The following is a 72,089-nucleotide window of genomic DNA, read 5'->3' on the forward strand; positions in this document are numbered from 1 at the left end:
CAGCACCCAGATCAGCCTGGCAGCTCGCAACCTATTGCAAACAGTGCCTTCAATCCCTTCTCTGCCTAAGGTCGCATTGCCTCCATTGCCCACAATGCCAAATACGCCTTTGCCAACAATGCCAACAGTACTGCCCACATTGCCGCCATTGCCAAGCACCCAAATTCCTTCATCTTTGCCAACCATGCCCACGGTTCCTAAGCTAACTCTACCACCACTACCGGCAACTGCACTGCCAACCATCCCAACTATGATTCCTTCAATCCCAACCATCCCCACAACAATGCCAACTATTCCTTTTTTTTCAGCTCCTCCATCAAACTAAATCCCAAATACTAGTGCATTATGTTGTTCATCTTTCTTCCCACAGAACGAGTATATAATAAAGTTCCTATGGTGATTTGGCAGCAGGGACCTTATGGATTTGTAGATTTGTGGTCATTATTTTGTATTATTTTTGGTGTCGCATGAACATGATTACTTCTTTGTTTAACAAATTGAGCTAATATCTTCTTTATTCTTTGTATTGATGACAATATTTAAGAGTTTTCATGTAAATTTCGACTTGAAGGTGACTGACATGGCAAGTCAGTGTTAGAAAAGTTAATTGAAAAAATAATGTAGGAATCAAATTAATTTTAAATTTGATTCTATCATATTTAAAATGAATCTGAACTATACGTTAATTATATTTAAAATGAATCTGAACTACACATTAATTTTTAATCGTAGATAATGTGACTTTAAGAGCACCAAAGTAACAAATCAGATAGGCAGTGCAAATTTGTTAAAAAATATGACAATAACTACCTAAAATGAAATATAAGAGCAATTCTCTAGGGCATGATATAAGAGTTGTTAAAGTTAAATTATAGCAATTCCTCTTTCATGAGTCAAATGGCATTTTACTTAGGCCAAGTTTGGGAAGACTAAAAAAGTGCACTTTTTGTCTTTTTGGACTAAAAAATTGAGATTGAAAATATGGATGTTTGGGTTAACTTTTTGACTTTTTATTGAAAAATGTGTAATAAAAAATTATAAAAATTGATTTGTAGGGAAAAATTTGAATTGGGAGTTGTGCAGCCGTAATTGTTGACTTTTGGTAAATAGTGTTAACTTTTTAACTTTTTGAGTAACTTTTTGGTTTTTTGACTTTTTTTAAAGTCCCCAAACTTGGCCTTAGTATTGTGAGAAAAATAATATATATATACGACTTGAACAAAATTATTAAATCATAGTATTTCAGTTTTGTCACATATTAAAATATGAGTTTACCAATTTGAAAATAACAATATCATTGGAGAATGCTCAACGTGACTTAACCATATCATTTGTGCAATATTGCATTATTCATTTTTATTCACTTGACTCACAAATCCGAAAGAATATGAATATGGAACTGGAAAACCCTACAATTCTCAAACGCACGCAAAACAATGCAATACTACACAAATTAATATTGGTATGGCTTTTGTCCAGTCCGGGATCGGACTGGACCGTGCTGTTGGATCCGTGGAGGCCCACCACAGGTCCCGTTTTGATAATCTGAACCGTTCAATGTGTAGAAATCGTCGAGTACTATATGCTTATAAAAAATCACGTTGATCGGATATCGATAGTTATGTGATCAAAACAGTTTTTTGTCAATCGTTAATTTGTTCACCGTCTAATTTTTTTAATACGAAACTGATTTGATCATATAGCTATCGATATCCGATCAACGTAATTTTTTACAGGCATATAGTACTCGATGAGTTCTACACATTGAACGATTCAGATTATCAAAATGGGATCCATGGTGGGCCCCACGGGCCCAACAGCACGGTCCAGTATGATCCCGAACTGGACAGAAGCCATACCCAATTAATATCTTCACAAAACAAAATGTGCTACAAGTCCTAGAATAAAGATCCCCTGTCCCCAAATAACCTTGTCTCCCTGTCCCAATTCACTCACAACCATTGAATATGTCTTGAGATTTTTACATCTTGAAATTCTCATATGATCCAATGGCAATGAGTGAATTAGGACAAAGTGACAGAATTATTTGAGGACAGAGGATCCTTGCACCAAGTTGTACATTCTCCTCAAAGACACAAACTAACATAACTAACATATGGTAGTGGGTGTTTGGGAAGTGAATTTTTATGTAGGTTTTTTTAGTTGTAGGATATTATTTGATAAAAAATTTTTGGTGTTTGGAAAGATAGTTAGGTTTTTTTGTTGTTGGATGTGATGTTTGTGAGAGAAAAAGTAAAATGATTATAGGGTTGGATGTGATATTTTGTTTGGATATATTTTTTTTTGATTTTGTAAAAAATTTATCTTTTAGTGAAAAAAATCAAAAAAAAAATCTCAAACCTAAGTTCCCAAACACCACCGTAGTAAGTTACTAGGTCTCACATACCTTGCACAAGTTGTTGGGCTCTACATGAAAGGTGAATTCACAGTCTAATCAAGCTTATTGGACAAATCATACAGGCCTATCGGCCTATTATTGGGCTCTCAGCCCAAAATTGTAACACAATTCTATATCAAGTTCAATAGTCCAATCATAACTCAAAAAAAATACCCAAGCCCAAGTCCAATTCATAAACTCATAAAATTCATAAATCAAATTCCCTAACACTATCAATTTTGCAATATTTTCCAAGCTAATTCCTCATTTCTTGAATTCTTATTTCTTAATCAAATTTACCAAATTACCCTTACCTGTTATAAAATTTTCAATTGGCCTTCAAAGCTAAAGCACCAAATACTGTTAACGTCAAAATTGTCATTTCACCCCTAAAGATGCAATTTACCCTTATACACAAACTACCAAATTAAACCTATCATTGTTCACTCTACGATGAACTTGTTCAGGTAATCTAAGGATCTAAGTTTTAAGTTGAACCAAAACTGTATCGTTTTTAGGGTGTGTGATTTTAAAAAAATAAAAATTAATGTATTTCAATGTCATTTTTCTTTATTTTTAAATTCAATTCATTGAATTATATACTTTGCTGACTTATTTTATTGTGGTAAAAATATAAAATTAAGATCACTGTAAAAATCATGGCAAAGAAGTCTTATTCAATATTGGCTAATGTAATGCTTTTCTTACAAAAAAATTGTAGAAATAGTTACTTATTTGGCTAAATTTGATATTTTCCCTTGTGGGCTCGCCTATCTTTAAAAAAAAAATTATGTTTGCAATCTATATAATTTAATTTTTGTGTCAATTTGATATTTTTACTTTAATTTTTATATTGTGCCAATTTAATCTAATTGATAGCATGTTATAAAAAAAATTAAATCAAAATCAAAAGTGAAAGTGAAAGTGACTTTACCGTTTTAAATTGGATGACATCTTCTTAAAATCACTTGGAGAATAGTGAGTTGACTATTTTGCTTGTTGATTTCCGCCAACTTATAAATAAGCATTTAATGAGGACTAAATCAAAGTAATGTGAAAAAATTAAAGGTGAAATTAATGCAATTACAATTACCAAATTGACAAAAGAAACAAACTATCAAGTTATGAGGAGATACATCTTGCTATCTGCAGACCTCTCACCCTTTTTTATTCAGTAAATCTACTCACCCTGAATTTTTGTTAAGAATTTTGCCCAAAATGAAATTGTAGTTAAAATTCAATTAGTATATTGTGAGATCTATGCATATAATAAATTTGAATCACACATTAATGACATTTTTAAATAAATAATTGTTGTTTTCCCATCAGAGTTCAATTTCCCATTGGCCTACCTACTAGGGGTGCAACTTGGGGGAGTTTCTGCGGGTTGAGAGATTGTTCAAGTCCCACTCGAGTTGTGCTGCGAGTTGCCCAAACTCACCCAAGCCCAACTTGTAACCTGAGGTTGTTGGCTCAAGCCCGAGGTTACCTTTTGGGATAATGAAAAGGTCAGAGATTTAGAGTTCGAGTCAATAAAGCGACTAGAGCCTATTTACTAATTCATAACATCTTATCATATGGCAAAATTTTGTTTGTTAAAATTTGACTCTAAAATCATTAACATCAAGACAAATAGTTTATATAATGTGAGAGAGATAAAAATTGAATAACCAATGCACCATTGCGATCGTCTCTACAATTTCTTAATTAAAAAAAAATGTTAAGATTTTGTGTTGTGTTACTATCTATATAATATATATAGTGAATATGATATAATAATATATAAAAAAAATTAGCATCATCTAATAGTTAATAATTTACATATATATTTAATATTTTTATATTTATATATATATATATATGGTTCGGATTTCAGATTGTTCAAATTATTTGGAGTCTCTGCACAAATTCGGTCCAAATTTAATTCAGATTTTTAAATTTTTATCCAAAACCATACTAAATTCTAAAATATTCTGCCCAACTCTAAAACTTTGAGGCTAAGCTTGGATTGCACGGGTTGAGCCCAGGGCCGACCCTGAGGGCAGGCAAGAGAGGCCTACGCCTTGGGCCCCCAAATTTGGGCTGAAAATAGAGGCTCCCAAATATAATTTTGTGTTTTAGATTTTTTAAAAAAAAGACTCAAATACTATAGGCCCAATTAAACATAGGGCTCAAAAAAAAGCAACAACATTAGATTTTTATTTTTTTTAAGTATTTGTAATGATTGCTTCCTATCTTAATATGTGAAAGTAAATTTTTATTTATAATTTTAATGATTATATGTGCAAGTAAATTTTTTTATAATTACAAATAAATAAATAAAAATTATAACTTATCGTTTTATCTATGAATTTTTATTTTTTTTTTTCCTAATATAAAAGGATCCCATTTTTGAAATTCGCCTTGCGCCCTAAATCTCAGGCTGCCCTGGTTGAGCCACCCAAAGCCTACTCAACAGTCATGACCTCAAACACAAGTCATTGTCATGACCAACCAAATGTGTGGTGTGTCATTGGTAGATTGCTCGAGTTGGTGCATCCTTTTTTGTAGGTTACTTAACCTTTGAATTTGCAATAATCTAAGTTATTTTGGATGGTTAACAAACCAAACCCGCAACACTTGGCCCAACCACATCTCATCAAACTCAATTTGCTCATTGCAAATCAGTTTAGTTTTCCATCATCTATTGCCTATAAATATTCAAGAAGTTTAATGTTCTCCTCAACTTAGAACAAACAAACACTCGTTGAGTACAAAAAATATCATCATCCATATTCAAAGTATCAAACAATGGCTTCTTTCCAATGTAGTTTGGTTCTATCTCTGGTTGTAGCGCTATCAATTTCAAGCATCCAGATGAGCTTGGCAGCTCGCAACCTACTCCAAACAGTACCCACAATCCCATCTATACCTACAACATTGCCTCCATTGCCCACAATCCCAGCAATTCCAACAATGCCAACAATTCCAAGCTTGCCAATGCCCACATTGCCAACCATGCCCACTGTTCCTCAGCTGACTCTACCGCCTCTGCCGGCTACTTCACTGCCAACCATCCCAACTACAATGCCTACTATTCCTTTCTTCTCACCTCCTCCATCAAACTAGATCCCAAATATTACATCATGTTGTTCATCATCTGTCTTCCACGTAATAATAAAGTTCCTACGTGTTGTGCTTTGGCAGCAGGGACCTTATGCATTTGTAGTCTCGACGAGTCTCTGGAGTTTTTTCATTTTACACTATGTTTGATTTGGGAATTTAGAGAGAGATTTGGAAAGAAAAAAATAAAATATGTGTAAAACTAGGTGAAATGTAGATATATTTTATTCACATTTCACCTACTTTTTTTTTCTTTTCAAATCTCTTCTCAAATCCCCCATCAAACACAGGGCTACTAGATTTGTGGAGTGATTATTTTTTATTATTTTGGGTGTACCTTATGAAGTATTGTCTTGTTTTTAAGTCTTTTGTAATTTTGTGATTGATATTGTCTATTGTTATTCAGTATGAACTGAATTATTTATGTTTTTAGTGAGCTAATTGAAAGAACAAAAAATTTCCTACAGGTAAATGATTTATAGCTACATTGATAATTTTAATGTATTTATGATACATGAGATAATAAACACAATTTAGTTTTTTTTTTAAAAACAAAAAGAAAAAATTTTGAGTTTCATTGCATTATTAAATACTAATACATATGTCGATGACAATGACCTGTTTGAATAAAGTTTGAACCAATTATAATAAAATATCAGTTAAACATTACTTTTTAAATATTTTTTACTGCAAAATCTAAATGTATCCTCTTTTATTAGTGTATCCTCGTTAATTGATGACATAACCTAACTTATGAGCATCATTGCATTATTAAATACTAATACATATGTTAATGGCAATGGCCTGCCGTCAAATTTTCTAACATGGGTTTGGTTGTTTTTTTGGTAGGTTAATAGATAAGAGAGTAATTATATTATACAAAAATATTTATATAATTAAACAGATCTAGAGTTAGAAAGTTAATAAAATTTAATAACTAAGTCAAGTTCAACAACTACTAGTAATCACATATAACTCCAACAAAGTGTAATAACTAATACATTAAGTCTAACTGTCACGACTCATCGCAGTGACCAGGGCTGAATTCGCTACTAGCTAATTCTAAAATTTCTTAGATTAATTTCAAGTAATTAAATTAAATAATGCAGGGGATTAAAATAAAAGATGTAGATAAATATCTAAAGCGTACACAGAAATTATTATTTATGTAATGACATAACATCTGTCAGATAATGATTACAAGAAAAGAAAAGAAAAAAAACATGATATCTATATCAAATTAGAGGTTTTGATCCACAGGGTAAAACCATCATTCTTTAAATTTCTTCACCTAAAAGAGGTTTTAACAGTTATACGCACATGGCAATGTGAGAAATATTATACTGAGAGTATGAGGATATAAAATCACCATGGATAATTATTTAGGCTAAACGATGAATAGTTTAGTTCAAATAAATTATTTTTAATAACAGACATATAGTACAAAATTATATAAACAAAAAAATTATAACCATGGTACAGAACAGAACAGAAGGTCAATGGATCCATAACAGACAGAGGGTCACGATGTGACTAATCAAACGGCCAAAGGTTATTTAAGTCCCTCAAGACATGGGACTGTCAGAGGGTCACTAAAGTGACAATTCAAAGGGCCAGTAATGTTTTAAGTCCCCAAGGCATGAGACATCCGTAATGGTACTTATTCAAAATAAATGTTTATAAAATCATTGTCAAATATTTTTTAAAATTTAAACAAATATATCCATAGGTTTCAATTTAAGCCAATAAAATTCAAAAAATAATCTACGTAATTAAAACATTAATATAACCATAAAACATAAATTATATAAAACAATTCGTGGTAACTCAAAATATTCATAAAATATATTATGGTGACTCAATGTATAATATTACTCACCTTATTATTAACCATTAACCTTTATTTCCCTATTATTGCTTACTAGTATGCTATACTTGTTTTGAATCTATGTATCTCTTTCTTGTTTCTTTCTGAAGCTCAACAACTCACTATTTATAGGGGTAATGTGTACAATCATGTGGTAAATTTTGCCACTACGTGTCACCCAAACCACTTGCCATCTACTTCTTTCCTAGATGACTTATCCAGGTGTTTATCCTAGCTAAATATACATATTCACCACCTTAGGTGCTAGGGTGGTGACAGGCCGTGTACATCCCATTTTTTTTTTTAATTTAACATTTCACTTTATCAACCATTCAATATACACCCCAAATATATATATATATATATATATATATATATTTGATATTTATTTAGAGTGTCACATTTCTCCCCTCTTAAATAGAAGTTTGTCCCCAAACTTGACGTACCTTGGTTTTCGAAAAGGTGCGGGTATTTGGCTCGCATTTGACTTTCTGTTTCCCACATAGCTTCTTTGACACAATGATTTCGCCATAAATCCTTGACAAGAGGAATAGTCTTGTTTCGGAGAATTTAATCACAACGATCGAGAATCTGCACTGGTTGTTCTTCATAAGAGAGATTTTCTTGAACCCGAGGCTCTCATAATTGACAACATGTTCTGGATCTCGAAGATATCATCGAAGCATTGAAATGTGGAACACATTGTGAACATTGGACAGTTCTGGTGGAAGAGCAAGACAGTATGCTACAGGGCCAATTCTCTCCATTATTTCAAATGATTCAACGTAACGCAGATTCAAATTTCCTCGTTTTCTAAACCAAATGACTCCCTTTGTTGGTAAGACCTTTAAGAAAACGTGCTCTCCTACCTGAAATTCCAAATCTCGTCTCCGTGTATTCACATAGCTTTTCTGGCAACTTTGAGCTGTGCGAATTCGCTGTTGGATGAGTTGAATCTTATCACTCGTTATTTGCATGATTTCAGGGCCTAATAGTTTCCTGTCTCCGCCTTTTACCCAACACAGAGGTGACCGAAATCTCTTTCCATACAATGTTTCGTATGGTGCCATACCAATGCTTGCTTGGTAGCTGTTGTTATAGGCAAATTCTACTAAAGGCAGGTGTTCATCCTAATTACCCTTGAGGTACAACACACACGACCGTAGCATGTCTTCCAAAGTCTAGATTGTTCTTTCAGATGCCCATCAGTTTGCGGGTAATAAGCAATGCTAAACTTCAGTGTTGTTCCCAAAGCTTCTTGCAATTTGTTCTAAAAGTGAGATACGAAACGGGGGTCTCGGTCAGACACGATTGAAATTAGGGTACCATGCAATCGAATGATTTCTTTGATGTATAGAGTGGCGAACTTAGTAATGGAGTATGTGATTCTGATTAGTAAGAAATGTGCCAACTTCGTTAATCGGTCTACTATAACCCATATCACATCATTCTTTGAAATTGATCGTGGTAGCCCGACCACAAAGACCATAGTAATGTGCTCTCATTTCTATTCAGGAATAGGGAGTGGTTGCAGCATTCCTGCAAGTCTCTGATGTTCTACTTTAACACGTTGACATTGCAAGCATTTGGAGACGTGGCTTGCTATGTCTTTTTTCGTTCCTGTCCACCAATAATGTTCTCTCAGATCGTGATACATCTTGGTGTTGTCAAGGTGGACTGCAAACCTCGAGCTATGAGCCTTCACTAATATCTTCTTCTTGAGCTCTGGTACGTCGGGTACGCAAATTCGATTTCGAAATTTTAGCATCTTAGCATCCCATTACTTATAGTGAAGTTAGGATTAGGAGTAGTTTTCCACTCCTCGGTACTTTTTCTTCAAAAGTTTTTCTTCACATTAGCATGCTTTAATTTCTTCAATCAATGTGGGTTCCACGATTACGTTGGCGAGCAGTCCATTGATCTTACAGGGGACGAGGATACATGCCAAACTTTTGGTGGTCTTTCGACTTAATGCGTCTGCTACCACGTTAGCTTTGCCCAGATGGTGATAAATCTCTACATCGTAGTCCTTCATAAATTCTAGCCATCGATGTTGTCGCATATTCAGTTCCTTCTGCGTAAACAGATATTTAAGACTCTTGTGATCTGTGTAAATCTCGCAAGTTGCACCGTAGAGATAATGACGCCAGATCTTGAGGGGGAAGATTACTACAGCCAATTCTAGATCGTGAGTTAGGTAGCTTTTCTCGTGAGTCTTTAGTTGTCGCGAGGCATATGCAATGAGTTTCCCACTCTGCATAAGAACGCAACCCAAACCATTGTATGAGACATCGTTATAAATCACGAACCCATCAGTTCCTATGGGGAGTGCCAGTATAGGAGCTGTCACAAGCCTATTTTTCAACTCCTAGAAGCAACGTTCTTGCTTGTCAGTCCATTCAAAGGGTGTGTCCTTCTGAGTTAGTTAGGTCAAGGGTGATGCTATCTTCAAAAAATCTTGAACAAAGAGTCGATAATAGCTGGCTAGACCCAAGAAGCTTCGAATCTCGGATACGTTAGTAGGTCGTGGCCAATCCACGATTGCTGTAACTTTTTGGGGGTCAACCGAGATGCCATTTTTGTTGATGACGTGACCAAGGAAGTGTACACTAATGATCCAGAATTCTCATTTCTTCAACTTGGCATAAAGTTTGTGATCACGTAATGTTTGCAGCACTGTTCGTAAGTGTCGCCCATGATCCTTTGGCGACTTGGAGCATACGAGAATGTCGTCAATGAAGACGATGACAAACTCATCAAGATATGGTTTGAACACTCAGTTCATGAGGTCCATGAAGGCCGCTGGAGCATTTGTGACGCCAAATGGCATGACAAAAAACTCGTAGTGCCCGTAACATGTTCTAAATGTCGTCTTCTCAATGCTTTCCGTTTTGAATTTTAGTTGATGATAGCCAGAACGCAAGTCGATTTTGGAGAATACTTGAGCGGCTTGAAGTTGATTAAACAAGTCGTCCATTCTTGGCAAGGGGTATCGATTTTTTATGGTGACTTCGTTCAGCTCCCAATAATCGATGCATAACCTCATCGAGCCATCCTTTTTCTTTACGAACAGTACTGGAGCTCCCCATGGTGAGGTACTTGGTCGAATGAAGCCTTTGTCTACGAGTTCCTGGAGTTGGGTTTTTAGTTCCTTTAATTCTGCCAATAACATGCGGTAAGGGGTTTTGGAGATCGGTTATGTATTGGGTTGAGTGTTGATGGTGAATTCGATTTCTCAATCAACTAAGGTACCAGATAAGTCTTCAGGGAAAACATCAGGAAATTCTCGAACAACTGATATTGAATCAAGTGTTAGATCTATTTGTTGAGCGTCGACCACATAACAAATACAACCACCATAACCTTTTCTCAAAAGTCGCTGGGCTATCACAGAGGATATCAAATACGGAGGGGTAGAAATTCCAGTTCCTTCGAAGAGTAGCTCGCGTTGGTCGAGTAATCGAAGAAATACCTTTTTGGGCGTACAATCAATAGAGACATGGTTGGCAGCAAGCTAATTCATTCCTAAGATTATGTTGAAGCTACTAATGCGGAGTGGAATCAGATTTATATACAAGGTTTCATCTTTTAGGGATATAACAGAGGACTTGTATATATTTGTACTAACCGTGGAGACACCAGATGGAAAAGCCACAGATAATGCATATCCCAATGGTTTAGGTGTTGATGTTAACTTGGAAACAAAGTGTGGTGCAACAAAAGAATGAATAGAACTAAAGTCAAAGAGAACATAAGCTAAGTGACCACAGACAGAAAATGTACCTGTCACAACGTTTTTCGTAGCATTGGAATTTTCGGGTACTTACGCAAAAGCTCTTCCTTGGCGTCTCTACTCCTTCTTCCCTCATGTGGCGGTTTCTGGTTTCTAAGCTAGTTCAGAGGTACCCTATCACAGAGTTAGTGAATTTTTGGCAGTCTTTCATCACATGGCCAACTTGGCCACATCTATAACATGCTCTTATTGCCCAATAACACTGTCCCCTATGAGCCTTTCCGCAACTCAGACAATTCAAAATGGTGCTACCCCTGGGAATAATAAAACTTTGGTTGGCTGAACCAGTTGAGCTAGTAGATTCGGGATTTACTTTCTTTGGCGGGGCTGCCCTTGATCCTTCGACTGGTTCCCAAAACCATTTCTTTTAACCCATTCCACTTGAACGTGTTGTTTTAATTCCTTTCTCGGCGATGTATGTTCGATCCACTACCGCTGCATAGGTTGGTAGTTTTAGAACCTCAAGCCTATCTTTGATTTCTGCATCTAATCCTGCTTCGAATGTCCTTGCTTTTTGGGCTTCCGTCGGAATAATATACAGTGCAAATAGTGCTAGTTGTGTGAACTTACTTTCATATTCCACCACCAACATTGTTCCTTGCCTCAAATGTAGGAACTCGGATGCCTTCTGCTCCCGTAGTGATTCTGGAAAATACTTTTCATAGAACACCTCTAGGAATCTTGCCCAAGTCACGATCTCTTCCTTTTCTAAGGTGAGGAGCCATCACTCTTGCACATCTTCCTTAAAAGTGAAAGTGGTGAAGGATACTTTTTGTTCTTCTGTGCAGGGTAAGGCACGAAAAATTTTCTCCATTTCTTTAACCCAAGCTTCAACTAGCAATGGGTTTGAACCTCTTGTGAACGTGGAAGGGTTCAGGTCTTGGAATTGTTTAATCGTAGTTGTCCCTTCTCAATGTTCAGGTGACCCATTGTTCTGCAAGGCTTACAAGAAACTGGTAATAGTTCTTTCCACAATCCTTTCCATTGGATCGGCTCCATTAGATGATGACCCCGGTACTATTTCCATCGTTTTCCATAGCTATAAAAGAATTTTAATAAATGTGGTGCATGATTTCTATTAATTACCTAAATCAAAACGTATTCACATAATCTACAAAACATAGACAATGTATACATTATTCACAGAACACCGATTTTATTCATGTATAATGGTTTTGGTACATTACTTGTAGTTATGTCAATTTGGTGTCTAACCCTCTATGACAAAACGGGTTAAAACGAGGTCATGGTCAGCTCATTTGAACACCAAACAAAAGAAAAAGAAAAACACAAAAACAATAAAAGAAAGGATTTTGTTATCAGGATCTTAAGTTGAAAATAGCCATGGGTACTGCAGTTGCATGTGATGCTCAAACTCCCAACCACTTTGCTCGATGCCATAGCATCACCATACCACCTCCACTCGGTATATGGGGATGCCTACCTCGTAACCCTACAGCTGTCGTCCTATGATACGCACAGGTACCTCTACATACATCATAATGTCACCAAAGTCAATCGCCTGAGTATCAATTAGGTTTTGAGGGGGAGGGACCCTTGCTTGAATGTGATCACTTAAGAAGACATTTCCTCGTCGAACCATAAACTCTGAAGGTAAAAGTACCACTAAATAACGAGGATATCCCTGACTCGGGGCCATGTCTACTGCCCGTGTAGGTCCTAAAAACCTGTCTAAGGTACTCACAGCGTCAACCCTCCACCACTGTGTGTCTACTTCTGTGGAGACGGGCTTTAAGTATATTGGTCGGCCCATAAATCGGTTGAGGATCGAGTCTGCCTGCCTAACTATTGCTTCTGAATCACCTATTTCCTCTAGTAAGTTTGGAACGTAATTGTTATTTTCAAAAATTCCTTCAACGTCTGGGGGATCAGGCCCATACCAAAAGAGTCGCCAAAGTTAAGTTCTGACATTGCCTGCACCACAAGATGCCCAACTTAGCTATAGAACTAAGAAAAGACTTATCACTATAAGGATTAAGGTGAGACCATAAGGACTAAGGTAAGATATTTTTTTAAAAAAAAAAAAAAACCTGGCTCTGATACCACTTTTGTCATGACCCATCTCAGTGACCAGGGCTGGATTCGCTACTAGTTAATTCTAAAATTTCTTAGATTAATTCCAAGTAATTAAATTAAATAATGCAGCGGGTTAAAATAAAATATGTAAATAAATATCTAAAGCGTACATAGAAATTATTATTTATGTAACGATGTAACATCAGTCAAATAATGATTACAAGAAGGAAAAAAACAAAAAAAAAACAAAAAAAAATGATATCCATATCAAATTTGAGATTCTGATCCACAGGGTAAAACCATCCTTTTTTAAATTTCTTCACCTGAAAGGGTTTTAACAGCTATAAACACATGGTAAAGTGAGAAATATTATACTGAGAGCATGAGGGTATAAAATCATCATGGATAATTATTTAGGCTAAACGATAAATAGTTTGGTTCGAATAAATTATTTTTAATAACAGACATATAACATAAAATTATATAAACAAAATAATTATAACCACAGTACATAACAGAACAGAGTGTCAATGGATCCATGACAGACAGAGGGTCACGAAGTGACAATTCAGAGGACCAAAGGTTATTTAAGTCCCCCAAGACATGGGACTGTCAAAGAGTCACTAAAGTGACAATTCAGACCCAAGGCATAGGACTTCCGTGGTAGTACTTATTCAAAACAAATGTTGATAAAATCATTGTCAGATATTTTTTAAAATTTAAACAAACGTATCCATGGGTTTCAATTTAAGCCAATAGAGTTCAAAAAATCTACGTAATTGAAACATTAATATAACTATAAAACATAAATTATATAAAATAATTCGTGATAACTCAAAACATTTGTAAAATATATTATGATAACTCAAGATATAATATTACTTACCTTATTATCGACCCTCAGCCTTTACTTCCCTATTATTGCTTACTAGTATGTTGTACTTGTTTTGAATCTATATATCTCTTTTTTGTTTCTTTCCGAAGCTCAACAACTCACTATTTATAGGAGTAAGGTGGACAGTCATGTGGTAAATTTTGCCACCACGTGTCACTCAAACCACTTGCCATCTGCTTCTTTCCTAAATGACTAATCCATGTACTTATCCTAGCTAAATATGCATATTCACCGCCCTATGTCCTAAGGTGGTGACAAGTCGTGTATATCTTTTTTTTTTTTTTTTTTTAAACATTTCACTTTATCAACCATTCAATATACACTCCAAATAAATAAATATATATATATATATATATATTTGTGATATTTATTTAGGGTGTCACACCAACAATCACTATTAACCACCGGGCCAAATACTTGATTTAACATGGAGTTCTCAATATTATATATGTATTCAAAACACAAAATTATGGAGAAAAAAAAATAGTAATTATCAAAAAAAAAAAATTAAATCAATGAGTACCCTCACAATTTTCTTGGATATATAATTATTAAAATTTACTTACATATATTCAAATATGAAGAAATCACTACAAGAATTGGAAATTGAAAAAAAAAATGCCAAAAAATGAACTTCTTGTTTTATAATTTAGCAAAATCTATAAATATATATATATATATATTAAAAAAATCTAAATGTATAATATCAAATAAAATTTGAACCAACTATAAATATTTTTAAATATTTTTTAAATATTTAAAAATATTTTTACTGCAAAATCAATGAAATAAGTTTGCATGACCTAACTTATTAGTGTATCCTCTTTAATTGATGACACAGCTAATCAATGAAATATTCTTTATGGTATGGCTCTTCCAAAAGTAAAATTTGATCAATTTTAACTTTTTGAAATGAAAAAAATAATAAAAAATAAGAAATAAAAAAAGAAAATCTCCTTACACAATTATGTATAATCAACATTTTTCTTTTTTCTTTTTCTTTTCTTTTCTTTTTTTTGTAAATAATCCATATATTTGGAAAACAACATCCATTATTTTCATATAATTCACCACTTCAATTAACTTCTTGGTTTCTTTTCACCCCTTCGTTTGGATTTTGAGCTTGAATAAATTGAATTGGGCTTAATTTTTTTTAGTGGAATAATACTTTAAGAGTTGGAATTATTTGGGAGTTCTATTTTTAGTCAAATTTTGGGAGTCTTACTCACCTTCCTTCAGGTCGGCCCTGGATGACAACTAATTTGATGAAAAAAAATAATAGACCAAAAAAAAAAAAATTAAGAGAAAAAAGCCGTCTTGTAATGCAATTAATTTTAAACAAAAATCAAAAACAAAAGAATCCTGATATTACATAATGAACTCTCCAAAAACAAAAAGAACCCTGGCCCTCCAAGGTTCTGCAATTTTATCATATATATATATATAGATAGATATGTTATTTTTAATTTTTGTATATTACATAATGAACCCTCCAAAATTCAATACAACATTCAAAAAAATTGTAAATTTCGTAATGCATTAGAGTTGTCTTTCAAAATTTAATGATTTATGTAATGGTCTTTCAAACTTTTATAATAATATTACGATGATCATATTTTGTTCCTATATTTTGTTTATCATTTCATGTGTTGACAACTTGACACTATATTGACAGCAAACATGAGTGATAAAAACCTATTAAATCAATAGTGTTGACACATAAAGTAATAAACAAATTATAATACGAAAAGATAATTATCCTAAAATTATTAAAAAAATTAAATTCGACTCATATTAAAAAGCAATTGGTAATCACATCTTAAAAAAAACTTGCTACAAATAAAAATATATAATTTACTTGATTAATTTGAAATAATATTAAACAAAAAAAACTTTTATTAAAAGCATTTAAATTCTGATGGAAAAATAATATCCTATAAGTTATTTAATTGGATCACTTAGAACATTATGGACTTCAGATATTGTATAATATTTAAACTAAAGCTATAAAAATTAATTTAAAAGTTGAATAGAAAGTAGACTAATTACATTAAGATGTTTTCAATTATTAGCAAATACCACCTCTCCTCTTATCTATAAATTTATATATCAAAATTGTATAAAAATATGTTCAAATTGAGACTAATCCTTTGTAATTTTTTTTTTTTTGTCCAATTAACATATATTAAATAATCTTTAATAATAATTTAATCAAATAAAATTCGACACAATGCATTGACGGCTAACAAAATCTGCCTCATGCAGATGGTTTTAAATTTTTTAAAATTATTTTTGCACCAAAAAAGGAGAAAATATTATGAAAATAATGAATTTTTTTTTTCATTGTTTTCTCACTAAATAAATTTTAAAAACTCAATCCAATTGAAATTTTTAAAAGTTGTATTTTCAACGCCATGAAAATTAAAAGTCACAGCTTATTGATCAGTCGGGGCACCTGTACCCCATCTGCAAGGGATCTGCGGTGTTTGGCCCACAAACCCACCCTCCACTTGCTCATAATGTAGGGTAAATTACACTTATGTGGGGATATATTTTCTGTATACCAACACGTGGCATGGTGACGCCGACGTGTCAGCCGAGGTGCCACGTGCCCTGGTAGTTAAGCCGAGGTAATCTCGGAGAAGCCGAGGTCATCTCCGAAGATATCGGAATCCGAGATATGGGGCAAGAGTCCTAAGGCACAAAGGGGATTGAACCAAGATAAGGATAAAACTCTCAAGGAGTTTATCTATATCACTTAAAAGAGTCCAGAGTAAACAGTGAACTAGAATCCATAGAAGTCATACTTCTAGTGGGACTTGGACTGAGTATATTATAAAAGAGAGGCACCCCCATGGGTCTAAGGTAGGTAACTTATACTTTGAGTATTCAATTTAGTACTTGATTATCTTTGAAAGATATACTGACTTGATCGTCGGAGGGCCCCCGGGTGGAAGAACCACCGCCGGAGCTTTTTCTTTCTGTTTCAGGTTACTTTAGCCATCTATTCTGCTTGTGCTCTCCAGCTGATCACTAAACGGGCAGTGTGGTCAGATTTTCACCCACACAATTTGGCGCCGTCTGTGGGAATCAAAGGAAGAATAGATGGCCAGTAACGGACAGCAGGAAAATATTGGGGAGGACGCTCCCACTGGGAGGGACAGCCCAATTGATCTTGATATCGAAGGAGATAACCGCAATGCAGAAGCCCGTGACCAGGGTCACAGAGAGAACGACGTCATCCCAGAAGGCGACACGTCAAAAAGAGCTAACCAAGGAAAATACTACAATGAAGATAACCTCCAGGTATGGAGGGACAGGTGCCTACGGAGGGATGAGGAAGTAAAGGAACTAGCAAACAAGTTGGCGGACCTCCAGTCAGTCGTCAACTTCATGATGCAGAATAATGTTATGCAGCCACCATACCCGCTGCAAGATACGCCGATGCCAGCGAACAACACTCAGAAGGAGGTAAGAAAAACAATCCCCGAGGTCCCTCAGCATACCAGAAGCGGAAGGCATTCACACCGACCTTCCAGGGAAGTCGGACGAGAAAAGCCGAGGCAAGAGGAGTCCCGACGGACACACCACATGAAGAATCCAGACCCCAAAGAACATCGACATGTTCAGGGGCAAGTACTCCATTTTGACACATCCCATGAAGAAAGATCCAAACGACCCCACCACGAGGCCGAAAGCAGTGTACCAAAAAGACTAAAATCCAAAGACAGCCGAGCTCCAGGAGGAGCAAAGAAGACTTAAGGAACTACCTCAAGAGGAGGCAGCAGAATGCAGAAGCCGAGGTAAACTCCCCAGTGAAACCGAAGACAGCCTTCTCGGCGGAACTGGACAAATTCGAACCACCCAAAAGATTCAGTATGCCGAGGTTTCAAATCTATGACGGTAAATCGGATCCAAACTTTCATGTTGGGTTGTACCTAAATTCAATGGCGTTGTATAGCGGGAACGAGCCATTGCTCTGCAAAGTATTCCCCTCATCCTTTGGGGAAATTGCATCTGATTGGTTCCATAAGTTACCAAAAGGAAGCGTAAAGACATGGGAAGGCTTGGCCGAGATGTTTGTGGCCAGATTCGTGACCAACAAGCTGCAACCCCTGAGGGTTGATGCTTTGATGGCTCTACGAATCACCAAGGAAGAAGGCCTCAGGGCCTATGCGAAGAGGTACTACGAGGTGTTCAACCGAATACCTGAATGCAACCAGGAAGTAGCAGTCGTATCCTTCAAGAACGGCCTGAAAGATGACTGCCCACTACGGAAATCTTTGGCAAAAACATTGCCAAAAAGCATGGAAGAACTCATGGCAAGGATTGAGAAATACGCCAGGGCCGAGGAAGATACATCGGGAAACAAGGAGGTGAAACAAGAAAAGGGAAACGGCTCGCCAAAGCGAGGCCGAATCAACAATGGACCGACCAAACAAGAAATAGAATTAAGAAATAAACAGGCAGTAACAACGGTATTCCGGATCCCAATCCATAAAATCTTAGATCGGATTCGAAATCAACCTTATTTCAGGGCTCCAGCAAGAGCACCAGGGGAATTCATGGGAAGGAACGTTGGTAGACGTTGCGCCTACCACAATGAAGAAGGGCATCCAACTCAAGGTTGCAAAGCCTTAAAAGCACACTTGGAAGACCTAGTAAGACAAGGCCTTCTGAGGGACTTGGTCGACGAGGCCAGAACGAGGGAAGAACAGGCAAGGTTGCCTCAAGCACCAGCGGCACCCCCTCCCCCAGCACAGCTACCACAAACAGGAGAACCGAGGGTGGTTAATGTGATCCATTCAAGGGTCAACGAAAACGAAGTCAGAGGAGAAACCCAGAGGGTAAGACATTTACAGCATATCTACCAAGTCGGGGAAAAGAGACATCGGCCAGAAGAATGCCAAGGGCCAATGATAGCCTTTACTGAAGCCGACCTAGACCTGGTCCAACATCCGCATAATGATGCCTTGGTAGTATCCCTCCAGGTTGGGGAGTGCCAAGTAAAACGCATCCTAATAGACCAAGGCAGCTCCTGTGACATCATGTACGTCAGATGTTACAAAGAGCTAGGCCTTCACCCTGATGACCTAGAACAATCCAGCGGCCCGATGGTCGGCTTTAATGGAACGCCGACATGGCCACTGGGCGCAACAAGCTTGGAGGTACAAGCCGGCACTAAGAAAATCAGGACGGAATTCCTGGTGATTGACACACCCTCACCATACAACATCATCCTGGGAAGACCGTGGTTGCATGCAATGGGGGCAGTTCCCTCGACGTTGCATCAACTACTCCGGTTCCCAATAGAGCATGGGATTGAAGAAGTCAGAGGGGATCAACTACAAGCCAAAAATTGCTCCATGGCAGCAATAAAATCCACCTGTAGTATACGAGAGCCAAAGAAAGCAGAAGTTGAAGACGAGGACATGGAAGTCCTAGAAGACGTCGGGAAAGAGCCAACCGAGAAAAGCGAAGAGGCGCTAAAGAAAATCCTCGTCCAGGAGGGCGACGAAGAACGGTTTTTTCTTCTCGGCTCAGGCTTAGCTAGAGAAGAAGAAAAAGAACTGGAAGATTTTTTAAGGGCAAACATAGAGGCGTTCGCCTGGACACCTTATGAAATGCCTGGCATTGACCCCGAGGTCACTTGCCACAGTCTGAATGTCGACAGATCGGCAAAACCTATGATTCAACGAGCCAGAAGGCCGACGTTAATGCACGTCGAAGCAGTCGAGGAAGAGGTAGGCAGACTCCTTGAAGCCAGGGCCATCCGAGAAGTCCAGTACCCAACGTGGCTGTCCAACACAGTAGTAGTAAAAAAGAAGAATGGCAAGTGGAGAGTTTGTGTAGACTTCACCAGCCTCAACAAAGCTTGCCCGAAAGACAGCTTTCCTCTGCCCAAAATCGACCAACTGGTAGACGCCACCTCGGGACATGAAAGGATGAGTTTTTTAGATGCATACAGAGGGTACCACCAGATTGCTATGTACCCTCCAGATGAAGAGAAGACCGCGTTCATCACCCCGAAAGGCCTGTACTGTTACAGGGTAATGCCTTTTGGGCTGAAAAACGCAGGAGCAACCTATCAGAGGTTAGTGACAAAGATGTTTAGACACCTGATTGGCAAAACGGTAGAAGTTTACATCGATGATATGGTCGTAAAAACCAAGGAATCAAAAGGTCATCTTGCCGACCTAAAAGAGGTCTTTGACATACTCAAAACATATCGGCTCCGACTCAACGCCTCAAAGTGCGCATTCGGAGTTGGGTCAGGTAAATTCCTAGGATATCTGGTAACAAGAAAGGGCATTGAAGCCAGCCCAGACCAAATCAAGGCCATCCTGGAACTACAGAGCCCAACATCGGCAAAGCAAGTTCAAGTGCTCACTGGAAGGGCCGCAGCCCTAAACCGATTCATCAGCAGAAGCTCAGACAAGTGCAGACCCTTCTTTAACCTGGTGAAAAAAGCCACAGACTTCCTGTGGACAGAAGAATGTGAAGCTGCTTTAGCCGACCTAAAAAAGTACTTGACCACAACCCCGGTCCTTTCTAACCCAATCCCAGGGGAGGAATTGTTTTTGTACTTAGCAGTCTCTGAACACGCAGTCAGTGCAGTGCTAATCCGAGAGGAAAAAGGGGAGCAAAAGGCCGTCTATTACGTAAGCAAAACTCTGGCTAACACGGAAACAAGGTACCTACCACTGGAAAAATTGATGCTAGCCTTGGTAATGGCCTCAAAGAAATTGAGCCATTACTTTCAGGCACACAAGATTGTGGTTCTAACAGAGCACCCACTGAAGTCCTTATTACATCAAGGAGACTTAACAGGAAGAATAGCAAAATGGGCAGTAACACTAGGCCAGTTTGACCTAGAATTTAGGCCAAGAACAGCAATAAAGGGCCAAGTTTTGGCCGACTTCGTCGCAGAACTCACACCTGAAGCCATCACACCTCGGGCTCCGTCGAGCCAAGAGGAACATTGCCCCGACAAGCAAAAAGAATCCCAGTCAAAGACAAAAAAGCAAGAGAAAGAAAAGCTCAGACCATGCAGCATCTACATCGGCGATTCATTCAGACTATTCGTCGATGGAAGTTCAAACCGCCAGGGAGCAGGAGCAGGAGTACTGCTGATATCTCCAGATGGAGAAATTGTAGAACAGTCCATCCGTCTGGGGTTCAAAGCCTCCAATAATGAAGCAGAATATGAAGCATTAATTGCAGGGCTAAAGCTAGCAGCAGCAGCAGAGGCAGACGAGGTAATTGTTTTTTGTGATTCACAATTGATTGTTAACCAGTCAACAGGGGAATTTGCAGCCAGGGACGAAAGAATGTCGGCATATGCAAAGGAAGTCATCCGACTGGCAGCCCTATTCCAAAACTGCAGATTACTCCAAGTAAGCCGAGATGACAACACCCACGCCGACGCGTTAGCCAACTTGGCCAGCTCAATTCAAACTGGAAAAACAAGGACAATTATGATCGACTATATGTCGGCCCCGAGCATAGATAAACAAAGCATTGAACAAGAAGCAATGTGCGTGGGCCTTGGACCAAGTTGGATGGATGCAATCATTGCATTCCTAAAAGAGGGAAAGCTGCCAGAAGACCATAAAGAAGCACATAAAATTAGGCTGAAATCGGCCAGATTCAGTCTAACAGAGGAAGGCCATCTCTACAGGAGGTCCTTCACTGGACCACAGGTGCGTACATCCTTTGCAGGTTGAAGATTTCCTTTACGAGATTCATGAAGGAATTTGTGGAAGCCACGCAGGGGGTAGATCGTTAGCCCACAGGGCCATTACCCAGGGGTATTGGTGGCCCTACATGCAAAAGGATGCCGAAGCTTATGTAAAGAAGTGTGAACAGTGTCAAAAGTTTGCACCTTTGATACATCAGCCAGCTGCCGACCTAAACCCAGTATCCAGCCCCTGGCCGTTTGCCCAATGGGGCATGGATCTGGTTGGACAACTTCCCCAGGCAACTGGGCAGAGAAAATACTTGCTGGTAGCAACAGACTACTTCACAAAATGGATAGAGGCAGAACCTCTTGCCAAAATCCGAGATGTGGATGTCAAGAATTTTATTTGGAGAAACATAATCACCAGATTTGGGATTCCAAGAGCTATAGTTGCCGACAACGGAACACAATTCGACAGCAAACTTATCAAAAACTTTTGTGCAAAATTCAAGATCAAGAATTATTTCTCAACACCAAGTTTTCCTCAAAGCAATGGGCAAGCAGAGGCATCCAACAAAGTAATCCTGGATGGAATAAAGAAGAGGCTCCAGGCAGCAAAGGGAAAGTGGGTGGACGAATTGCCCAACGTACTTTGGGCATATCGGACTACGCCGAGAAGATCAACAGGAGAATCCCCATTCGCCATGGCATATGGCACAGAAGCAGTCATCCCATTGGAGATCGGCATCCCAGGGATCAGAACCCAGGGAGTAGAGAATGGCACCAATGACATACTCTTAGCCCAAGACCTGGATTTATTGGAAGAACGAAGAGAGAAGGCTGCAATTCAGCTCGCAGTATACCAACAACAGCTTGCCAGAGCTTACAACAAGAGAGTCAATCCAAGAGATTTTCAAGTTGGCGACTTAGTCCTAAGAAAAGTCGTCGGGAACAAGAGGGATCCCAGGGAGGGCAAGCTTGGCCCAAACTGGGAAGGACCCTACAGAGTTACTTCAATACTTGGGAATGGAGCATATCGGCTTGAGGACAATGAGGGCAAAGCACTGCCCAGACCTTGGAATACTTGTAATTTGAAATTTTTCTATCATTAGAAAAACATCATTGTTTGGCCGATGTTATCAATAAAATCTTTTCAGAATCCTTTCAACATGATCGATTGATAAAGTTATGCATGGATGTTTTTGAAGACATATCAAACTCAAAGCTAAGCCGATGTTATTCCTTAATCCACTTGTTGAAATTCGTAGCAATTTACAAGTTGGAATTAAGCTGATTCCTTATCTTCACTTGTTGAAATTTGTAGCAATTTACAAGTTGAAGTTAAGCCGATGTTATTCCTTAATCCACTTGTTGAAATTTGTAGCAATTTACAAGTTGGAATTAAGCTGATTCCTTATCTTCACTTGTTGAAATTTGTAGCAATTTACAAGTCGAAGTTAAGCCGATGTTATTCCTTAATCCACTTGTTGAAATTTGTAGCAATTTACAAGTTGGAATTAAGCTGATTCCTTATCTTCACTTGTTGAAATTTGTAGCAATTTACAAGTTGAAGTTAAGCCGATGTTATTCCTTAATCCACTTGTTGAAATTTGTAGCAATTTACAAGTTGGAATTAAGCTGATTCCTTATCTTCACTTGTTGAAATTTGTAGCAATTTACAAGTTGAAGTTAAGCCGATGTTATTCCTTAATCCACTTGTTGAAATTTGTAGCAATTTACAAGTTGGAATTAAGCTGATTCCTTATCTTCACTTGTTGAAATTTGTAGCAATTTACAAGTTGAAGATAGGCCGAGGTTATTGCTTAAGTTCTCATAGCAATGTGTGGGTCGTTTAAACCCAAGGGAAGATGCTTAACACTTGTTGAAATTTGTAGCAATTTACAAGTTTATGTTAAGCCGACGTATGATCACCCGCCGAGGTATACAGTAAGTTACAGGTTAAAATAAAGGCTAAGTATATTGTTCATTACTTGTTGAAATTTGTAGCAATTTACAAGTAGGTAGGACTAAGCTTACTATTTAATACTTGTTGAAATCTATGAAAAGACTGCAAGACAGTATCTTGCCGAAGTAAAAGTTTCATGGTTATACCCGAGGTATGAAACCCCGAGGAGATTGCATAAAGAAAGCAACATGAGGAAATATGCAAAAATTTTCTAAGCACAAGACTATATATCACAAGATTGAAACATTCAAAGAAAGAACTGTTGCAGTTACATATTGAAGAAGCCACGTCGGCCAAAAGAAAGAGTTCTGCATTACCCAGAAAGTACAAAGTGCAAAGTACAGAAAAAAGAAGGAAAAAAAGTACAAAAAACATTTTCAAGATTCTTCAGTATCAGCCACTGCAGGAACGGGGACCTCGGACGATTCAGGTGGAATCTCCTCGGCCACTTTCTCCGCTTGTATTTCGGCATCTATCTCTGCCAATGTTGTGTCAAGACTTCTTTCAGTCAGAAGGAGGTCAGATGATAGATACCCTTGAACAGACTCCCTGGGCACTTCCTCAGCATCATCACCCCCCTCATCTTGAGTTAAGTCCATAACCAGCTCAGCAGGAGGAGGGGACTTGACTTCGGCAACACTCTTGGGTTTTCTCACCAAGGCCTCACCATCATCTTTTTCTTCATCTTCCTCCTCGGCCTCGGACTCTGATTCACCTTCAGGAGGAGGTGGAGGAAATGGTAACGAAATAGCGTCGGCCTGACGCAATGGCGAGTCAGCAGGAAGGTCAAGCTTCTTTATCAAGGACATCCAACCAAGGGAAAATCCCCTGTTGCATGCCTGCCTGACTTGAAGCTTGTAGTCCTCTGCGACGTCGGCCATACCTTGAGCATAGGCCTTTTCATCGGCCTCTTTAATTTCGGCCTCTTTAGTGGCCAGAGCTTGCTGGAGTTCTTTCTCCGCTTGAGCCTTCTGAACCTCGGCCTCTCTTTTCTCGGCCTCAGCAACCTTTTTAACGGCCTCAGCAGCCTCGGCCTTCTCAAGAGCTAGAGTTTGAACCTTAGTTGCAGCCTCGGCTTGATCCTCCAATTTTTTCATTTTTGCTTCAAGAGACCTAATCTCTCTCTTCATAGAAGATGCTTCCCTCTTCATATCAACCAACCTTTGACGATTTTCAAAGGCTTGCATGGAAAATGAGTGGGCATGCTGAATGGCCTGCAAAAAGAACAGAAATGTGAGACAGTACTCTCAGTGAAGAACGGAAGAAAGAATCACAAGTACAGACAGAAATACTTACTTGAGCAGAGTGTTGGAGCATCAGAGCGTAATTTTCATACTCACTAAACTTGGCATTTCGCTCCAAGTCATTTGGTAGAAGAAGAGCAGTGCTAAGGGCGACAGCAACGTTGATGTCATCAGCACTTTCACTAGCCATGATAGGCCTATCCTCCAGGGATAGATCAGGGGCCCAGGGGACGTCGGGCTTCTTCGAAGCCGAGGTCGTCGCAGACGATGACCTTGGCCTCTTTGTTTGTGTAGACCCTGAGGGTTGGCCCTCAGCAGACCTTTTGGCTGAAGTAGAGGCTGATTTTTTGCTTTCAGCTAGCTTCGAAATCGGCAGAGCATCCTCAGCCTCGGCATCTGTAGCCTTGGCCTTAGGCTGAGCCTTTTTTACCCTCTTCGGTTTGGGTGGAAGCATTGTTTGCGTTGGTGCGGCTTCGGCGTCAGTTGGAATGTCGGCAAGAAGATCTTGGACGACAGGCCTTGGACGAACCATTTCGGCTGTTTTTTCAAGCTTTCTTCGGCGTTTACGTTCTGGAATTGGTATTAAGTAAGGGGCCGAAGTTGATGGAAGATCGGCTGGGTCAGATGTGGATTCTTGATCTGTTCGGGATGTAGAAGCAGTTAAGGTTGTGGCTGTAGGTGGAGAAAGGCTCTTTTTCCTTTTTCTTGGGACGTCGGGTAAGGTGGATTTGTATGTAGGGATGAAGTTTAGTAATACTGGGGCTTTTCATTTATGGATTGGGAGGCCAAGAAGTGTTTTCAGATCTGTTCTTGGGAAGAAGGATTGGCGAAAATTTTTCGGTGGCTGATGAAGATCTGCAAAGAAACAGACGTCAGAAATAAAGTATTAAAGTCTTAAGTAAAAACAACTAAGTGTTGACTCAGGGCTCTTACTCTTGCCCTCTGTAAGTGTTCGAGGAAGAGGGTAGAGGTGGACATCTTCATCTGGGCCAAATTCCCAATTTCCAGAAGCAATGAGAAAATCATCTCCAGCCCCCTTGTTGGAGTCTGGGAGGTCGGCTATAATTTTGTACTGAGTGGATCTCGGCTTAAGGTAATAGACAAAACCCCTATCCTTCAGATCGAGAGGACACATGGTATAACAATATTGAAGGTCGGCTAGGGTGATTCTAAGGTTTTCTTGCCTAGCTAAGGCAATAATACCGTGAATTACCCTATAGGAGTTGATAGTAAGTTGCATAGGGTTCAGCTTATAGAAATGGAGAACTTGACGAAAAAGGGGATCGAGTGGAAGCCGAAGTCCACATTCGGTAAAAGCAACTATTGGAAAGGGCATTGTATGATCTGTGGGCACGATGGTATCATTATCCCCAGCCAATTTAAGATGAACATCGGCTGGGATAGAGAATTCTTGCCTAAAGTATTCAAGTTTTGTTGGGGTATTCACCCTATGCCTCCACATACCCATTATGTTGGCTTAAACTAAGAGGAATATGTTTCAGAAGGTGGGCGTTTTTCAGGTTTCCCTAAAGATTAAGGGTTCTACAGACAAATCCCAAATCTATAAGGTATGAAGATAAAAATCGAGGGCACAGATCTGGGGCAGATACAAAAAAGAGAAAACAAAGATGAAGTTTCAGATTCAAGAACAGAGGTATAGTTCTCAGAAACAATAGAAATACAGAAAAAATCAAGGACGACGGCAAAGAGAATGATGAAAAAGCATAGAAGTTCAAGGTAAAAGCCACAAATTCAAGATACAAATAAATCCAAGACCTCGAACAAGATCAGTAATGGCAACAGACAGACAAAAGCACATAAAGAGAATGGAAAAATTAAAGAAGAAGATCTTACCAGGACAAATGAAGCCAAGGCTGTGCTCGCCGAACTCAGAAATTGATTGCAACAGCAAAGAGGGCTTTTTCAAGAATTAAGAGCAGTTCCAGAAGAAAGAATGAGGCAATGGCAGATTCAAAGAAGAATGAGCTTTTCAGAGAGAGAAGGAGCGAGAAGATGGAATGCAAAAGTAAAGAAAAGATAGAGGCAAAAGAAAAGTTTTGTCAAAAATATGAAACGGCGGCAAAATTAGGGCAATCATTACGCCTAGGGTAACGCACGCGTCAGACGGCGCAGACGAAATGAACAGACAGCTTCAGGCGCGTCACTAACACGCTCCAATAAAGACGAAACACGTAAGAGAAACAGTTAGAGATGCACGACAGCTCATGCGCATGGGAGAATACGATCAAAGCCTTGTTCTCCGAAGAGAACACGTCGGCTGAAAGTAGATAAACTTGGCAAAATAGTTTTTGAGCCATTACTCAGGAAAGAAGCGATAAAATTTCGGAATAGGTTCCATCACCTCAGAATGCCGAGGTAATAGAACCTAGGGGGCAGTTGTGGGGATATATTTTCTGTATACCAACACGTGGCATGGTGACGCCGACGTGTCAGCCGAGGTGCCACGTGCCCTGGTAGTTAAGCCGAGGTAATCTCGGAGAAGCCGAGGTCATCTCCGAAGATATCGGAATCCGAGATATGGGGCAAGAGTCCTAAGGCACAAAGGCCATGTTTGTTTGGGCGGACTGGATTAGTATCCCCATGACTAATAGTCTTAGGACTACGAATCCGTTGGATTATGTATCCTATCTTAACTAATAGTCAAGTTTAAAATAATTAGTCCGTACTTCAATTGTTTAACCAAACATCGGATTAATAATTTTATTGGACTATTAGTCCAATCCCAAGCTCATGTTCACCCAAACAAACATGGCCAAAGGGGATTGAACCAAGATAAGGATAAAACTCTCAAGGAGTTTATCTATATCACTTAAAAGAGTCCAGAGTAAACAGTGAACTAGAATCCATAGAAGTCATACTTCTAGTGGGACTTGGACTGAGTATATTATAAAAGAGAGGCACCCCCATGGGTCTAAGGTAGGTAACTTATACTTTGAGTATTCAATTTAGTACTTGATTATCTTTGAAAGATATACTGACTTGATCGTCGGAGGGCCCCCGGGTGGAAGAACCACCGCCGGAGCTTTTTCTTTCTGTTTCAGGTTACTTTAGCCATCTATTCTGCTTGTGCTCTCCAGCTGATCACTAAACGGGCAGTGTGGTCAGATTTTCACCCACACAACTTATACCGGTAAAATTTGGATTTAATACATATCACTCTTGAAGTTTGAAAAATTATATTGATCTCTTATTATTGTAATTATTTAGACGGAATTAATGTTGGTATCAAAAAGACATTACATTCATACACTGTCTCTTTTCTTACTTTACTTTACTTCACTTCTTTTGTTTTTTTTTTTTTTTTTTTTCTTTCCTTTCCTTTACTTTTTTTTTCAATGTAATTTCTTTTTTTTTATTAGGAATTGTTGTCTTTTATATAAGTAGGAATTTGTAAAATAAGATTATTAACCACAAATGTGAAAATTTAATTTCTATAATATCAGAAGTTGAGATATAGTCAGATCAAACCTCAAGAGTGTCAGTCTAATTTACCCAATTTGTTTAATTCCGCCACTATAGTCTATTGCCAAGGGGTCAAAGTTTATTAGGGATGTTATTTTAATAATTTAAATTATTTATTTTGTAAAATTATTTTCTTATATACATAAAAAAAAATTATATTGATTTGATAATTATAATTTTTTAATTTATCACGTTTATTTTTAAAAAAATAAACAACAAGTGTTCTTTTAAAAATAGACAACAGGTTTTATAATAATAAACACAATAAAATAAAGAGATTATCGTTATCCGACTCACCTAATTTTTTTCATAAAAAATATACAATAAAACCTCTACAAAATAAATGATTTAGATCATGTCGCACCCGTTGTGGGCGCACAGACCCAAACATCACATTCAGTCCAGATCAGTACGAAAGGAACCCTAATGTGAATTGATGGGTGATTCATAACCTCAAATCAAATGAAAGATGTCATAACTGTTTGGTGTCTGTCAGCGATGGCTTGCGTGAGGGTAGTCCCTTGTTTTCTGTTTTTTTAGTTTACCATTTGAAATTGCTAAGAAGTTGAACAAACAAGTTTTTCTCAACACCTCCTCCAACTACTTCTCATCAAACTCACATCACTCTTTCCTAATCAATTCAACACTCCTTCAATATTAATTTGTTCTCTATATATATAATAATAATAGCACTATATACCCACTAATCCAAAACTCATTCTTCTCTTCAACTCAGAAGAACAACACCTTCAAACAGAATTTCAACAATCTTCAGAGTAAAGCAATTAAGTTCCTAAAACCTTCCACAGTCCAATCAAACAATGGCTGCTTTTCATCGTTGTTTTGTTCTCTCTCTGACGTTGGCATTATCACTTTCAAGCATCCACACCAGCCTGGCGACTCGCCACCTCCTGCAAACAATACCGGCAATTCCAGCTGTGCCCAGACCCACATTGCCTCCATTGCCAGCATCAATGCCAACCTTGCCAAAACCCACATTGCCACCAAATCCAACTACCCCTTTGCCAACACTACCAACAGCACCCCCAACCTTGCCAAAGCCCACATTGCCACCAATTCCAACTACTACTTCTTTGCCAAAAGTCCCAACCTTGACAAAGCCCACATTGCCTCCATTGCCAAGCACCCAAATTCCATCATCTTTGCCAACTATGCCATTCACTGTTCCTAAAATGACTCTGTCTCCTCTGCCAGCAAATTCACTCCCCACTATCCCAACCCTTCCAACCACCATGCCCAAAATTCCTTCTCTCTCCTCACCGGCCCCATCCCCTGCTAGCCCCTGATTCTGGATGCCACCATTTCATTCGTCTTTTGCCCACTTTGAATATACATAGTGTGATTCTGTGTTTAGTTGTTTTAATGTGCTTGTGTGTGTTTTCATATTTTTATGGGTTTATGTTGTCATTTTTTCTCCAATTCCATTGTTTGTAGGCCAGCGTTTGTTGTTTCATTTATGAATTTTCATAACCTGCTTTTGTATTGATTGTTGAATTACTTCTCAAAAACTGACGATTGCAGTAACATGTTAATTTATTTCCGCCAATGAAAAAGAAAAATGTAAATAAGAAGAAAATGGTTAGAACAAGGGGACAGGCCAGACGTGGTATTAAAACAACTGGGACAAGCTAATGCCAATTTTCCCAAGCAACACTTCTACATATAAAAACCATTAGGCTGCGAATGAATCTTGGATTTATTTACAAATTTGCGTAGGGGAAAAAAAAGTTTGAAAGGACAATCTCAATATACGAACTTCCTGTCACTTTTGGATTTGTAGATGGTTAAATGTATAAAGTCTTACCTCCACATATAAATAAGTGTTCTCGTAGTTTTAACCCATCACGTCCAAATTATAATGGAATAAATAACCAATGAGATAAAAATTTATTTAAATATTTAAATTTAATTTTCTCTCTTTTTGAAATGAAAATTTATTAATTAGTATTTAAATTGAAATTTTGTTAATATGTTCGGGGTTCAAATTGATTTTTGAGAGATGTATTGGGGGTAAAATAAAGTTTAGGAGCCTAGTATGAACCGAAACACGTGCATATAACGAAATTGGCAGCCTCAGACCGCTCGAGCAAACTACCCATCACTCGAGAGGTTTATAACACTTCGCAAGATATTGAAATGAGGATATGAAAGTTTATGCCCCTCTGCAGCTTCTTCAACTGCAAGTTTGTGATACTATAAGGACCCATGAACTGCTTGATATCAGCTCGAGCAGAGCACAACTTTTAGTTAGGTCACAAATGGTAGGACTATTGGGCATCAGAAATCAATTCCACATAATAACACAAGAATATTTACGTGGTTCGGCAATTTCCTACGTCTACAGAGAGCGATATATTATCCGAAGAAAGATTACAGAACTCTCTCACATACACTCTCACACTTTGTTCTCTCTGTGTTGCTGCCTATTTTCTCTCCTCTCAGCCTCTCCATTTATACACATAGATGGTAGGCGAGGAGAGCCAGCCTTCTTCTTCTCCTTTCGGTGGTCGTCGCAAATCCGTCCACTTTTGCGGCTTGCCAACCGACAAGCCGCATCCCTTGACAAGCAATGCCATGCTTTCACATGGAGAAGTTGAATGGTCTTCTTATGAGCTAGAGCTAACAATTCTCTCCCTCCACGCCCATAAGGATAACTGACTTCTCACTTGAAGTCCATTCCGGTCAGATTCTTGCAAACTTCCAGTTTGTCTCTGGTGACACCCTTGGTCATCATGTCAGAAGGATTTTTGTCTGTGTGAATCTCCACTAGCTTCATCAGCTGTTTTTCCATCACTTCTCGTATCCAATGATACCGGACATCAATGTGTTTTGTACGTGAATAGTACATGGAATTCTTGCTCAAATCAATTGCACTTTGATTATCACAATGTACCTTGTATTCTTCTTGTTGTAGACCCAATTCTTGGAGAAACCGCTTTAACCACAACATTTCCTTTCCAGCATCTGCGGCAGCAATGTACTCTGCCTCTGTTGTAGATAAAGCAACACACTTTTGTAATTTCGACTGCCATGAAACAACTCCCCCTGCAAAGGTGAATAAAAATCCTAATGTAGACTTTCTACCATCAAGATTACCTGCCATATCGGCATCTGTAAAACCCTCCAAAATTGGTTCAGCTCCCCCGAAACATAAACACATCCTTGAAGTTCCCTTCAAGCACCGAAGAATCCATTTGACCGACTACCAATGCTCCTTTCCTAGATTGGCGAGGAATCTGCTCACAACGCCAACTGCTTGAGCTATATCTGGCCGGGTACACACCATTGCATACATCAAACTTCTTACTGCAGAAGAATAAGGGATTGCCTCCATTTCTTTCCTTTCAGAGCTGGTCGTAGGATACGAACACTTTGACACATTGAAATGGTTGGCTAGTGGTGTGCTTACTGGCTTGGCATCTTTCATGTTGAACCTTTCAATTACCCGTTCAACATATTTCTCCTGTGACAGCCATATCTTCTTGGCTTTTCTGTCACGGACAATCTTCATGCCCAAAATTTGCTATGCTGGGCCTAAATTCTTCATGTCAAAATACTGCGACAAGTCATTTTTCAACTTGTTGATCATAGTAGTATTCTGTCCAATGATCAGCATATCATTGACATACAATAGTAAGATAATGAAGTTTCCATCCGAAAACCTTCGGAAATATACACACTGGTCTGCCACCGTTCTTGTGTACTCGTGATCCACCATAAATGAATCAAACTTCTTGTACCATTGTCTCGGCGCCTGTTTCAGGCCGTAAAGACTCTTCTTCAGTTTGTAGACTAGTTTCTGTTTTCCTGTAACTTCAAATCCTTCTGGCTGTTCCATGTAGATCTCTTTCTCCAACTCACCATGGAGAAAGGCAGTCTTGACATCCATTTGTTCTACTTCCAGATTCAAACGAGCTGCTAATCCCAGAGCTACTCGAATAGAAGTCATCTTCACAACTGGGGAGAAGATCTCGTCAAAATCAATTCCTTTCTTCTGCCCAACGCCTTTGACCACCAAACGAGCTTTATGCTGCAATAGTTTACCGTTTTCATCTTTCTTTAACTTATACACCCATTTGTTTTTCAAGGCTCTCCTGTCTCTTGGAAGTGGAACAAGCTCATAAGTGTGGTTCTTCTGCAAAGAACTCATCTCCTCCTTCATAGCTTGCATCCAACAGTTTTTCTCTGTATGACTCTTGGCTTCCGAAAAACTCTCGGGCTCCCCCTCATCAGTAATCAGAATATACTAAGAAGCGGGATATTTGGTTGATGGCACGGCAGCTCTTCCAGATTTCCGTAACTGAGGCCCAGTTGCCTCTGTTTGAGGGGGTTGCTCCCCCTGCTCAACACCCTCTTCATCTAGGTCTTCATCTCTTTCCTCCTGATCCTCAATTTCTGGCATAGGATCCTGCAACTCTGGCATTTCTTGTTGCACATCATCACATCTAGCATTTTGTGATGGCTTGGGAGATGGAAACAAGTCTGGAGTGATGACATCTCTAGACTTTGCAGATTTCTCAAAATCTGCTACTGTCTGGTCTTCTTGAAACACAACATCTCTGCTCCTGAACGTCTTCTCATTCACTGGGTCCCACACCTTGTACCCAAATGCTGCATCTGAATAGCCCACAAATATTCATGGAGTGGACTTGTCATCAAGCTTCTGTCTGTTTTCCTTAGAGATATGTGCAAAAGCCTTACACCCGAAGACTCTCAAGTGAGAATATGATACCTTTCTTCTGGACTAGACTTCCTCAGGTATCGCAAAATTTAACGGGACTAAAGGCAACCTATTGATGAGGTAACATGCTGTACGGCCGGCTTCAGCCCAGAATGACTTTGGCAACTTTGCCATTTTGAGCATGCATCTGACTATTTCCATAATAGTGTGGTTCATCCTTTCTGCCACACCATTATGTTGTGGGGTGCCGGGAACTGTTGTCTCGTGCCGAATACCTTTGCTGGCACAGTATGCTCCAAAAGCATTGGAAATGTACTCGCCTCCATTGTCTGTGCGAAGACACTTCAACTTCTTCCCGGTCTCTCTTTCCACCATTGCATGGAACTCTTGAAAGTGCTGAAATGCCTCATCCTTTGTCTTCAGGAAATACACCCACAACTTCCTTGATGCATCATCAATGAAAGTCAGAAAATACTTGCGGCCGCCATGTGACTCCACTTCGATTGGGCCACAAACATCTGAGTATACCATATTGAGCACTTCTGTTTTCCTCTTGCTCGTTGAACTGAATGATACTCGATGTTGCTTGCCATAAAGGCAATGATCACACCGCTTCAAAGCACTCCCTTTGGATAAGGGTATTCTGGATTGCTTTGCCAATAGATACAATCCATTCTCACTCATGTGAGCCAGTCTTCTGTGCCATAAGTCTAGTGACTCCTTGTCTTCTGCTGCATTAAGACTTTCCAAACAGATCTTCATTTGAGTCTTATACAGTGTTGAAGACATCTCTCTTCTGGCGATTGTCAAAGCTCCTCCTGTCAGCTTCCAACGGCCATTTCCGAATGTACTTGTATAGCCCTGTCGGTCCAGGGCGCTTCCGGAGATAAGATTGAGGCGCAAATCTGGAACATGCCGCACATCTTTGAGAATCAGCTTATTCCCGACATTAGTTTGAATACTAATGTCTCCAATACCCACAATCTTCGAATAGCTAGAATTCCCCATTCGAATAGTGCCAAAATCTCCAGCGTTGTACGAGCTGAAGAGTTCTCACTGGGAAGTGGCGTGATAGGATGCAGCTGTGTCTATCACCCATTCTGTGTAGCTGTAGTCAGCCACGTGAAGGCAATCTTCCTCTTCACCAATTACAAGAAGTATTTCATCAGTTGTTGTGGCTGTTGTGTTCTCATCTCCTTTTGACTTACTGTTTTGGCCTTTCTCTTTCCAGCTTGGGCAGTTTCTCTTTATGTGACCCTCCTGGCCACAGTGATAGCAAGTGAAGCTGGAGTTACCTCGACCTTTGTTGTCTCTGGAGTTACTCCTGCTGTTCCAGCTGCCTCTACTCTTGCTTCTTCCTCTACCTCTTCCTTTACCTCTGTCTTTGCCTCTATCTTCTGTGACAAGAGCATGGGACTGATTATGGGAATGATTACCTCTCATGTCTTTCCTCCTTGTCTTTTTATTGTACATGGCGTCTGTGACCATACTCATGGTCAGTTTCCCTTCTGGTGCAGAGGTGCTGAAAGAAACCACCAATGTCTCCCAGCTGTCCGGTAAAGAACTGAGCAGTAGTACAGCTTGCATTTCATCGTCCAATCGCATCTTGACGGTTGCAAGGTGATTCACCAGATTTTTGAATTCACTGGTATGCTCAGCGATGGACACACCATTCTTCAACTTCAGATTTACTAGCCTTCTCATCACCAAGGCTTTGTTTCGAGCCATCTTTGACTGGTACATGTCGTTTAACATTGTCCAAAGAGCATAGGCATCTGTCTCTTCGACAACATGATGGAACACACTGTGGTCTATCCATTGCCTAATACAAGCGATAGTCTTGCGGTTCATCTTTATCCAGTCATCATCTTTCACTCCTTCAAGTTTAACCCCCTTTATAAAAATGGGGTCAAACAAGTCCTTTAAAAACAGGATGTCTTCCATCTGTGACTTCCAAATTGCATAATTGGAAGGAGTTAACTTGAACATAGATTCTGAAGTTGATGTAGACGCCTCCATCGTATTCTGTCTTTTTACAGAAAACTCTGAATGAAAAATCTGACCATACGAATGTGTCCGGAATACTCCAAATAATCGAAAAATACTATTGGATCATCAAAAACGGACTCAGAATGGCTCTGATTAAACCAAAACAGTTTAAACGGTTCAGATCTGCGGAATCTGGTGCACCTGCGAAGCACCGGATGATTTTCCCGGTTCGGCTGAGTCAATGGCTCAGTCAACGAGCCGGTCAACGCGGCTTGGAAGCGGCGTGGCTCGGTCAACGGCGCGGCTCAGCGGTGGCTCTGGTCAACCCTGCAACGTGTCTGCCACGTGTCTGTCTGTCTGCCGCGTAGCGATGACGTGGCACTGACGCGGCGCTGTCAAGTCGATGATGTGGTGCTGACTGGACGATGACATGGCGATGACACATCGCTAACCGGGCGCTGACGTGGCGATGACTCGTCGCTGACATGTCTCGTCTTCTTCCTGCAGACGCGCGTGAGGGCACGTGCGTACGTCTGAACTGACGCGCCGTCTGCTGGTCAGGGTGTGAAGGCACGTGTTATGCGTGGGTCTTATACGCTTTCTTTGGAAGGTGCGTGTGGGCTCTTCTGGAGCTCTGCTTTGCAGTTCTGGACTCCTCTCGTTGAGACCTTGCTCCTACTATGCTCAAAACCGGATTTCGAGCAACTTGATTTTTGGGCAGTTTCAAAAAACACTGTTTTTGTTCCGAAATGCAACCGATTTGGCTCTGATACCACTTCTTAGGACTATTGGGCACCAGAAATCAATTCCACACAATAACACAAGAATATTTACGTGGTTCGGCAATTGCCTACGTCCATGGAGAGCGATATATTATCCGAAGAAAGATTACAGAACTCTCTCACATACACTCTCACACTTTGTTCTCTCTGTGTTGCTGCCTATTTTCTCTCCTCTCAGCCTCTCCATTTATACACATAGATGGTAGGTGAGGAGAGCTAGCCTTCTTCTTCTCCTTTCGGTGGTCGTTGCAAATCCGTCCACTTTTGCGGCTTACCAACCGACAAGCCGCATTCCTTGACAAGCAATGCCATGCTTTCACATGGAGAAGTTGAATGGTCTTCTTATGAGCTAGAGCTAACAACAAATACTGTGTTTGAGGTACTCCAAGTTGGATTAGCAACTAAACACACTCTCCACTACACAAATACAAAAGAACAATGCAAATACAACAGAAAAGTGTTTGTTCAACAAGATTGTCAAACAAAACTAAATCCTAACAGTTCTAATTTGGTGCACTGACAGACTACCTGTGGTCATATTTGTTTAGACGGATTGGCTTAGTTGGGATTAGTATTCTTAGGACAGTTAGCCCTTAGAATTATTAATCCCCTTGAATTGGGTATCATGTACCATGTTTGGATTGACTCAAGATCACAAGAACAAATTGATAAAATCCAATCAATTTTACAATTAAACTAATTAGTCTAAACCTCTTTTTAGTCTTTTATTTTGTATCACATCCCTCCTCCCTATTAGGATTCAATAGTTCCTCATATCACGTTCGGATTGATTATTAGTACGATCCCAATTTTTTTAACCAAACATCAAATTATATATTTTGTTCCCAAATTACAACATGCAGGAACAATGCATGTTGCACTAATAAAAATGTCACTAACTCGATGGAAGCATCGAATAGTCATTCAGCAATGCAACATTTCACTTGTTTATGTTTATAATTTATATTAATAATGTTTATAAAAAAAATTTAAAATTATAAACAAATTTTTTTTTTGAATATCTATCTTTAATTTCCAAAAGAAAAAATTGAAACAAAACATTATAATAAACAATATATATATATATATATATATTCACTTATTTTGAAAACAAGTTTTCAATCCTTCCCAACCCTTCAGTCACTACCCATCACCCATCATCACTGCCAACAATTACCTCCAAACAAGTGCTCTGGCCACCAGCCACCATCCGCAACCATCGGTGACCACCTACCCCCCATCTATGGTGCTTCCAAGCTTTGTAGTAAAAATTGCAAAATACCTCTTCAATAGAATTGATAGAGCATTTTTGGTGAAAAAGACCACCTTACAAGTTCTTCATTTTACCCTGTTATAACTTTAGAAAAAGCTAGACACAAAATAATGGGTGTGAATGGGTTACGACCTTCAGAAAAAAGTGTAACCAATAGGCATATAAGTAGTTTGGTTTGGTCAGAATTGAGAAAAAAATTAGCAATGAATCAAACCTTTCAAATTTGTTATAATTTGATTTTGACGATTTAGTGAATACATTGTGCTTCACGTAGGATTTTTGCAATGAAATCATGAAAATGAGGCTTCATCTTAATGAGTTTTTGAAAAATTATGACCTTAAGCAATATTTATAAAAATAAAAATTGTTGAGTTTCCCCTCAAGTTTAAATTTGAATTTGATAGAGCTTAAAGGGGCCATAGAGCTCACCATGAGTCATGTTTTGATTATTGGAACTATTCATTTTGTAGGATCCTTACAAAATGAACGATTCAGATAATTAAAGTGAGACCCATAGTGGGCTCCATGAGCCCATCAAATTCTCTCAAATTTAAATTAAATGTAAAAAAATCCAACATCAAAAAAATTTGACATTAGAGGCCTAAAACGACAGGCTAAATCAAGTTGTCTCAAGTTCTTATTATGCTTATCATATTGTGAACGCAATATTGATGATAATGGGGTAGATTGCGTACAAATGTAACTTTTGACATAATTTGCACTCTCAACTTCAAAATTAATAGAAACTTAGAGCTTCACTCTCTAAGCCTTTTGCTGGGTGTACCGCAGGGGTGAAAGAGGGTTTCGGCCGCCAACTGACTCTTTTCTCTTTCCATCTCTTTTTTTTTTTCTTTTCCTTATCTTTTTGCTTAATAATATTGGAAGCTTGTTCTTCCAACCCTTTTTGGCGCCGCCACCACCACACTGCCACCTTTCTACCTCCATGAATCCATTCTCACCAGATCTATCTCATCTCCTTCAGATCTATCTCTAGTCACCGGTATTAGCGTCGTCTCTCCCTTTTTGAATAATCCTTGGTAGCTCGAGAAACACTTGGCTCGAATTGGCTCGAATACCCAATACGACGTCATTTTGGGGTTTTTTTTTTTTTTCCTTTCCCTCTCTTATCGTTGAAAACAGAGAGAGAAAAGAGAAAGAGAGACAGAAGAGAAAGGAAGAGAGAAGAGGGAGGGGGAAGATCTGTGTGTGTGTATCTCTTGTGTATCTGTGTGTGTTGATGATGATGATGATGATGATGATGTTGATGATGATGTGTTGTTAATGCTCTCTCTCTCTCTCTCTCTCTCTCTCTCTCTCTCTCTCGATGGGTGGGTTTGATTTTTTGTGGGTGGTTTGATTTTTGTGTTTGATCAGTGGGTGAGTTTGATTTTGATTTCAGTTTTGTGATTGGGTTTGATTTCAATTTTGATTTTGGGTTTGAAAGTGGGTTTGCTTCTTTTTTTTTCTTTTTTCTTTTTTCTTTTTCTCAGTAGATCTGGATCTAAGTAGTTTTGTGATGTTGATGATGATGATGATGTTGATCAAGATGTTGTTGATGATGATGTTGATCAAGATGTTGTGATGATGTTGTTGATGAAGATGCTGATAAAGTTGTCCAGCTCCAACTCCCTCTTCTCTTCCTCTTCTTCTTCTTCTTCTTCTTCTTCTTCTTCTTCTTCATCTTCAAAAAAAACGAGGAAAAAAAAAAACCAAAATGTCGTCGTTTTTGGCTCGGGTCATTCGAGCCTCATAAGTTTCAAGCTACAAAACGGGATTGTTTTTTATCTTCCAGATCTGATGTTTGGCTTGTGCCCAAACTTTCACCCTTGCAACCAAAACTTTAATATATGGTTTTAGATCTTTTCACAATCCAAAAACCAACGATATTTAATGCATTCGTTTCACACTAGGCAACCACCTTAACATTAATGTTCCATCTTGACCAGCAGAGTTGGGATCTTTAGATTTCAAGTTGAAGGTTGCGGTGTAATAGAACTTTGGATGCATTTGGCAACTTGGATCTAGTTGTTTTTGGTTTATTTTTTATTTTTTTATTGCTTGATGTAATAATTTTCCCTATATTGAGATTATGCCCCCATTTGTGAGGGTTTTTTTTCCCCCTTTATGAAGGTTAGGATTCTTCTTCCTACAAAAGTTTATCATCTCTTTATAAGATCTTTTGCTACTGTTGTACGAGATTGATCCAATTTTTTATCGATTTTGCAATGAAGATTTTCTTGCTGATCTAAAAAAAAAACTTCAAAATTAATAAATCAAGCTTTTATCACTAAGAGGTGGTTTGAATGATCTAAATAAATATATTTTTTAATTTTTTATAAAAAAATGTATAAAAAAATAAAAAGATAGTTTGATCCAAATAAATACACTTATCTGAATAAGTGCATTTCTATCGATCATGCTAAATAAGCCCTAAATCAATTGCCCCTTGTTCCACTATCCAAAATAAAACGAAAAATATGTGATATTTGATTTGGGTCCCACCCAATGTCACCGGTGGACGTGGCAAATGGGCGAATCAAAACGATTATACATTTAAACCAATTCAATACAAATTCGCATATTTAATAAATGGATTTAAATGGGATGAGTTTGGTTGAATTTGATACAGGGTGAACAAATGAATCAATCCAACCCATTTACTTCATCTCTTTTTTATTCTTTCTTTTTTTTTTTAAATAATTATTTTTTATTTTTTTAAAAAATTGTTTTTATTTTTTCTTAAAATATAATTTTTTTTAAAATATATTTTTATTTTATTTTTTTTATTTTCTAAAAAATAAAAAATATTTTTTTACTTTTTTAAAAATAATTTTTTATTTATTTTTTAAAAATGTTTTATTTTTTTTGATTTTTTTTAAAAGTACTTTTCTATTTTTATATTTTTCTAAGAAAAAAATTATTTTTAAAAAAAAAAATTAGAATTGGTGATAGAAGTAATACCCATTTACACAAGTTTAAATGGGTACCCATGCCCAACCCATGTACACCAAGATTTAATTAGATTGAGGCCTCGTTTGGGAACAGGTTAATTTAGTAATTTTTTGACTATTTAGCTAAAATATAAGCTAAAAAAAACTAGTATATTTGTGATGACTTTTTGACTTTTTACGAAAAGATGTGCAAAAAGTAGAGAGAATAAAATCTTTGACTTTTTAGTATGAGTTGTTGGCTTTTTAACTAATTTAGTAATTTTTTGAATTTTTGACTAAAAAAGAGAGTTCCCAAACGAGGCCTGACAATAAGTAACCCATTTAAATCCATTTATTGATTTGAACCGACTAATATAAATTTTAAAGAGTAATGCCAAATATTTTACTAAATGTCTCACGTGATGTGAGATCCACATCATGTGAAATATTTGGTAAAATATTTAATAAAATATTTGAGATCTTTAGTATTTTTCAATTTTAGATAGGTATACAGGTTCATAGGTTTGTATTAGATTTGTCACCTCTAGTCACTGATAAGATTGTTCCACAACCAGCCTCTCTAGATTACATTTTATATATATATATATATATTATTAGTATTTGCATGGGGTTTTAGGAAGGTGACCAAACTTGTGTTTTCTCCCGACTTCGCCCAACCACATCTCATCAAACTCCCATTAGTCTTTCCTAATCTGTTGATTCTACCAACAATTTTTACTCTATAAATACCATCTATCCAAATTGATCCATAAAAAAGAGCAAAACTTGAAACATACAAGAACTCACCCATATTCAAGAGTAGCTCTATCAAACAATGGCCTCCTTTTATCCTCGTTTAGCTCTCTCTCTGATAATGGCGTTATCACTTTCCAGCATCCATATCACTCTCGCAGCTCGGACCCTTCTGCAAACAGTCCCTGCAATTCCATCTCTGCCTAAAGGGGGGTTGCCTCCATTGCCCACCATGCCAACCATTCCCCCAGCCATATTGCCCCCATTACCAACAGCCCCAACCTTGCCAAAGCCCACGTTCCCACCTTTGCCCAGCACCCAAATTCCATCAACTTTGCCCAATCCGACCATGCCCACCATTCCTTCGCTCACTCTACCACCGCTGCCAGCTACTTCACTGCCCACCATCCCGACAATTCCTTCAATCCCAACCATTCCAACAACAATTCCGATAATTCCTTTCTTCTCACCACCACCATCGAAGTAAGCCCCAGAGACACTACCACCATCACTCATCTTTCTCCACAAACACTAGATATCAAATGAAAGCCTACTAGAGATTTTAAATTTGCTTATGTTTATGCAGTTTGAGTCAGTTCGTGTGTCTTTGTTGTATTTTTAAGTGTGAGGTTTCGATTTTATAGACTTGTGGTGTCGCTTTGTATCATTTCATTGTATTGCTTCTTATGATCTACATGAATAAATTATTTCTTTTTCATTTATTAACTAATATCTCCAGCATTCATAGCATTGAGGACAGAATTTCAACGAAAAAAAAAAAAAGTAGCATAACAAAGGGAACAGACCAAATTATGTCACAAAACGATTCGGTCTGTACCATTGTCACCTGACAATATGTTTTGAAATATGCACACTTCAGAAAGGCCATACAAGGGTCTTTCACTTAGTTATGTCAGCTCCCTGCCCACTCACGCTCCTTAAGCGGTTTGCCAGAACACACACCATAGGTTAGTCCAACTAACAGTTGGTTCCTCACCGCTGCACATTAGCACAAAAAAGGGAGATGAATCTAGCAATCTAAATTGAGCCCAAATTTTTTTCCACAAGTCCTCTAGGTTGGGGTTGCAAAGTGGAAGAAAAGAAACGAGAAGTCAGATGGGAACTCCACATTTTACCTGTAGCCATAGCCAGAATTGATTAATATTATATTCCTTCGACACAATTTCTTAAGACCTGGAATTCCCTATACTACAAGATTTTAAATCCCACATAATATGGACACACAAATTTGCAGAAATTTCAAGCTAATGACAGATTGTTACTCAAAAGCTTTGGATTATTCATATGTTCTGCATGCTACAAGATTTTTTATGATCATCAAGCATGCAGAAGTAGAACTAAGGAAAAAATATACTTACAATTCTATAGAATATATGAGGAATGCTGAATACTACTCAAAAGTTCACTAGTAAAATATCATCTTACTCTTGTTGGTTCTCGCAAGTTATCAATATCCTTCAACAATTGTTCGCTATTTCCAACATTCTAATGATAGAAGTTTATTAAACCTCATTTCTTCAATTAACTCCTAAATTTCAATTCAATAACTGAGCAATATAATATCTCAAGTCTTGATATGAGAGACTCATAGATCTGCTGCATTCTTTGCTTCCATAGCCAACTATCAAGTTGCCCCCCAACTGTCCAAGCTTTGGTTTCTGGAAAATACATAGTATTGAACTTCTTGTTAAAAATTAATGGTTGGAAAAAGGTACTTTTGAGTTTAGTAGTCATTCTTTATATCAAGCCAGGTGCTTACAAGGCTATATCAAAATTTGCAAAAGTGCTCTTCAATAGGCTTCAAATACTTACCACGAATCAATCATTCCCAAAATACTCAACTTGGACAGGGAAGTTGGAATGGTGCCGTTAATTCTGTACGTTACATTCGTAAAACCAAGAGAGATAGGTCAGAAAACAATTTTTTTTTTTTTTATGAAAGTGCCCCTTTCAAATTGAGTTGTATTGAAATGAATAACTGTAGAGAACAAAACATCTACAATAATTAAGACAATGAAAAACTTAGAAAACTTATAATTTCCCCAAAAGGGGAGAGAAACCTAGACAAGTTGCAATTCAATAGCTTGGCTAGTCCAGTTTTTACTTTTTGTTGATAATCGACACAGATGTTTCAAGCCAAGGTTCCAATCAATTTGCCATTGTTTGCCTTATTTTTTCTGTAAACTTAAACCAATTCCGACATTAGGAAACTACCAACACTACCAGCATAAAACTAAATCATTCTTACCCTCAGCATACCAGAAGCTTATGTTTCACAAAAATGACTCCTCTATTTATCTAAATTTCAGGGCAAATACTTGGATCTTAACGCATTTATTTTCATATTTTTTGCAGCTTATTCTAAGAAGATAATTGATGATATATAAGCAGAATCTAAAAACGCCACTCCCTACCTTTGGAATAATCAACTTTTTTCAATTAATTTAAGTTGTTTTCACCGGATCAATTGTAAGCAAAAACTACAACAAACAGTCTCACTGACACATTATCCTAAAATAAAAAGTCATAAGCAGCCCATTTAAGTTGCAGCCAAAAAGCACCACTCCGTTTATTGGATTAGTACCTAAGAGGCATAGACACAGATACGTGACACAACACAGATACAACACAGACACGCTGACATAGAAATTTTCAAAAAATGCAAAATACGACACATATGGGACACGCACAAAATACATAATTTTATATATTTATTATATGTCATATATATGAATATATCATTCCAAAATTGCCATTGTTTTTCTTTTATCATTGTATTCTAAATTATTTTCTTCAAACTTATAATTAGTTTTGTGTGTCTAATTAATGGACGTGTGTGTTTAAGCAATTGACACGTGTTCTCCAAGTGTCCCGAGTTTTTTTTTTTTTTTTTTTAAATAAGACACTTTTGGAAAAGTGTCGGGCACGTGTCGAGAAGTGTCCAACACGAACATGCCACCTTTTTAGAAGTGTCTATACTTTTTAGGTTAGTATCCAAAAAAATAAATAAAGACTCAAATAAATGATATTTGATTTCGGTCCCACCCAATGTCACTAATAAAATTGTTCCACAGTGTGTCACCATCCCAGGTTACATTATATATATTAGTAGTTGCAGTTTTGAAGGGTGAACAAACCTGAGTTTCTCCAGATTTTGACCAGCCATATCTCATCAAACTCTCATTGGTCTTTGCTAATCTGTTGAGCCAATCAACAATTTTGCTATATAAATACCATCTATGCAAGTTGATCCTTGAGCTGAGCACAACTTGTAACAAAGAATTCGCCCATATTCAGAGCAGCCCAGCTCCTTACAAGTTGCACCTTCTTCTGCTCCTGTGAAACAATGGCTGCTTTTCATCGTTGTTTAATTCTATCTTTGATCATGTCTTTGTCATTTTCCAACATCCATATCACCCTGGCAGCTAGGCACCTACTACAAACGGTGCCTGCAATTCCATCTCTGCCTAAAGTCACCTTGCCTCCATTGCCCACCATGCCAACAATTCCCCAAGCCACATTGCCCCCATTACCAACCACTGCTTTGCCAACCTTGCCAAAACCCACGTTGCCGCCTCTGCCCACCACCCAAATTCCATCAACTTTGCCAAATCCACCCCTGCCAACCATGCCCACCGTTCCTACACTCACTCTACCACCACTACCAGCTACTTAACTTCCCACCATTCCTACAATTCCTTCAATACCAACCATTCCAACAATTCCTTCAATCCCAACCATTCCAACAACAATGCCAACAATCCCATTTCTCTCACCACCACCATCGAACTAGGCCCAGAGACACTACCACTATCATTCATCTTTCTCCACATAGACTAGTTATCGAATGAAGGCCTACTACAGATTCTACATTTGTTCATGTTTGTGCAGTTTGGGTTAGTTTGTGTGTCTTTGTTGTGTTAAAGTGTGAGGTTTCAATTATATAGATTTGTGGTGTCGCTTTGTATCATTTCATTGTATTGCTTCTTAAGATCTACATTAATACATTTATGTCTTGTTCACTAACGATTATTGATTAATATATACAGCAACGATAACAGAATTTTGAAGTCAAACTAAAAGAATGAAAAAGTCAAACTAAAAGAACGAAAAAGACAATAGGCTTAGCAAAGGGAACAAACCAATCTTTTTTCCCAAAACGATTCAGTCTATGCGAGTGTTATCTAACAATGTTAATATCTCTAGCAAATAGTATTTTCTTCTATACAATGGTGAAGTTAGTTTCATTGGACCTTTTTTATACATAGCATAATTTTAAAATTAAGATCTGGTTTGCAAGTTAATTAATATAATGACATTTAATGTTAGCTTATATGTTACTTTTGACATTACATGTGAATTGAAGGTTGGATTTTAACCAACTAAACCATGTTACTCATTTTTCTCTACTCCAAATTTAAAATAAATTTTTTTTTACGAACATACCAAGCCCTACTTGCACCCACACCCTACTTTATTAAAATTTTAAACGTACTCATACGGTACCAGTACCCGTACCGTACCCGTGCTGCATAGCCGGAAACCATAGCCCAAATTGAATAACATCGTTATTCCTTTCACACAGTTTCTAAAAACTTGGTATTTGCTATACTACAAGATTTTAAAACCCACAGAATGTGAACACACAAATTTGCAGAAATTACAAGCTAATGACAATGATAGTTACTCAAAAGCATATGATTGTTCATATGTTCTACGTGCTGCAACATTTTTATGATCATCAAGTGTCCTCCAGAAGTAGAACTAATGAAAAATCTACTTACAATTCTATAGTACAAGGAACACTAAATCCTACTCAAAAGTTCACTAGTAAAATCTCATCAAACTCATTGATTCTTCCAAGTTATCAGAATACCAGCAGCATCAACTTCTTGTTAAAAATTAATGATTGGAAGAAGGTACTTTCGAGTTTAGTACTCAATTCTTTAAATCAAGCCGGGTGCTCACAATTACAAGGCTACATCAAAATTTGCAAAAGAGCTGTTCAATAGACTTCACATACTTACCACAAATCAATCATTTCCAAAATGCTCAACTTGGACAAGGAAGCAACCCGTTTGGAATGGCGCTGTTAATTCTGTGCGCAACATTGCATTAGCAAAACCCGAGAGAGAGAGAGAGGTCAGAAAACATTTTTTTTTTATGAAAGCTCCCCCTTTTTCCTTCATTTTTGTTATCAAAGTCAAAAAGAATTTTTTAAAAAAAATTCATCAGAAACAAATAAAGAATAATGGAAGCAGTGAGTTGGTAATCACCTTTAGACCGATGTTATGTATTGGTACACACGTTCCGAAACATGGTACACTTCCATTCCAAAACAATAAATTTAGTGGTTCAAGGCGTTCCCAAAAAAAAATTTCCAATATATTTCCTTAAATATTACTTTAGGAGAAAAAAAAATCAAATATAATGAACTAAAATCTAAGATGAATTAAGTTTTGACAAGACAAAAACATTAACAATGAAAAGAAAAGGGAAAAAAAAAAAAATTATTGAATACCTAATAGTTAAAAGAAATTATTCTAGTACCTTAATTTTATACGTGTAATATATACTATTCTACCCTTATCGTACAACATTTTAAAGCATGTGGCGTATCACATTCCCGTTTCTGTTCCACGTATCGGAACGATCCACGTTCCAGGTAACATAGCTTTAGACAAGGTGCAACCAATTTGACTACTTGGAGCAAAGCCTTTTGAATTGAGTTGTATTGAAATGAATACAAAGAAATCACTTCATCCACCACATTTGTCCCCAAATTTCTATCCACCCTTTATATTTTTTTAACTGGAAAACCCTAAAGGCAGTAAAACCACTATGGAAAATATAGTCGATACGGACATAGCATTTTGGCAAGAAAATACCACACTAGCACAAAAGAAACCATAATCACCAAACACGTTTTAAAAATAGCAAAAATAATGATAAGAGGTGTTCTACTACTACGTGCCCATATTCTGCATGATTATTTTAATGGTCTAACATCCATACACCATAATACCATACCAAACTAAAACCTTTACATTCCAATTAATATGAATCGGCTATATGTATCCTTCTCTATTTCAATTCTAATGGTCTAATAACAAAACATTTACAATAAAGACCAAAAAAACTTAGAAAACTTACAACTTCAAGTTTCCCATAAGGAGAGAGAAACCTAGACAAGCTGCTATCAATAGCTCAGCTAGTCCAGTTTTTACTTTGGACTGTTGAGAATCTACATAGATGGTTCAACCCAAGGTTCCAATCTACTTGCCATTGTATACCTAATTTTGTTCCCTAAACTAAAACCAATTCAGATATTAGTAAACTACCTACCACTACCAGCATAAAACTAACTCTTCCTTATCCTCAGCATACCTGAAGCTCATGTCTCAGAAAAATAACAACTCTATTTATCTGAATTTCAGGTCACATACTTGATTTTAACAGATTTTCATATTTGTTGCAGCTTATTCTAAACTAAAAAAACTAAAATATATAATCAGAATCTAAACAGACACCCCTAGCTTTGGGATAATCAACTTTTCCAGTTAAGCTATTTTCACCGCATAAATTGTAAGCAAAAGCTACAACAAGCAGCCTAAGATTTAATTCTAAAATAAAAGTCATAAACAGTCCATTTAAGTTGCGACAAAAAAGCACCACTCCATTTATTGGATTAGTACCCAAAATAAATACTCAAATAATGATATTTGATTTGGGTCATGTCACTGATAGGATTGTTACACAGTGAGTCACTGTCCCTAGGTTACATTATATTTATTAGTAGTTGCAGTTTTGGAACGTGAACAAACCTGTGTTTCTCCAGACTTTGCCCAACCACATCTCATCAAACTCACATTGGTCATTCCTAATCTGTTGACTCTATCAACAATTTTGCTATATATATACTAAGCTGAGAAAAGGTTGCAACATAGAAGAATCCACCAATATTCAAGTGTAGCCCAGTATCTTCCACCTTTTTCTACTCTTAGCAAACAATGGCTTCCTTTCATCCTTGTTTAGCACTTTCTCTGATCATGGCTTTGTCACTTTCCAGCATCCATATCACCCTAGCAGCTCGGACCCTACTGCAAATGGTGCCAGCAATTCCATCTCTGCCTAAAGTCGTGTTGCCTCCATTGCCTTCCGTGCCAACCATTCCCCAAACCACATTGCCGCCATTACCAAGTACTGCTATGCCGGCACTGCCAGCAGCCCCAACCTTGCCAAAGCCCACATTGCCGCCTTTGCCCAGCACCCAAATTCCATCATCTTTGCCAAATCCAACCGTGCCCGCCATTCCTAAGCTGACTCTACCACCGCTGCCAGCTACTTCACTTCCCACCATCCCTACAATTCCTTCAATCCCAACCATCCCAACAACAATGCCAACAATTCCTTTCTTCTCACCTCCACCAACAAACTAGGCCCAGAGACACTACCACCATCACTCATCTTTCTCCACATAGACTAGATATTGAACGAAAGCCTGCTAGAGATTATAAATTTGCTCATGTTTGTTCAGTTTGAGTCAGTTCATGTGTCTTTCTTGTATTAAGTGTGAGGTTTCAATTTTATAGATTTGTGGTATCTGCTTTTTATTACTTCATTGTATCTAGGAGTATTGCTTCTAGTGATCTACATGAATACATTTAATTCTTTTTCACTTTGATTACTGATTAATATCTCCAGCATTGACGACAGAATTTTGAAGACCAAACTAAAGAAAGAAAGAAAAAGTAGGCTTGGCAAAGGGAACAGACCCATTTTTTTTCCCAAAACCATAGTACCAATGCTAATGACCAAATTATTTATTTTTTCAATAACATATTTTGAAATATGCACACTTCCATTCTAAACAACAGTAAGATATTATACATGCTAACTTCTTCAATCATTAACTATGATGATGCAATGCAAGTGCAATATTGCATTATAAAATGCCAGTGAAGTTGCAAGATATTCTATTAAAAAAGGCGTTGAAGTAGATAATGACAGTTACTATTCCTAAGTAATTTGGTAAAGTATGTACCTTATTACAACCACCATCACTCTATCTATTCCTGAAGAAACAATGGCCAAATGCATTGGTTTTCCAGCTGTATACCATCATCATTACTCCGGTAGTGATCTCTGACCTAGATTAGAAAAAGCATTCACATTTTGTTAAGGAAAAACATCACAAAGATGGCCCCATCCAAACATGTTTACCATGCACTCTCCCTTTAATCCATATATGTCTAGCGTAATTTCCAATCCATGTACTTAATAAGTGGAGACATGCCAATCTCACCACCAGAATTTGAGAAAGTTCAGAGACACAAAACAAGTGTATAGAAAACGCACAAAAGAGACACAAGGGGCCACCTCCTTGTGTCTCTTCTGTGCACTTTTTGTACACATTTTTTGTGTCCTTGACAAATCTCTCCCAAAATTTTCACATCTCCAATCCAAACTCTCATGCAAATGACTAAAAACACTTTGCTTCTTCCAACACTGAAGAGCAAAAGTTATAGCCAATTAGTCATTTGGAGTGAATTTTGGTGATGGAACACATATGTTTTTCCTTTTAAGTCCGTGAATATATAAAATATACCATTATATGTACGAATTAAAGGAGCAACTCACTGTAAACATGTTAGCATGAAGTCTTTGCATGTCTCTCTCCCAATTTATATTTGAGGTAACAAATGGACTAACATTTTGTAAAGCAAAAACTAACTTAAAACACTCCTAACATAATATTACAAGATACATACATACTGAGAAGTATAGACAGGGATACACCGATATAGAAGTTGTCACCAAAAAAAAAAAAAAAATGTAGAAACACAACACAATGAGGAACAAATGTAAACTATATATATAATTTTATATATTTCTTATATGCTATATAAGGATAAGCAATTATTATAAATGCAACAAAACACTAATTAATTTCTAAAATCTAAAGTAAGAGTATCTGGAACTCATATATAAGAGTGGTGCTATATGTACCAATCAGTATACTAACTAATTTTTTAATATACTAACTAATATATCAAAACTAGTTATATTATTATACAAATTATAAATACAAAAAGATCTTAAATTATGCCACATCATCGATCAATCAATCCACTAGTGCGTATACTAATTTGTGCATACTCACACACAATACGAATTAATATACATTTAATGAATGAATTAAAGAAATTACAGTAATGTGATGTTTTATAAAGTAGAACGATCAAAACAGCTAAAGAGACCATGAAATGGAAGAAGAGGAAGGAGGAACCCTAGAGAAATGGAGAAAGCAAAGAATGATTAGATAAGGAGGAAGATGATAATGAAGTTTTGGATCCGAATAAGGTATGTAATGTAATGTAATTGTTACCTCCGGGGAGGAAGAGCTGAGAGTGAGTTTATGAATTTGCTGTTTTTGATGAGAGAGGAGGAGGCTAATCCTCTCCTTGATCGTCGCGAACGCACATGGGCTGTAGTTACTGTTACTGCTGCTGCTGCTGCTGCTGCTGCTGCTTATCCAGCCTCAGCCTCACAATGAAATCGCCACCTGCATTTGGTTCAACTCCCATTTTCTATTTGTTCACAAACTTAAAAGAAAATTGTTGCAAAAGTACAATCTTGACATTAATTAAGGCCTCTTTTGAAAGAGAAAGGTTAGGACCAAATGTTTTCCTAATACTTTTATTAAACATTTGATAGGGGTGTAGGATTTATATTGAATTTACCTGGTGTGATTTTCACATTTATATAAGGTATTTGTTAAAAATATTAATAAAATATTTAGAATTTTTAATATTTTTATTTTTAAAAAAAAATTATTTATTTAGATCATGTTATTTTTTTAATTTTTTTACATATTTTTTTGATAATAAATTAATAAGGAGAAGAAAAAAAAAAAAAGTCACTCCCTAGGCTTGAGTAGTGAATATTTTTTTTATTGATGAAAAGCTCATCATTTGTGAAATAATTATAGAGAGCTTTTTCAGTAAATCCATTATCTAATTAATACGGAGAAGAAAAAAAAAAGTCACTCCCTAGGCTTGAGTAGTGAATATTTTTTTTACTGATGAAAAGTTCATCATTTGTGAAATAATTATAGAGAGCTTATTCAGTAAATCCATTATCTAAGAATGTTGTTCCATAAAACCCATAGTATTTTATAATATTCCATTAGGTCCATTTCATACAAAAAGACTAAAAAAGCCCTCAAAAAAACACGCGCCCCTCTCGCTCTCTCTTTGAATCTAATAACCGTCTCTCTTCCCCTCTCTATTTTTGCGCAGAAAATCACGCACAGTACCTCTACAGTCCAGAAATCCAAAACCATATTCCACATCGCCTTAACGCCCACAAGACTGTATTCCTTTCATTGTTGCATCGTCGCATCGTCTCATCATCTTCTCCGTCATCATCTTCTCCGTCATCCCTACGCCGAGAAGACTATCTTCATTCCATCGTCACATCGTCTCATCATCTTCTTCGTCGTTCATACACTCAGAAAATTGTATACGTTCCTTCGTCGCATCGTCCCTTCGTCTCAACATCTTTGTCGAAATAGGCAAAAAACGTAAGCATTCTACTCATTCGTGTATTTAAACCGTAAACCTCTTTATCAACAACCAACATTCACATTGCTTGAAAATTTTAGGAGAGTCAGATGTTATTGGTGCTGTTGTTCTATGCTGTGAACATTCACATTGCCTTAAACTTATAGGACAATCAGATATTATTGGTGCTGTTCTTATATGGTGTGAACATTCACACTGCCTGAAAATTTTAGAACAATCAGATATTATTGGTGCTGTTGTTCTATGCTATGAACATTCACATGGATTTAAAAATATTGGTCCAATGAGTAGGGATATTTTGATTCTTTTCCCCCTATTGCGAATGTTTGCCTTGTTGGTATTGTTGATTGTTAATGGTAATCCAATAAGTTGATCCATCATTTTATATGTTTGTGTTAACATCCACATGTTCTTCAATGGTGTTCATGGTTGTATAAAAATGCATTGTTTTCCACACACTGACACGATATGTACATTGTGTTTGTGCTGACACAGTCAAAATACACATTCATGTACATATGTGAATGTTTACAACCACACACAAAATCTGGTGATTCACAGCCACGCACACAAACTGTGAACATGCACATCAGTGGAAATGCTGTTAATGTTCACATCTGTTCCACTATGCTAATCACATGAGCCTTCACTTAATTTTTTTTAAATGCTCCATTTTGCAGATGTCGCACAAAAGGAAACCGCAAAGAGAAAAAGAGATGAGTACCATGTGAAGGAAGAAACCCCACAAACAAATACTTGCACCAATGTCGACATGCCCCATGTAAACTACAGATCTAATATGACCGGACTGGTCAAATTAATGAAAACCACCAAGTTCACAGAAGCACAGCTTCGGTGCCTTCAACAAACACCTTTTTGGAATTTGTTTGATGCATTGAGAAACAATCAGATCGACCTTGACAAATGCATGAAGTATGATGATGTTGTTGTGCATGTACTACAAATGTACCAAGCTTCAAAAGATGCCTTCTACATTGGGGAGAAGAAGATGAACATACACAACAGCGACATCAAGCTGATATTTGGTGTGGACTGTGGCAGCAAGCCGATGGACATATCATATGGTGCGAAACCAAAGACTGGCATTGTAAACAAAAGATGCAAAAACGTCAGCCGGATGACTTCAAAATGGATACGCACCCTTTTGACCGAGGCATTGAAAGGCAAAAAGAAAGATGACAACGAAGAAGTTGCCCGACTAGTGTGCATGTATGCTTGCCAAAAGCTTTTTTTCTCAACAAGCGGAGAGACAATAGGATGGGGCTACTACGCACATATGGTCCCATTGGAAAGCATGCAAGAATATGATTGGGCCAAGCAAATTAGGACAATGTTGACATCGTCTATTTCCCAAAATGACAAAAATCCAGCAAAAGTCACCGGCTGTGTCATGTTATTGATGGTAAGTATCCATGTTGTCAAATAATAACATTCACATGTCCTCCAGTGTTGTTCATCTAAGCCAACTGTGAACATTGACATCTGCACCACTGATCTGAATGTCCGTAGGCAATTATATTTCACAGATGTGAATGTTCACATCTGAATCACTGATGCGAATGTCCACATTCACTCATAATATACTACTGTGAATGTTTACAACACTGCTCCATAGGCAATTATGTTTCACTAATGTGAATGTTCACATCTGAAGCACTGATGTGAATGATCACATTAACTCATAACATACTACTGTGCATGTTCACAACAGTGCCACATCACTTACGTTTCATAGATGTGAATGTTCACATTTGAATAACTGATGTGAATGATGACATTCACTCATAACATACTACTGTGAATGTTCACAACAGTGCCACATCACTCACGTTTCACAGATGTGAATGTTCACATCTGAACCACTGATGTGAATGTTCACATTCAATGATAATGTACTACTGGGATGTTCACAACTATGGCACTGTGATTAATATTCACATAGGTTGCCATTACTATGCAAATGCTAAATAACAATATGTGTTTCTTGTTTTATTGAAGTACTGGTTGTGTGAGCACACAACCATCCTACAACCTCACAGACCCAATGTTTTTCCTTGCTGTGTGAAGTGGGATCTGACTGCTTTACAGAAGAAGATGAAAACCACTTCTTTAGCTAATTTGGATTTTAATGAGGTAGGGCCTTCAACTACTGATCAAAACATTCACATTATAACAGCACCCAAATATATACGTTAGCTAACATATTTTTTCCATTTTCAGGTTAATGCCGGTGAACTCTTTGCAACCCCAACAGAATTACAAAAGTTCAAGCGTAAAACATTGAAGGTGGAGCCTGAAATTTATGAACCAGCCAGAACATCTGCCAGCCTTTCTGACATCAAGGGAGAACAACACAATGGCAGCAACTCCCACTTTTCTGGGGATGGGGTGGAGCTGAAGGACAGTAATGAGGACATTCACATTCCATTTAGCAGCCAACATTATGACGGATCTATTGTAATACCAAACACAAACCAACCTGATATCATTAATGTGCTTATCCAAGAAAATCGGAAGGCTTAGGGCGTCATAAGGCAATGGGAAGCAAAGTACAAACACCTTCAACTTTCATGGGAGTTAAGGGCAAGAGTCATAGCTGCTCCTGAACATAAATTGTTTAACCAGTCCAGCCCGCCCAATGTGAATATCGAAATAAAGAAATGCATGGAGCAGAAGGACAAAGAAATCAAACGCTTAACGCAGCTGGTCATCGACTTAGAATGCCATAAAAGAATTCTTCAGGATCTTTACGATGACCAGTCGGCCCACATTGTCACACAGGCTATGGCAGAAAAGCAACCCCCTAGCCCAATGTAACACAATATCAGCCCACCTTCTAGGGTCAAGCGTATAAAGGAAAAAATCGCAAAGAACATCGCTTGCCTGACTTCCAGTACCCAGACTTACCTGGCCAAAAGCAGCCCCATCCAGTCGAAATGGTTGAAGATGTGGAGAAACACCCACCAGCGAAGCAGCCAAAAAAATTATCCTTGACCAACAAGTTCAAAGTCTGGACCAAGATGTCCAAACAAGACAAACAAAAGGTCCAAGCTTTACAAAAAAATGGAGGCGCTGAGTAAGTGACTGTACAAACATCCAATGTTAACATTCACATTCCGTAATAGTCTATACTCATCACTGTGTTCAATTTTTTTGGTTTGTTCAGATCTGTGCAATGTAAATATTTACATTGGTTTGTTCATAATGCACAGGCTGCTGGTGTGGAAAGGAGATTCAAAGGCTACACATGTGTATTTTGATGACATTGTCAACCTTATCAAGGAGGAATCAATACACAGCAATGTATGCCATTACAAATATAATTCACTCTTCATGCATATGCACACACAGACACACACACACTCACAGCCACAAAATGTATATAATATGACCCCATGTTTGTGCAGCTCATAAATGCATATGCTGAACTGTTGCATGAACAACAAGAGGTGGTCAACCCAACTTCAGATGAAGCCTCATTGATCTTCACGAGCATGTGTTTGGTAAAATCTATCATTCCATTATTTGTAATGTGAATGTGAAACTTCACAGTCCAGTAATTATTTGTCAAATGTGTACAGAAAGTGATATGAGAGTACCATCCTCGCAAAAGGAGTAAACACATTGATGCACATGTCAAAAACTACCAAGGAGAGAGATACCTACTATTCCCATTGCATCATGAGTACCACTGGACGATAGTTGTGTATGATGCTAAAGACGATTTGTGGAGGCATTACAACTCATTGCGTCCAAGAACAAGCATACATGACCCGCATATTGACCAAGCACAGGAAGTTGTAAGTGGCTATTTTTCAACACAAACATGACTTGTTCTCATGCATTAAATGACTGTATATACACATATGTTTGTTGGTGCCTAATTTGAAATTCCATACACAGAGGAAGTACATTGAGCATGTTGTGAGCGTTATTGGCGAGTCATCACCGCTATACAGTAAGTTAGCAGGCCAAAATCCAGCACAACCAACCAAAAGTGTTGATGTCTGTCCTCAACAAGGCGACGACTCGTAAGCCTCACTACATTTTTTTTCAAATCCTCCATAACCATTATGCAAATATTCATGTCAACTGCTAATCAAAACCATTTCGCATTTACAGAGTGGACTGCGAACTTGCAGTATGTTACATCATGCGGGCGCACATATATCATGAAGAAATTGTGGGCAGCCTCAGTAGTTCACAATGGTGTGGACTACGAGATTTGTTAGTGCATAACTTTTTGAATCATAAGAAATCAGAGCTTCATTAAAACCTATAGGTGGGGGGTGTCCACCTACAAACTAACCAACTGTCGATTTGAATGTTAATATGGAATGCGTTGATATTTTGACACAACAACTGATTGTAAAACAGTGACACAACATCTGTTAATAGGAAAAAGCCAGCTGCGAATTTTGAACTACTTTTGGTGTTATTATGTTTTACAGATGTGAATGTTCACAGTTGTACCACTAATATGAATGTTCACATTCACTTACGATATCCATACTGCTGTGTTGTTATGAGTGTAATTTCTGCGAATGTTTGAACCTGACTGTTCTATAATACACATACTTTGTGCAGGAGTGTACACTTGGTCTACATGACATAATTACGGATCACATACACATGTGTGAATATTCACATTTGTTCTTGCACATAACAGTTGTAAATGTCATTCTTCTCTGGCAAATGTGAACATTCACTTATGATATTCATATGCACTAATGTTTACAGATGTGACTGTTCACAGTTGCAACACTGATGTGAATGTTCAAACTCACTTATGATATTCATAATGCCGTGTTGTGATGTGTGTATTTGATGCGATTTTTGGAACCAGATTTTTATGTAATACACATACCTTGTGCAGGAATGTACACAATGTTTGCAAGACATCATTACGGGTAACATGAACAGGTGTGAATATTCACATTTCTTTCCATTCATAACAGTTGTGCATGTTCACACCATGTCAATCTTCATGCATGTGAAAGTTCACATCACAGCTTATATTCATGTCAACATTGGCAACAATAAGGTAAAAAAGTTCAACCCATGTGCAAGTTTTCACATAATATGATTCGTTTACGTAAGTGTGAATGTCCACATCATGTATTTATCATTACAACTTTAACAAACTATCAGTTTCATATACAAAAAAAGAAAATGAAAAAGCACAAATGAAATACTAAGTTTGCCAAACCATTATTTTGCTTGTCAACATAACACAATCTTATTTCAGAAATGAATATAAGAATCCAATGTAAAACACAACGTTGAAATGAAAAATGTACATCCTATATCGGCTCCTTGCATGACTTCCGATTATGGCTCCCCAGCTTAGCACATCTCCCGCACCTTATTTGCTTTAGTTTCTCACCCCTTGATGGGATCCTATTCTTTTTTGGCCTTCCGGGTGGTCTTTTCACAGTTGGCGGGTATATAATGAAGTCCATGGGATCAAACGGCGGCTTCTCCACCGATGGTATAGGGAATATGGCACCTGAATACACTACACGATATGTCTGTACATGAAAGTAATGTTCCACACAATCATTGAGATTGTAGCGGCTCTTCTGAATGGCAACAACAGCATGGTCACATGGGAATCTGTTGATTTGCCATTTGAAGCACAAACATGTACGCCTCGCAACATCAACAATAACAGATGGTATCGAATGAACTTCAAACACATTCTCATTGGCTTTGCTAACTTGCCAAGACCTGCTGTTATTGAACGAATCCATAAGCCTTGTTTCGAATGTAGGACAAATAAGCTCATTCCATTTGTTTGCTTGGTCACGCCGTGCAGACATTTGCCGCATCAACTGAGTACGAATTGTGTCCACCATTTGAGTGATAGGAAGATTACGCGCTTCTTTAATCCAGTTATTAAATGACTCCGCCGCATTGGAAGTCATCTCCCCATAACGCATGCCCCTGCACAATATCACAAACATTTTATAATAGGAAAGTTAACAGGTCTGAACATTCACGTTGACTGATGTGAACATTAACATCATTCGCAGTGAACATTAACATTAACTTACACAATGCACAGATGTGAACACTAACATCAACTTAAATGAGAGAATGATGTGAATGTTAACAACAACAAAATATGACAACAGATGTGAACATTCACATCATTCAAATCAGTCATCATTATCAGATGTGAACATTCACATCATTGACATTGAACATGAAACACAATTGGAAGATTTTTACAATTCTTAACTGATAATTCACATCGCTACCATTCTGACTTGACAAATGGAACACTTTAAAAAACTATTATTAACTGAAGTATGGATTTGCCCAGTGCTTAGGTGCCAAGTCCTTAAAAAAATCATGTGCTCGTTGTTTACCCTCCTCTTTTAATTTTGCAAGCTTTTCATGGAACCCTACCACAGTTGGCTCATAAGCACAATCACCCAAACTACTTACTAGGTGATCCCTGAATCCATTATCAATTCCTTTCATCCGGTCTATTAAATTGCTCTTCAAGTGTTGTAAGCAATAGCCGTGATGAGCCGATGGGAACACCTTCGGCATAGCTTCTAACAGGCCAAGATTACGATCCGAAATAAAAGTAATCTGGCGCTTACCATTAACAACCTTCCCAAGTTCATGCAAGAACCACGACCAATTCGCCGTGGTCTCCGAATCAACAATCGCAAATGCAACGGGAAACAAACCTACAACACAACACCAATACGCAACTGTTCACAATATTCCAAAATGAATAGAAAACAATATAAACGAAACAGGTCATGTGAATGTTTATATCTACATTGCCCTATTACTATTGTTATTTCTGGATTCAAGATAAACAACAATGATGTGAACATTCACATTAACGACCATTAATAATTCATTTTTGATTGTTCAGCAATTGATAATGTGAACATTCACAGTACTGTTCATTAATGGATCAACTGACAGTAGTGTACACTGATGTGAATGTGAATGTTCACGTTACTGTCATTAGCAGGCACAAATGTATAATAATGTGAATGGATCAGTGTATAATAATGTGAATGTTCACATTACTGTCATTAGCAGACACAGATGTGAACATTCACATTAGCGCATAGTAATGTCAATGTTCACATTACTTATAATTTCTCAATCACTCATTTGTCCATACTATACATGTCAATGTGAATATTGACATGAATATACAGGTAAAAAAAGAACTAAACATTGTTTCCGTCTTTCTCCGTTGCCGCAAGTAGCTGACTTTTGTACTTTCCTTTGAGGAATGTTCCATCCAAGAATAATAAAGGCCGACAAGAATTGAACCCAGAAATACACGCAACGAATGACACAAAGAAACGACGAAACTGTCGACTACTCGCATCATAGTCAATATTGACATAACTCCCCGGATTGTACCGCATCACAGCATCCGAATACCACCGCAGCTGGTCAAACGATAATGAGTGATCTCCATGAATACCAATCTTTGCTTTCTCCACAGCCAACCATACGACATGGTAACTCACATCTAGCCCATAATCCCTCTTTAAAATAGTCATAACATCACACGGCCGAGTTAACAGCTTGTCCCTCACAATTTCAGATATGGTACTCGACACCAAATCCGAACTAACTCGCGGATTCTTCGATGTTCAGACATCCGTACCACAAGTATGCACATCACTAAAACTCTTGATGTAGAAAAAATCATTTGCTCGCTGTGCTCTACAATGTATAGCCCACAAGCAGCCCCTCTCCTCCCGCATCGCACACACAGTAGTAACTCTTGTTGTCTCGTTCTTCACATATGTAAACTGAAACCCACATTGGATGGCATACTTACATAAAACGTCACGAAATTCTTGTGCACCTCCAACAAACCGTTGTCCTACATGCGTAATACCATTTGCCCAAGGGGCTGACAACAACACCTTCTCCTTATGGTGGCAAAATCTCCGTAGTGCATCAGTTTCTTCCTCAACCCCCACACGCACCAATCCCAAACTAGTTGACTGACCAATACCACTTTTCAACTCAACCACAACTTCTACATGTTGTACCCCCATTGATTTAGCAAGCAGTAACATGTTCTGAAATTCTTCCTCATTGTCCAAATCACACATACTAATCCCAGGTAGTTTACAGAACAATGAAATAGAACCAGCAGACAACTCATCCCATTTCTCACACAAACACTCAACCAAACAAGAATAACACATTGCGCGGGCAACATTTATTACAGTTGTACTGCAACCATATGTACACACCAACAGCATAAAGGTATCCATCTCCTATAAAAACACAAAAACACAACAATGAACAGTAATAAAAATCAATATGAAAATTCACATTGTGCAAAAAATAGATGACTACGCGTACAATTCAAGTGGTAAATCCATAATTCACAATACGAAGATGTGAACATTCACATTGATATTAACAACATGTCAACATTAAGCAAACATCAAAGTAAAATGAGAAAATCAACAATCTTCACATAATATTAACAAGATGTGAACATTTACATTGACACAGACACTCTGAATTATATGACACACACAGAGCCTCATTCAGCAAACATCGATTTTAAATGAGAACATCCACATTCTTCACATATTCCACATTAACAAAATGTGAACATTCACATTGATATATATACTAATAATTAAATCATCCACAGCGAACCTCATTATGCATACATCAAAGTAAAATGAGAACTACACATTTAATCAAAATCGACATGAAAAATCAGGTTGTGCAAAAAAAAAAAAAAATACTACGTGTACAGTTCAAGTGCTAAATCCATAATTCACAATACGAAGATGTGAACATTCACATTGATATTAACAAGATGCCAAAATTGCAAACATCAAAGTAAAAATGAGAACATCAACAAACTTCACATAATATTAACAAAATCTGAACATTTACATTGACACATACACTCTGAATTATATCACACACACCGAGCCTCATTAAGCAAACATCAATTTAAAATGAGAACATCCACATTCTTCACATAATCCACATTAACAAAATGTGAACATCCACATTGACATATATACTGATAATCAGATCATCTACAGAGATCCTCATTACGCATATGTCCAAGTAAAATGAGAACTAAAACTGTTCTTCACACAATATGAATGAACTCCCCTCCACAGGACCACGTAAAAAGCATATAATTGAAAAATCAGAGCATCCAATTCATATCAATCCAAAAACAGAGCATCTGATCCATCATACGAATGAAACCATAAACTGAACATGTATTCATAATCAAATTGATACTAACCTTAATCATGCAATCCTACAATCCTCCAGAAAGTCGAAAACAACTGATTCGAACTACTTATAGTCCGAAAAATTTGACAGCCGAACACCTACCTCTTTGTCGTCTTCACTCGCAAACCACAGAACCAGACTACAACACCAAGAATGAAACCCTATCACAACCAATCCTTGGAACGAGTATGCAAAACATAAACGTATCTCTTGGAATTGGATTGATGAAGAAAAACGTAAAATAGAAACTGCCAAACTGAATCAACGAGGAAACAGCCACATAAACAGCCACGTAATATGTAAATACGTATTAACACTGTACATATATATATATATGGGGGCAAAATAGTCCAAGTAAATATATTAAATTTGAAAAATGGACCTTATGGAATAAAAAGAAAAGTTTATGGAACTAATCAGGTTATAATATTCTTTTGTGGACCTAATGGGATATAACAACTCTAGAATGGATTTATCAATAAAAAACCCATAATTATAATTTGGTGAGAAGTTCTTTTATTTATTTTAAAAGATATTTTATTTTTAATTTTATATCTTCATTTGTTTATCTATTGACTTTTTTTTTATCTGTTGACTTTCTTTTAACTATTTATTCAAATTTATATTTATATGTTCAAATTATTTTTTTATGTCTGTTTAAATTTTTAGACTATCTGTTCAAATATTCTTTTATTTGTTGAATTTTTTTAACCTATTTGTTGAATTTTTTTTATCTGTTAAATTTTTATAACCTATTTTTTTATCTATTCAAATCCTATATGTTCATCAACAACAATATGTTTATCATCATCAAAATACTACAGGTACTGAACTATAAATTGATATTCTTCTCCTGATCGCAATTTCAGATTCCATAAACTAAAATTTTTGGTTTGGTTAATCAAACTGATCAAAATGGAACTATTTGTATATGTATATATATGTTTGGGCAGCCATTGGAACACAAATCACCTATCCACTATCAGAGACTTCCTCTATTTCTTTCACCCCCATCTCCTCCTCCCTTCGTCGCCGACTGGTGGCATACAATCTGTCGTAGTTAGGGACTTAGGTCGGGTTAACTGACAAATCCACATTTGTTGTCTCTAAACACCTCGTGGCCTTGTACGTCTACTCCTTCAGCTCTATTCTCTTCTCCAACCTCGTCGCCTCTGCCTTCAAAATTGACCATCAGGACCGAAGACGACGAGCCTCTGCCCGTTTTGATGGTCAGCAAAACTAGATTGATAGATCTAGAGAGAGAGATTTGGAAAATGTGTGTGTGTGTGAGAGAGAGGAAGTCAGGGAGAGAGTTATCATTCTGTCTTTGTCGAAGATTGAGTGCCATGGTTAAGTGCTGTAGAAAGCTTCGCAGGAGAATTGGGCGTTGTCGCCAACACCATGGATGGTCGGTTGAGGAACGTGAAGAGACAAGACGAAATCCTAGCTCTCAAAACATTGAGATCAAAGATGCTTAGGGAGGGAGAGAGGGAGAGAGAGATCAGTCATAAGTTAAGAAGTCGTAGATCTTGTCGCAGGGGTTAGATAGGGGGTTAGGGTTTGGAGAAAGAGAGATAGAGAAAGTGTGTGTGTGTGTGTGTGAGAGAGAGAGAGAGAGAGCGCGTGAATGATATCCATATATATACATGGATATTTTAGTTATTTTATTTAAGCGTGAATGATATCCATATATATACCAGAGTATTTTAGTTATTTTATTTAAACTTGTTATTTTGAACAAAATATTGAAAAATATTTCAATTAACATAATTTCTCAATACACTTTATAATTTAATTATTAATTAATTTTCTTAATCTACATGCTGAATGTATCAATTATGCCCTTCACTCATACCATTGTACACACACGTTCAACCATCTTTCCACACACACTACTACTGTTACGGTTTGGAAATTTGTAAACTCATAGTGCTACAATATTCAAAGTGAAAACCCATAGTGAAGAACTTTACTCTATCGAACACCTCCATTCCATTGAAGACCTCCATTGCCAATATCATTGAAGAGACTCAATTGAATGATTATTATTGCTAGATGTGGTCTTTAAATAAATCGTTGAATGATTGTTTGGGGGAAAAAAATGTTGGAGAGGAAGACACACAACTAAGGGGTTGTTTGGGGTATCCTAAATAAGTACACTTTTTGACTTTTTATGAAATATGGATTGGATATGGGTTGGGTTTGAAGTGATGTGATAGAGAGGTGATGTAACTTAAATAAGATGATGTGACTCAAATAGGATAGTGAATTTTTGACTTTTTGAATTTTTTTAGGAATGCCAAACTTGGCCTAATGTGATATTTCCAAAAGATATGAAAATCTACTAAAAATGGTTTTATGGTTTACAAGGAAAAGGGATTTTAAACCACCCACTTGCCCTCTTTCTTTGCATGATAAAAAGAGGAAAGAGGCATTCATTGTAGGTATTACAAAAATAAATAAATAAATAAATAAAGTAAGAGAAGAGTATAGGAAAAAAAAGAAAAGAAAAGAAAAGAAAAAAGAAATAGATGGGTGGAGAAAAAATAAGGAATAGCGAGTAAAAGAAAGACATAATTGAAGAATGTAGATTGAGAAATGGATTCTATTAATAAAGACAAAAAAATAAAAATAAAAATACAGAGCAGTTTCAGGTATTATTTCTATCTCTCTATTTTTTTTCTTTTTTCTTTTTCTTGTCTTTGAGAATTTCTATACTGTTTTGTGAACTCGAGTGTTTATTTTACATGGATAAATCCGAATGGGTGCATTCATAATTTTTCTGAATCCAAATGTTGAGTTGTTTATTTCTTGCTTCAGTTCAAACTTCAATTGGTTTGCAACTCTTCCATACCAAAATCAAGCAAAAATTGTAGAACTTTAATACGAAAACGATATAAATAATATAGTTTAAACCTAGAGATTAAAGCAATATGAGATATGTTTTGAGAGTATTGTTTTGTAAGCAATAGAAGAGTATGGAGTGTGTAACAAGCAATGTGACAATAATGAAAAAAGTAGGGTTTACTTTTTTTAAACTCAAAAGGTATACATTGAGATTTTTTTATTCTTAAAAGATATGTACAAAGAATTTTTTCATATAATATTATGGATGTTACTGGATGTTTATTATGGTCATTTTTATTTAGGATATAATTATCATTAAATTAATATTTCATTAAGTGTGTGCCCTAAGCTAACTAGGTACGTGGAAATAGAATTTCCCCTAAGTATTTCAACCGCTGAACTTTTGGCCAAATAAAATTAAGATTTGGATTTATAAAGAGAAAATTAGTCTAAGGTCCTTATCCCATTTTTAATAATAGAAGAGATCCACAATATTATTTTGTGATGTCTAAGGTCTCTCAACCCTGACACCCATATATCACAAAGAAATTTGATTCTCTTAAATCAAACCGGTTTCTCCCTCTCTTCCTCTCTGCTCTTCTCTCCCCAACGAACTCCACCTTCATCGCCACCGTAGACAGCTCTTCCATGTGGAGAAGTGTTACCCAACTGTGAGCGAGGAATACCATAAGGCTATTGACAAAGCTAAGAGAAAGCTCAGAGGCCTCATCGCTAAGAATAACTGTGCTCCGATTATGCTCTGTCTCGCGTACACTCTCGATCTTCTATCAAATAATAATGATCCAACTATATATATATGAGAATGAAAGTGTATATGTGATTTTGATGTGGATGCAGATGACACTCTGGTGGTACTTACGATGTGTCGACGAAGACCTGAGGTCCGTTCAGAACAATGAGGCACAAGCTTGAGCAAGGTCACGTGGGCAACAACGGCCTTGAGATCGCCTTCAGGTTATTAGAGCTTATCAAGGAACAGTTCTCGATCATCTCTTATGCTAACTTCTATCAGGTTTCTGACATAGACATATATATATATTCGTCTTGATTTGTTTGTGACATAGACATACATATATTCGTCTTGCAATAAATATCTTTACAAAGCCCTTTCTCAAATGAAATGAGAATAGCTTAAATGATTCAAGGTCACTAACGTACAATGTTGTTTTCCATGAATTGGCTAAGAAGCCCTCATGTTGTGAAATTCACAAAATTGGAACGTTTTAACTCCTATTAGTTTCTAACATATGTCTGAACTATATTTGCCACATACATTAATTAGGACCATACGAAAACATAACTAATCAAGATCTTTCTGAAAATTCCCCCATAAAAAATGAATTTATTTCTCAAATTAGTACCTCCATATAAATTATCACACCTCAAAGTTTTGGTCTCAAAAGTCTAAGCATCGCCATGCATATAGACTCAAGCTTTCATGTAAAACCACTGATATTGACATAAAATAATTGAGTTCTTGAATTTCGGATTTAAAATTTTAGTGTTTGAGGAGTTGTATATGTATTATGTATATGGACAAAGGCAAATCATAGTCTGTTCTTTGAACTCTTCATTACTGTTTTTTCAAATCCAAAAAAAAATCCAGACTTAGAAATTCAGTGAAAATCTCTAGACTAGAATCTAGAGAATTTCTCTGGCCTTCCCATGGACATATGCAAATCACAATGAAGCCAAATGCTCTGTTTCTTGACCTCTTCATTACTGTTTCTTGAAATCTAGAGAAATTCCCTGAAAATCCAGAGAAAATCTCTAGACTCGAATCCAAAGAATTTCTCTGGCCTTCTCATGGACAAATGCAAAACACAGTGAAGCCAGATGCTCTCTTCCTTGAACTCTTCCTTATTGTTTCTTAAAATCCAGAGGAAATCCAGAGAAATTCTCTAAATTGGAATCCAGAGAATTTCTCTGACCTTCTAGATATATGTATATTGGTTGTTATTGCTTATTTGGGTGATCGATTTGTGTATTGCACACCGTGATTAGGAAGCCAGAGAAATTTTCTAGTGTTTCCTGAACTCTTCATTATTATTTCTTGAAATCCAGAGAAAATCCATAGAAAACCCAAAGAAAATTTCTAGATTGAAAGAATTTCTCTGGCCTTCCCATAGACAAATGCAAATCACATTAAAGCCAGATGCTCTGTGCTTTGAAATCTTCATTACTGTTTCTTGAAATCTAGATAAAATCTTTAGACTAGATTCTAGAGAATTTCTCTGACCTTCCCAGAATTTCTATATGTATATTGGTTATTATTGTTACTTATTTGGGTAATCGATTTGTGTATTGCACATCGTGATTTTCAATGGAAAATTTTCTCTATTTTGGAACTTTCTCTAATGTTGTTGATGCCGCACTTTCTTATGATAACGCTACAAGAGTCTTGTATGGCTTTGATGTTATATTGAATTTTCTTAGCTACAAAATTGACTTGATCACTAAAAGTACAACAATGTTGGGTAATTTGTGAGTGGTTCAGTGACATGGATTTATGTGAAGTTTGTCCAAAGTGAGTCATTGATTTCAACAACAATTTTGATTTTTGACGAATCAATGTAACAAAACAAGAGTTGCAGTACTAGTGCAACATAATTTTTCTCTGTGTTGAAATCGCTTTGTGTTAGCTTTTTGTTCAATTTTCTCTGGTTGAGTCAAAACACAATTTTCTTTGGTTTGATCAAAACACAGAGAAAATTATAAGCAAACTAGAGAATTTAGGAAAGATGAGGAATGAAGTTGAAAGAGAAGAGAAAACTGCCACTTAATACTCTCGTGTGTATAATTTTCTCTGGCATGTTTAATTTTCTTTGCCATGTGTAAATTTCTCTGGCATGTTTAATTTTCTCTGTGATGTTCAATTTTCTCTGGATTTCTCTAGTTTCAACTCAGAGAAATTTCAATTTTCTTTGGTTTGAACCCAGAGAAATTCTTTGGGAAGTCCAGAGAAATTCAAATTTCTCTAGATTGATGTTGAGAGACCTTATACATTATAAAAATATTGAATGTTCTTTATGCTATAAAATCTTAATACTGGGGACCCTAAAAAAAATCCCTGAGAAGTCCACAATATATATATATATATATATTTTTGTAGCCTAAGATCCCTCACCTATTTATAAGTATGTATCTCACTCACACCCATATATCTCACCCAATCTCTCATTCTCTCTCCTCCACTCCGTCGTTGCCTCTTCTGTGCCGTCGTCGATCAACATGGCCAAAGAAGATTGCCCAGTTCCAAATCTCCCATATCAATATGGCCGAAGTAGATCTACTTGTATGGTTAAGAAATACAAGCGAAGAAAAGAGATGGGAAGGAGAGCATATCGAGTCCATGGAAGGAGCTTATTTGTGAGAAAGTGAGGTTGGTATTTGAATGGATTGGTTGTTGAACCTATCTCTCAGATCCTCTCTCTTTCTTTGCTTGGCTTTTTTGTTCCCCTCTCTGTTATCTTTTTGTCTTTGCTCAGCTAAGAGAACTTCAGGAATCTTGAGCTTATGAAACTTTGGATTGAGGCTCACAAGAATTGAGAGATTGTCTTGGGTTTTGGCATTGAGAAAGATAGAGAAAAAAATGATTGGTGGTTGATTTATATTAATCAAAGTTGAAATCTTTGCTGATTGAGAAGAGAGAATTTGGAAAAAAATGAGGAATGAAGTTGGAAGAGAAGAGAGAATAGCCGCTTAACACTGTAATTTTTTTTGGCATGCTTAATTTTCTCTATCATGTTTAATTTTCTTTGCCATGTTTAATTTTCTCTGCCATGTGTAATTTTCTCTAGCATGTTTAATTTTCTTTGATTTGAACTTAGAGAAATTCTTGCGAAAACCAAAGAAATTCTCTGAATGCAATCTAGAGAATTCTGTAAATGGGTTTTTGAAATTAAAGTTCAATTATGAAAATTTGAACAGTTTAGATGATGTCCTTTTTCCCTCTGTTTGGTTATTGAGAGAACTCTGGAAATAAGTAGGAAAATGAGAATTCAATTTTAATGTTGATTGATAATGTTGTCAATCAAAATTCAATGTAATTAAGCAACCAGTTGAATTGGGCAACATATTCTTTATGCTATAAAATCTTAATACTGGGGACCCTAAAAAAAATCCCTGAGAAGTCCACAATATATATATATATATATACATATATATATTTTTGTAGCCTAAGATCCCTCACCTATTTATAAGTATGTATCTCACTCACACCTATATATCTCACCCAATCTCTCATTCTCTCTCCTCCACTCCGTCGTTGCCTCTTCTGTGCCGTCGTCGATCAACATGGCCAAAGAAGATAACCTAGTTCCAAATCTCCCATATCAATATGGCCGAAGTAGATCTACTTGTATGGTTAAGAAATACAAGCGAAGAAAAGAGATGGGAAGGAGAGCATATCGAGTCCATGGAAGGAGCTTATTTGTGAGAAAGTGAGGTTGGTATTTGAATGGATTGGTTGTTGAACCTATCTCTCAGATCCTCTCTCTTTCTTTGCTTGGCTTTTTTGTTCCCCTCTCTGTTATCTTTTTGTCTTTGCTCAGCTAAGAGAACTTCAGGAATCTTGAGCTTATGAAACTTTGGATTGAGGCTCACAAGAATTGAGAGATTGTCTTGGGTTTTGACATTGAGAAAGATAGAGAAAAAAATGATTGGTGGTTGATTTATATTAATCAAAGTTGAAATCTTTGCTGATTGAGAAGAGAGAATTTGGAAAAAAAATGAGGAATGAAGTTGGAAGAGAAGAGAGAATAGCCGCTTAACACTGTAATTTTTTTTGGCATGCTTAATTTTCTCTATCATATTTAATTTTCTTTGCCATGTTTAATTTTCTCTGCCATGTGTAATTTTCTCTAGCATGTTTAATTTTCTTTGATTTGAACTTAGAGAAATTCTTGCGAAAACCAAAGAAATTCTCTGAATGCAATCTAGAGAATTCTGTAAATGGGTTTTTGAAATTAAAGTTCAATTATGAAAATTTGAACAGTTTAGATGATGTCCTTTTTCCCTCTGTTTGGTTATTGAGAGAACTCTGGAAATAAGTAGGAAAATGAGAATTCAATTTTAATGTTGATTGATAATGTTGTCAATCAAAATTCAATGTAATTAAGCAACCAGTTGAATTGGGCAACATTATAGTGAAATATCTTAAATTCAAAATTTTGTTATTGATCTGAATGGTGGCTTTATGTTTTTTTATTTTTTCTACATGTTGAAATCGCTTTGTGTTAGCTTTTTGATCAATTTTCTCTAGTTGAGTCAAAACACAATTTTCTCTGGTTTGATCAAAACACAAAGAAAATTATGAGCAAATCAAAGAATTTGGGAAAGATAAAGAATGAAGTTTGAAGAGAAGAGAGAACTGCCACTTAACACTCTTGTGTAACGCCCCGACCCTTTATACGTCATCGATATTGTCCGCTTTGGGTCACGCCCGCACGGATTTGTTCTTCCCAGTGGGTCACCCATCCTAGAACTACTCCAGCCTAAGCACGCTTAACTGGGGAGTTCTAATAGGGATTTCACCACTTGGGAAAAGGCTTCGATGCTATATAAGGGTCCAGGTTTTTACTTTTATAGCCCAGGAACTCCCCCTTCATTCCCGATGTGGGACACCGGGGCCTTACAATCCACCCCCCATAAGGCTGCACGTCCCTGTATAGTAGCCTGCCAGCTCGCAAGCCCGTCCACATGCACCGAGAGACGCTAAGGGCCCACACTCGGTACTCCGGAGAGTCGGCTCTGATACCATTTGTAACGCCCCGACCCTTTGCATGTCATCGATATTGTCCGCTTTGGGTCACGCCCGCACAAATTTGTTCTTTCCAATGGGTCACCCATCCTAGAACTACTCCAGCCTAAGCACGCTTAACTGGGGAGTTCTAATAGGGATTTCACCACTTGGGAAAAGGCCTCGATGCTATATAAGAGTTTAGGTTTTTACTTTTATAGCCCAAGAACTCCCCTTCCATTCCCGATGTGGGACACCGGGGCCTTACATCTTGTGTGTGTAATTTTCTTTAGCATGCCTAATCTCTCTGCTATGTTTAATTTTCTCTGGTCTGAACCTAAAGAAATTCTTGCAAAAATCAGAGAAATTCGTTAAAATCCAAAGAAAATCTCTAGACTACAATCCAGAAAAATTCTCTAGCCTTCCTAGAAATTCTCTAGATCAAATTTTTTTTGGATTGAATTTTCTCTAGAAAGTCCAAAGAAATTCTCTAGATCGAATTTTCTCTGTATCGATGTTGAGGGACCTTAGACATTATGAAAATATTAGATGTCTTTTATGCTATAAAATCTTGATACCAAAGATCCTAAAAAGAATTACCATTTGTTAATTACTTAACACAAATAATTAATACTTCATATTCTCCACCAATCAGACTGCTATAAAATACCATATAACCGTACTCCCAAACTACCAAATAATCACCTACTGTGAATTTGTTCACAATCTACTATATTATGATTCGATGTGATGATAGGGCATGTGATGGGTCAACATTTTTTAGGGGCAATGATACATAACTTTAAAAGTAAAACTCTAATTTGAGCTCTACTGAGTTGGCAAGGAAAAAAAAAAACATAGACACGGACACAAACATCACATCACAGGTAAGGCGCACTATATTAGAACTCTCTTTTTTTAGAGCTCCCTTAAAAAAATAAATAAATAAATTAGGGTTAATTACAAAAAAAAAAATCGCGAGTTTTTCAATTTAAACCCCATAATTTCAATTTCGGCAAATTAAACCCTAGAGTTTCACCCGTGTTTCAATCTAACGAAAATCTGGACAGAATTTCAGATTCAAACCCACATGTTCAAACACTTGTATCTCCTTCGTCGTAATTCCGTTTTGTCTCATTTTACATTGTTGGATTAACCTTTTGGCCTCGTTTCCATATCTTTTTACTTGCCGTCGAAGCTCTGAAAGTTGGCCAAAAATAAATTTTTTATCTCTTTGGGTAAAATTTTCGAATTCAAATCCACATATTCAAACACTTATATCTCTCTCATCGTAACTCTGTTTCACCTTACTTTCACGTCGTTAGATTCAACTCATAGCTTAATTTTTATGCCACCCCACATATGCCTTATTTCACCTCTTTTTACATATCATCGGAGCTCCGAAAGTTGGCCAAAATTAAGATTTTTCTCTTTTCATTTTTTATTTATTTTTTTATTTTTCCTTGCTGTTATCTCAACATTATTCTTGGCAGTGGAGATGCAATGGATGATGCTTGATTGGAAACCAACGCACCCTAACATGCTCATCAACCAATTTGGTCTTGGATTTTTATGTGTAGTTGTATACCTATCACTACTTGACGACACCGCCACCATTATCAGCGCCATCTCATCTTGCATATAATGATGAGAAAAAAAATTATTTTGGTCAACTTTCGAAGATCCAACGACATGCAAAAAAAGATGAAACAAGGCATATGAGAGTGGAATAAAAATTAGGTCATGAGTTGAATCTAACGACGCAAAAATGAGGTGAAATGGAGTTACGACGAGAAAGATATACGTGATTGAATATGTGGATTTGAATCTGAAAATTTTGCCCAAACAGAGAAAAAATTTATTTTTGGCCAACTTTCAGAGTCCCAACGGCAAGTAAAAAGATATGGATTAAGGCGTATGAAAAGTGGAATGAAAGCTAAGTCATGAGGTGAATTCAACGACGTAAAAATGAGGCGAAATGGAGTTGCAACGAGGGAGATACAAGTGTTTGAACATGTGGGTTAAAATATGAAATTCTGGCTAAATTTCAATTAGTTTAATATGATGAAGATGGACGGAGGGGCCAGAATGAAATACGGATGAAACTCTAGGGTTTACTTTGTCGAAATAAAAATTCTGGGGTTCAAATTGAAAAACACGCGAAATTTTTTTTTGTAATTAACCAAAAAAATACAAATAAGTAAAAACGTTTATGGGATTTTAATAATTAAAATATTATACTTTTTTATGATTTTATATACATATTTTTTTGTTGTCCCATTATGTAGTTATTTATCCTTTTTTATTTATTTATTTATTTTTAACTGTATTCAAACTTGCTAAAAATGTGATTGTTATTTATTTAATAACTAAAGGTTACTAATCGGTGTTTTTGTTTAAAATAAAAAAATAAACTAAAGGTTGGTTACTGATCGTGGTTTTTTTAAAAATAAAAAAATAAAAAAAATAACTATCACATCTTTACCAAGGCTTTTACTTCAATTAGTTACTAAATAAATTTAAAAATATATATGTTTAATAATTCACGTTTTCATGCAGCTTGCTAATAAAGTGCAACAAATTTCCTTTTATATATATACATACATACATACATACATACATTATATGTATAATACATATATATATATATATATATAAGTTTAATAAAAATAAAATAAAGTA

At 37.1% G+C, this 72,089-nt stretch overlaps 2 protein-coding genes and 1 long non-coding RNA gene across 9 annotated transcripts; 1 reads left to right on the plus strand and 2 right to left on the minus strand.

Annotated features, from left to right (window-relative positions):
• Positions 1-11,527: 11,527 nt before the first annotated feature.
• LOC145820594 (uncharacterized) lies at positions 11,528-25,515 on the minus strand. Its single transcript, XM_082916816.1, has 3 exons — positions 25,036-25,515; positions 24,623-24,953; positions 11,528-11,805 (listed from the first exon to the last, which is right to left on the minus strand). Exons 1-3 carry the CDS (start codon positions 25,513-25,515, stop codon positions 11,528-11,530), a joined length of 1,089 nt encoding a protein of 362 aa, XP_082772942.1.
• Positions 25,516-40,918: 15,403 nt separating this feature from the next.
• On the minus strand, positions 40,919-50,608 carry LOC114297877 (uncharacterized). 6 transcript variants are annotated; one of them, XR_003641675.2, is made up of 4 exons: positions 50,305-50,608; positions 48,961-49,066; positions 42,729-42,791; positions 42,172-42,574 (listed from the first exon to the last, which is right to left on the minus strand). XR_003641675.2 is itself a non-coding variant. In XM_028242356.2 (3 exons), the coding sequence occupies exon 3, from the start codon at positions 41,409-41,411 to the stop codon at positions 40,989-40,991; it is 423 nt and encodes a 140-aa protein (XP_028098157.1). In that variant the 5' UTR covers positions 41,412-41,894; positions 48,961-49,066; positions 50,305-50,608; the 3' UTR covers positions 40,919-40,988. The 6 variants fall into 6 exon arrangements, 2 of the variants coding, with proteins under 2 accessions (XP_028098157.1, XP_082744670.1); XR_014340974.1 differs by having other exon boundaries at positions 42,676-42,791; XM_028242356.2 differs by lacking the exons at positions 42,172-42,574; positions 42,729-42,791 and adding an exon at positions 40,919-41,894.
• A 3,686-nt stretch (positions 50,609-54,294) lies between these two features.
• LOC145799014 (uncharacterized) lies at positions 54,295-55,991 on the plus strand. Of its 2 annotated transcripts, XR_014340978.1 has the most exons (4): positions 54,295-54,599; positions 54,736-55,026; positions 55,105-55,323; positions 55,427-55,991. It is a non-coding gene; the product is annotated as an uncharacterized LOC145799014 (long non-coding RNA). The 2 variants fall into 2 exon arrangements; XR_014340977.1 differs by having other exon boundaries at positions 54,736-55,323.
• Positions 55,992-72,089: the final 16,098 nt, after the last annotated feature.

Source organism: Camellia sinensis, chromosome 1 (genome assembly GCF_055761805.1).
Source record: "Camellia sinensis isolate YWXY chromosome 1, ASM5576180v1, whole genome shotgun sequence".
Taxonomy (NCBI): domain Eukaryota; kingdom Viridiplantae; phylum Streptophyta; class Magnoliopsida; order Ericales; family Theaceae; genus Camellia; species Camellia sinensis.

Excerpts from the sequence above, each read along its gene's own strand:
- LOC145820594 (XM_082916816.1), bottom strand. The coding sequence starts at position 25,515 with ATGGTTCGTCCAAGGCCTGTCGTCCAAGATCTTCTTGCCGACATTCCA. Across the intron at positions 24,954-25,035 it reads TGCTCCAACACTCTGCTCAA|GCCATTCAGCATGCCCACTC; the intron begins GTAAGTATTTCT and ends TTCTTTTTGCAG. Across the intron at positions 11,806-24,622 it reads TGAAAAGGCCTATGCTCAAG|AATCACTACGGGAGCAGAAG; the intron begins GTATGGCCGACG and ends AGTATTTTCCAG.
- LOC114297877 (XM_028242356.2), bottom strand. The coding sequence starts at position 41,411 with ATGAGTGATGGTGGTAGTGTCTCTGGGGCTTACTTCGATGGTGGTGGT.